Source organism: Apium graveolens, chromosome 2 (genome assembly GCF_009905375.1).
Source record: "Apium graveolens cultivar Ventura chromosome 2, ASM990537v1, whole genome shotgun sequence".
In the NCBI taxonomy this organism is placed as follows: Eukaryota; Viridiplantae; Streptophyta; class Magnoliopsida; order Apiales; family Apiaceae; genus Apium; species Apium graveolens.
The window spans coordinates 71,857,868-71,929,956 of NC_133648.1; the positions used below are offsets into that span (position 1 = coordinate 71,857,868).

The following is a 72,089-nucleotide window of genomic DNA, read 5'->3' on the forward strand; positions in this document are numbered from 1 at the left end:
TCGGGGATCCGGGTCGTCACGGTCTTTCTTTCCACAATATCACTTCACTTAATTAATAATAAATAACCTTATGTTGTGACCCCACACTAACACACACCACAACCCGTTATAGTCTCAGAGATGAAATTTAAATAAGTACAAGTCTTTGAATCCACAATTTAAAAGTTATTACAACCCAAAATGATTACTTGATAAATTTATAGTTAATTGCCATTATCTGCCACAAGTTATAATTATACATAATTGATTCTCAAAAGTAGATGGTCTGATCTACAATAGATCTACCTCTGCAGCTATAGCAGCTACAACATCAACGGGAAGACGCGGGACGCTTTCCACGTGCTTGCGCTGGGTCTGCTGGAGTCTGGCCATCTTTCCTAACTGTTGTTGTGTGATGAAGAAATAAAGCAAGGGTGAGCAGCAAGCCCACCAAAATAATATGTATAATGATTTACAATATATGAGCCTACTCATAATACTCATAAAAGTCTTGGTCAAAAGAAATGAACCAAGTTTGATATCTTAATGCGATGAAGTCGCAAAATATTCAGTATATATACATATATACTTTTCAAAATATTGGAAGTCCTCTTCCATGCATAATATACACAAAGTCCCAGTGTATAACTGTATAAAAAAATATCGTTGCAAGGTGATCTCATATATCTAACCTTGTTTCAACGTTTTTCTGAAAATCTTTGTCATTCATAAGATAATTATTAACTAGATATAAGTTTAAAAGATGAAGTTACAAGATACCCCAAAATACTTATATCTTTCCCAAATACTACTTGAACTACCCCCGTTCAAGTTATAATCAGTTTCAAAGGTTCATCACATAGATGAGACTACAAGACAAGATTTAAATAGATTCAATCTTTGAATATCATTATAAATAATGAAGTTACGAGATACTTCATTAAGTCCCGATATATAAATATATTCATATATATATCTCCCATACATTTCCTGAAAACCTCTGTCATGTAAAGTATGAACAGAATTGCAATATCCAATGAATTTGGAAGGAAAAGAATTTTGGCATAAACCAGATATCTTGCTGATCAGGCAAAGATACCAATAAGTAACCTTTTCTACTGTAGATGGATGAATTCCTCACCGGTCATCACCCTGGCCGCATTAGGACCTCGCGCTAGACCGTTACCCGGCCACTCACGCGTTGATGGACTGCCACCCAGCCACTTACACTTTCATAGACCGTACCCCGGCCTTTCGCTTATGCCGACTCAATCAGATGGACTTACTTCCCGAACATTGGGCAAGTAATCAAATTGTTTTCTCAAAACAGCAACCATGTTGCGAATATAAAATACACCACAGAGCCGGATCCCCAAGATTTTTGAGCGAATATTCAAGTCTCCTTCGAAAGGAAGATCTTAAATCGGAAAACGAGTTTTGGGATCCGCTCTAACTTTTAAAATCATTTTGAAGACTCGAAAACATTTTTAAGAATGTTTGGAGTAAAGCTGATTTAATGAAATAAATCAGTCCCGATATATTAGAAAATATCTGAATATTATTATTTAAATAATATTCCCATAAAGAATAATCTTTATAAAAATAATTGAAGTAGAAGTATTAAAACTTATACTTGAAATAAACATTAAATAACCAAAGATATACTTATATGAAAGTATTATCCTTATTTGAATAATCGAAAATAAGTTTGATTATTGACATCTTATTCTTTAATAAAATAAAGAATATATCTCAGCACATAATCGGAGTCATAGATCCTCAAATGAATATTCAAATAATATTCATAAATAATATAAAAGAGTCATAAGTCATCGAATAATATTCGAATAATATTCAGATAAATAAATAAAAGGAGTCATACGCCTTCGAATAATATTCGAAATAATATTCAATAATAAAATAAAGTTAAAGCTATCGAATAAACCTTATTCGATTAATAGTTTGGAAAACTATAACCATATATATATATATAAATATAAATATATATATATATATATCCATATCCATATATACAAAAATCTACTCGGGATCCTCGACTCCCGGTTTTAGAAAATATTTTCACCTTTGGGTCCCTATACTAAGGGTATTTGCAAGATACCGCTATCCTCTAGCATAGGTATTATCAACTGAACCAACAGATATATATTTCAAGAATATGAAACAGGCATGCATATATACCATATCACATGCTACAATATATCGCAAGAATTTGCTAAATAACCAATATGCATTTATCGCAAGATCATGCATATACAAATGTATACATCACAACAACAGTATAACGGATAGAATACTTGCCTGAGCGACTGGGGGTTACGAATGGCTCGGGACGAGTCTGGTAACCTATAAGCAACAAGTAAGTTGGAATTAAACCAAAGTCACTTGTAAATCTATACTCTAACCAACTCAGACTCTAACGCTCGTTTTGCGCTCACTGATTCGCTTAAGTCACTCGGGTACCCTCGGCTCCACCATTTTTAATAATTTAACCTTTACGAGTTTTAAAGCGATTCCTTCGCGAGTGTCTTACCAACTGCCTAACACACTTACCATAAATGTTTCATACATTAATTAACCCTTTTTGGTCTTTAACCTATGTTTCAAAGTAAGGTGAGGGGAAAAGTTTCGTTCGCGAAACGCCGTTACTTGAAACGGTCGTTTCTCCTAAACCGTGCGTCGGAATCGAACGAACTACATATCAAAACGAAGCTCGTAACATGAGTTATCTAAACATGGCAGTGGTGATAATCTAGCAGGGGGTTCTCGGGTCCTAATGTTATGCACAAAAACAGTCTACAGGAAATCGGACGTTACGACGGCTATATTTACGCGATTTCCCAAATTTAAACCAATTCAATCAACCACAATTTCAACTCCAATTCACAACCCAATCAAACCTCCAATTAAACTACACCACAAAAGCCCCAAATCAACTCAATATTACCAATTTATTCATCTACACCAAGTCAAAAATGTGACCAAGAACTTCAAATCTAACAAGCATCACTCCTAACTCCAAAATTAACAAAACCACTTACTAAACAAAGCTCTATCATGAGTACACACTCATTACACTAACCCATCATCTAACATTATGAAATCCAAACCAACAAAACTTAATACTAAGGGTTTGAGAAGTTATACCTTCCTTGGAGAGTGGAGAATCAAGAGAATGGCTTGGAATCACCCTTAAAGTCCTTATCCAAGCTTAATCTAAACAAAACTTCAAGAACACAAATTTTAGTTCTTGAAAACACTATTCACCATCTTCTTTCATGATTTATAGAAAAAGATTGGCTTGGAATTAGAAGCTTAAACTTATAGGAAGTATGTAACTATCCATGGGGAAGCTTAGATAATTACCTTGCTAAATAGTAAGTGGAGGAGCTTGGACTTTCATTTTTTAAGAAAACCACCCGAGAGCATGAAGAAGAAGAAGAGAGAATTTTGTGTTTTGGCTTGATTTGCTTTTGGTTGGTTGATTTTTGTTGTTTTTTTTAGTGAATTACCTAGCTGCCCTTGGTTTTGTGTGGTTAAAAAGTCACCACATCTCCTTCCTTTCTTGTCATGCCTATGACACCTTGCACATGTCATAATGCTCCCACTTGTCCACACCTTGTGGTTTGATGATGTCACAATCCCTGGCTTCTTGTACAAGCTTGTCTCTTGGTCACTTATTTGTTTTACGGTTCGCTTATCTTTCGTTCTCATTTATCGTTTGAGGGATCATACCCGGGATCTTATTACTTAGGTTCCCTTAACCTTTCTCAATATATTATATTCCTTTTATGATCCTCTCCTATAATCCTTTAATTTAAATCCTTTTTATCCTGTTACCTTATACTCAATTCTCTCTGTATCTTGTGAATTTCCGGGAAAAATCAAAGTGTTCGGAATTGGATTCTGACGATCTTTACATACACTTATATACCACATAGAGTACTAATAATATCCCATAAGATCAATAACAGAACCCCTACATAGCGTGGCATGAAAAGTTTTCTCGTTCAGCAAAAACACTATTCATAAGGGTTTCAAAATTTCTCAAAAATTGGGGTTATTACAGTCTCCCCTCCTTAAAAGGATTCCGTCCCAGAATCAGATAGAAAACAAATGGGGATACTTTCTTAGCATTACACTTTCTAACTCTCGAGTCAATTTTCCCACATTGTGGTTCTACCACCAAACTCTGCCTAGTTTGATAATCCTTCTCCTAAGCACTTGTTCCTTTTCACTCTATAACCCTTCCTGGTTGCTCCATATAGGTTACGTCGGGTTGCATATCTATGCGCTCATATGCCTCTATTTATCTGGCATCTGAATTACACTTCCTTAACATTGATACGTGAAACACGTTACGACCTGCTACATGTTCGGGGTTAGGGCTAGCTCATATGCTAACTTCCCAAACGTCTTAATATATCCAAGGGTCCAACAAATTGTAGACTTAGCTTTCCTTTCTTTCCGAACCTCATCAATCCTTTCCAAGGGATACCTATAACATTACTAGGTCCCCTATTTCATACTCTTTATCCTTTCGTGTCAAATCAACATACTTATCATGACCATCTTGGGCTACTACCAGTCGTCCTCTGATTAGATCTATCATATCCTTGGTCCTTGGGACTACTGCGGGTCCGAGCATCTTGCGCTCTACAACTTCATCCTAACATAAGGGAGATCGACATTGTCTTCCCTCAAGGATCTCATAAGGCGATACCTCAATACTGACATATGATCTATTGTCGTAAGATAACTTAATCCGCGTTAAATGATCATTCCAAATTCTTTCAAGTCTATTGCACAGACTCTCATTATAGCTTTTAGCATTAGAACTTTTGCTTCTCAATACCCATTCTTTTCCAGTTCGTAATCGCTATCACCTTTCGTTCCTAATATTATACTGGTTATACTTTTGCTCGCTAGCGTTCTATAACCTTTTAATAACCACGTCAACCTTAGTATCACGAATGTGTTCCCATTCCGCATACTACCACCACTTTATTACTCCTTTTTCAGTTGTTTCTATTTTCCAAAGTTTGATTAATCATGTAGAAGTAAAGGAATTTGTTGAGAGATCACTATGATCATGAACACTTGTTATATCGCATAGTTAGTACAGAAGGTGGCCAGCCTTTAGTACTTGACAAGCAATTAAACAATAGCTGGTATCCTACTCGGCTTCTATCACACAGATAGATAGTCATTCGGCAATACCTCCCCTTCTGGAAGGGTTGTTCTTCTCAGCTTACATGAAATGAAAAGAAGAGAAAAGAACAAATTGAAGAGAATTGTATATTCATAAAAAATTTTATGAATCTACCTCTGAACTATAGAGGTTTGTCATAGAAGAACAAAACATATATGTATTTATATCAACATCAAGTATTATAGCATCGCATTTCACGTGCCTAAATATTTTCGCTATCCCGTCCATCATTCTATGGACCCATGCTCTTCCTCTAGCTTATACACAATTACCTTTGAAACTCCCTCGACATCGAAAATCGAATCTGGGATCTCATTCTAGACATCATCGTTACTTGAATTCTATGCTTGCACCGCAACCTTCCTCGTATAATAATACGACTCTCTATTGATAAGAAAGAATAATAATTCACTAGGTAGATACTCTACTTAATTAGTCTATCAATGATAACTTATACACTACCACGACCCGATTAGTGGTACTCAATCTCAACACCCATTCCAATACAACTCTCACGGTTGTAATCAGCTCATTACTCGCAGAATCATTGCTACCTTACTATGGTCCACCACTGACCTACTGTAGTCATTCATTTTCCATGAAGTCTTAATAGCTAACCATACGGAGTCCATACATCTCGTATCAAATCCTTCTAAGGAGGTAACATAATCACCATTCCTGATTCATGAAGAACACTCCTGATCCTGACATACATACATGACATGAAGCAGATAAAAGTGCAGAAGAGTTTCAATCAAAGCAACGATAGCAGGTTAATACCATTCTTAATCATACGCCCTAAATAGAAGAATTAACTCAAGGGTTCATCTAGTCCTTTTTGAAACATGGTTCTGGCTTATCTCAAGATAGGACCTTCTAAGATAGATAGCCCGTTCATGGCGATTACACGAATTAAACCTTTACCAACTACTATTACGGTTGGGTATTGCACAGTCATCAGAAGGAATGTCAATCTTCCAAACCATAATTCAACCTTCACATTTTTAACCATCATCACTGTATTCTTTTGGCACACGCGCCTATAATTATCCACTTACCTTTAAAGTGTCGGCCACCTCTTTGGCCTTTCCTGATAGTAAAATTTCCTTACAGTCAATGTCATTTTAACCACCTCCAAATAAATTTTCTACCTTATTTCAATCACAGATTATGTGAAAATGCTTTTCTTTAATATCTGATGAGTAAAAAAAAATCACCATTTTTCCATAAGTTATTGCCTCAGTCTTTAGAGGCTAATCACTGTCAAGACTGACTCTCAATCATACTTAGAACATTTTTTATCTTAAGTCCTAATTGCCCTGAACAATTTCGACCATTACTGGTTCGATCCATACTTTCTCGTGGTTTAACACGTGCCCCACTTGGCATCATTATAATTATGTCATTTTTCCTTTATCAACATTTTTATTCTTGAGAATTTCGAATATTTCCTTTCTCCTTGTAAAACCTCTAAGGTTATCCTTCAATCGTTCCTCCTGTATTCCCTATATACAGGGTATATCAAAATACCATTTACTAATACTAGAACCATTGTCTATATACTTCTGAAAAATTTCTCCACTGATCCTTAAAGGTTATTATTACCTTAATCCTTTCCAATTCATACTGTCAAAACTCATACTATCCCTATTAAGGGTGAAATGCCAACCTTTATGCATTCCCCTAGGATTCGTTTTAAGTTACCGATGTTCTATCCTTAATTCCACCTTTAAAAAGGTACAAGCATCCTTCCATGGATAAATAAAGTCATATATCCCTGATAAGGGTATCTTATTCAATCATTCCAACCTCGATAGTATATGCCTAATTTCACAATAACATCTGTATACAACATGAGGTCAATCAATATGGCCTCCAAAAGATAACAATGGTCATCCGCTTTTCTTTCCTGATTTGGTAATGATAACATGGATGTTCTGGAAGATATTGGTCATGTTCAACGTGAACCTCTTCTTATTAATTCCTTATTTACTTTTGTTGTTTATCTCAACAGTCATCTCAATGTTGGGATATCTCTTATACCTGGCGTCTCCCTTTCTGGGTATCAAGCCACCGGTCTTACACTTCACATTCTTGAAGGTCACTTCCTTCATCCAATTTTCCTAATTTCTTACTTCCTTGTCTCCTCAGTCTATCCGCGTCTCATATTTAACCTTCGAACTATCTCAAGTTTTCCTCAAATCCTCCCAACTTACAGGGGATAAAATATATGTATCTCTTATGCCTTCACCCAGCAATTTTAACTCATGGTGAATCACCCTCATCCTGACGATTACATACTTTTCTATTTCTATTGCTACGAGTCTTTAGGGTTTCCTCATACCCAATTCCTTTATCATTCCTCAAACTCTATTGCCTTTATATTCCTTTCCACTTCAGTTTCTTTTTATTTTCCTTTCTCTTATCGTTATTTCATGAACCAACACAACATAAGCATTGATTTTAAACATCCCGTCATTCTGGATTCGTGTCCTCAGAACGAATCTTGACAACTTTTACAAATTAGATTCATAATTTATCATACTCGTCTGCCTTTGTTCTGGCTCTAAAGCTTTTACACTATCTCCTTATCTTTGGGAATTACTTTCCCGAAAACAATTGACTGGACTTAAATCAGTTTATTATAATCTCTTGCTCCGTGCCTTTCTTGGTCTTTCACCAGCGGGTGGTCTCTCTCTTAGGAGGGTAAGTGACAAAAATAGTCCTTTTGAGATTCGTCAATCATTTAGAATCTCAAATGATTCCTATATTTCCTTTAGCCAGGCTCTTGCCTCGGCTGGGTCAGCTTGTTCCATGGAACTCTGAGAGCTTAGCGACTTAAAGGTCCTGAAAGAATTTCTCACCGCACTGTCTCCTCAGGGTGGTGGTTGGGGATAATAGTCTAAGTTCTTTTTAGACAGGTCCATGAATTGCCGTATAGGAGTACCGTCTCGGGTCTCCTTTCCTTACTCGACTTTCTGTTTCCTTAGTATGAAATGTTTCATCCTACTCCCCATAATTGGGGTCATCTTTTAATTTAAAATCCTCATTTTCCACTCCATTATGTCATGGGTTCCTTCTATCTTGATGGCGACCTCCCTGACTATCACGTTCAGGGTTTGCTCTAAATCTTATTCCTCAAACTATGGCTCTCATCTAAGTTCTCATCCTTACGCTCTTGAACTTTCGGAACCCAAATTCTATAGGAATACCTCATTATTCCCTTATCATCTTTCTCGATATTAATCTTTTATCTAATTGTTGGCTCTCTGCCTTTCTTCATAACTTTTTCTGGCGCAATATGCTCTTTTCCAATAATTCGGGCTGTATTGCAATCTCGAACAGCTTTTCGGTACCGGCTCCGGTTACCTTCACTTCTATTTCCATTTTCTCAAAATCTCTTATAAACTCTCCAAAATACATTATCATCTTGAGTCTCTCCTTTTTACTAAGGGCATCAGCCACCATATTGGCTTTCCTCGAATGATAAAGAATCTCCCAATCATTATTCTTGATTAGATCTAACTGCCTCCTCTGGCATATGTTGAGCTCTTTCTACGCGAAAATGTACTAGAGCACTTATGGCTTAGGTAATTCTCGTACTTCTCTCCATACAAGTAGTGCCTCCAATCTTTAGGGTAAAACTATTGCCACGAGCCTAAGCTCATGAGCGGGGATATCGAATTTCATATTACCTTAATTGTCTTGACGCAGACGCGATTATCTTGCTGTGCTAAGAAGCACCCTAATTCCTTATGCGAAGCGTCACTTACAAATCACAAAATCTCCTTTTTTCCATCCGGCAACGCCAGCATAGGGGCCATCACCAACCTCTGCTTCAGTTCTTGAAAGCTGTTCTCGCATTTCTCTGTACATTCGAACTTCTCAGTCTTACGAGTAAGCCGCGTTAAAGGGGCTACTATCTTTACAACTTGAACGAACCTCCGGTAGTGACCGGCCAATCCTACCTCTGCTAGTTGCCCTAACCATGGTCATCAATTCCTCAGTGGTCCTTTATTCATTCTTGTCAGGATCCTCCATGGGATCCTCCTCAACAACTATCCCTTCTAGGACAACATCCTCAACCGCTAAATTCTCAATATCAACATCATCCGGTCCTGCATTAGGACACTCTATCGGATCCACAATCCGATCTCCAATTAGTAATAAAATATCATCACGATGTCGCTCCTCAACCTCAAGGTTCGGAGTCCCGCTACCATATACGATAATGAACTACGCTCCTATCACGATATTTATAAGGGTTCCCATAAGGGTTTTAACTGTCAGTACTACGTTAGGTAGCCCGACTATGAACTTGGCAAGAGTTCTTATTATCTTAGTGAACTTATTATCTTAACGTCACATCATCTCTGAGGTTTATAACGCTTAGCTCTGATACCATTTCTGTAACACCCCCAGATCCGGGGTCGGGGATCCGGGTCGTCACGGTCTTTCTTTCCACAATATCACTTCACTTAATTAATAATAAATAACCTTATGCTGTGACCCCACACTAACACACACCACAACCCGTTATAGTCTCAGAGATGAAATTTAAATAAGTACAAGTCTTTGAATCCACAATTTAAAAGTTATTACAACCCAAAATGATTACTTGATAAATTTACAGTTAATTGCCATTATCTGCCACAAGTTATAATTATACATAATTGATTCTCAAAAGTAGATGGTCTGATCTACAATAGATCTACCTCTGCAGCTATAGCAGCTACAACATCAACGGGAAGATGCGGGACGCTTCCCACGCGCTTGCGCTGGGTCTGCTGGAGTCTGGCCATCTTTCCTAACTGTTGTTGTGTGATGAAGAAATAAAGCAAGGGTGAGCAGCAAGCCCACCAAAATAATATGTATAATGATTTACAATATATGAGCCTACTCATAATACTCATAAAAGTCTTGGTCAAAAGAAATGAACCAAGTTTGATATCTTAATGCGATGAAGTCGCAAAATATTCAGTATATATACATATATACTTTTCAAAATATTGGAAGTCCTCTTCCATGCATAATATACACAAAGTCCCAGTGTATAACTGTATAAAAAAATATCGTTGCAAGGTGATCTCATATATCTAACCTTGTTTCAACGTTTTTCTGAAAATCTTTGTCATTCATAAGACAATTATTAACTAGATATAAGTTTAAAAGATGAAGTTACAAGATACCCCAAAATACTTATATCTTTCCCAAATACTACTTGAACTACCCCCGTTCAAGTTATAATCAGTTTCAAAGGTTCATCACATAGATGAGACTACAAGACAAGATTTGAATAGATTCAATCTTTGAATATCATTATAAATAATGAAGTTACGAGATACTTCATTAAGTCCCGATATATAAATATATTCATATATATATCTCCCATACATTTCCTGAAAACCTTTGTCATGTAAAGTATGAACAGAATTGCAATATCCAATGAATTTGGAAGGAAAAGAATTTTGGCATAAACCAGATATCTTGTTGATCAGGCAAAGATACCAATAAGTAACCTTTTCTACTGTAGATGGATGAATTCCTCACCGGTCATCACCCTGGCCGCATTAGGACCTCGCGCTAGACCGTTACCCGGCCACTCACGCGTTGATGGACTGCCACCCAGCCACTTACACTTTCATAGACCGTACCCCGGCCTGTCGCTTATGCCGACTCAATCAGATGGACTTACTTCCCGAACATTGGGCAAGTAATCAAATTGTTTTCTCAAAACAGCAACCATGTTACGAATATAAAATACACCACAGAGCTGGATCCCCAAGATTTTTGAGCGAATATTCAAGTCTCCTTCGAAAGGAAGATCTTAAATCGGAAAACGAGTTTTGGGATCCGCTCTAACTTTTAAAATCATTTTGAAGACTCGAAAACATTTTTAAGAATGTTTGGAGTAAAGCTGATTTAATGAAATAAATCAGTCCCGATATATTAGAAAATATCTGAATATTATTATTTAAATAATATTCCCGTAAAGAATAATCTTTATAAAAATAATTAAAGTAGAAGTATTAAAACTTATACTTGAAATAAACATTAAATAACCAAAGATATACTTATATGAAAGTATTATCCTTATTTGAATAATCGAAAATAAGTTTGATTATTGACATCTTATTCTTTAATAAAATAAAGAATATATCTCAGCACATAATCGGAGTCATAGATCCTCAAATGAATATTCAAATAATATTCATAAATAATATAAAAGAGTCATAAGTCCTCGAATAATATTCGAATAATATTCAGATAAATAAATAAAAGGAGTCATACGCCTTCGAATAATATTCGAAATAATATTCAATAATAAAATAAAGTTAAAGCTATCGAATAAACCTTATTCGATTAATAGTTTGGAAAACTATAACCATATATATATAAATATATATATATATATATATATATATCCATATCCATATATACAAAAATCTACTCGGGATCCTCGACTCCCGGTTTTAGAAAATATTTTCACCTTAGGGTCCCTATACTAAGGGTATATGCAAGATACCGCTATCCTCTAGCATAGGTATTATCAACTGAACCAACAGATATATATTTCAAGAATATGAAACAGGCATGCATATATACCATATCACATGCTACAATATATCGCAAGAATTTGCTAAATAACCAATATGCATTTATCGCAAGATCATGCATATACAAATGTATACATCACAACAACAGTATAACGGATAGAATACTTGCCTGAGCGACTGGGGGTTACGAATGGCTCGGGACGAGTCTGGTAAACTATAAGCAACAAGTAAGTTGGAATTAAACCAAAGTCACTTGTAAATCTATACTCTAACCAACTCAGACTCTAACGCTCGTTTTGCGCTCACTGATTCGCTTAAGTCACTCGGGTACCCTCGGCTCCACCATTTTTAATAATTTAACCTTTACGAGTTTTAAAGCGATTCCTTCGCGAGTGTCTTACCAACTGCCTAACACACTTACCATAAATGTTTCATACATTAATTAACCCTTTTTGGTCTTTAACCTATGTTTCAAAGTAAGGTGAGGGGAAAAGTTTCGTTCGCGAAACGCCGTTACTTGAAACGGTCGTTTCTCCTAAACCGTGCGTCGGAATCGAACGAACTACATATCAAAACGAAGCTCGTAACATGAGTTATATAAACATGGCAGTGGTGATAATCTAGCAGGGGGTTCTCGGGTCCTAATGTTATGCACAAAAACAGTCTACAGGAAATCGGACGTTACGACGGCTATATTTACGCGATTTCCCAAATTTAAACCAATTCAATCAACCACAATTTCAACTCCAATTCACAACCCAATCAAACCTCCAATTAAACTACACCACAACAGCACCAAATCAACTCAATATTACCAATTTATTCATCTACACCAAGTCAAAAATGTGACCAAGAACTTCAAATCTAACAAGCATCACTCCTAACTCCAAAATCAACAAAACCACTTACTAAACAAAGCTCTATCATGAGTACACACTCATTACACTAACCCATCATCTAACATTATGAAATCCAAACCAACAAAACTTAATACTAAGGGTTTGAGAAGTTATACCTTCCTTGGAGAGTGGAGAATCAAGAGAATGGCTTGGAATCACCCTTAAAGTCCTTATCCAAGCTTAATCTAAACAAAACTTCAAGAACACAAATTTTAGTTCTTGAAAACACTATTCACCATCTTCTTTCATGATTTATAGAAAAAGATTGGCTTGGAATTAGAAGCTTAAACTTATAGGAAGTATGTAACTATCCATGGGGAAGCTTAGATAATTACCTTGCTAAATAGTAAGTGGAGGAGCTTGGACTTTCATTTTTTAAGAAAACCACCCGAGAGCATGAAGAAGAAGAAGAGAGAATTTTGTGTTTTGGCTTGATTTGCTTTTGGTTGGTTGATTTTTGTTGTTTGTTTTAGTGAATTACCTAGCTGCCCTTGGTTTTGTGTGGTTAAAAAGTCACCACATCTCCTTCCTTTCTTGTCATGCCTATGACACCTTGCACATGTCATAATGCTCCCACTTGTCCACACCTTGTGGTTTGATGATGTCACAATCCCTGGCTTCTTGTACAAGCTTGTCTCTTGGTCACTTATTTGTTTTACGGTTCGCTTATCTTTCGTTCTCGTTTATCGTTTGAGGGATCATACCCGGGGTCTTATTACTTAGGTTCCCTTAACCTTTCTCAATATATTATATTCCTTTTATGATCCTCTCCTATAATCCTTTAATTTAAATCCTTTTTATCCTGTTACCTTATACTCAATTCTCTCTGTATCTTGTGAATTTCCGGGAAAAATCAAAGTGTTCGGAATTGGATTCTGACGATCTTTACATACACTTATATACCACATAGAGTACTAATAATATCCCATAAGATCAATAACAGAACCCCTACATAGCGTGGCATGAAAAGTTTTCTCGTTCAGCAAAAACACTATTCATAAGGGTTTCAAAATTTCTCAAAAATTGGGGTTATTACAGTTCTTCTTCTTGCACTCCAAACAGCTGCTCATCGGGAAAAGACTCATTTATCAATGTCTTGTCCACTGAAGTAGCATTAGGGTTTTCAAATCGAGATAGATGATCAGCCACTTAATTTTCAGTTCACTTTCTATACTTGATCTCTAATTCAAATTCCTAAAGCAAAAGAACCCACCTAATCAATCTAGGCTTCGAGTCCTTCTTCGAGACGAGATAACGAATCGCAGCATGATCAGTGAAAACTATCACTTTAGTCCCAAGTAGATAAGATCCAAATTTCTCAAAACCATAGACAATAGCCAAGAGTTCTTTCTCCGTAGTAGTATAATTCAGTTGAGCACCATTCAAGGTCTTACTAGCGTAGTAGACCACATGAAATATGTTGTTCTTCCTCTGCCCAAGAACTGCTCCAACTGCATAGTCACTTGCATCGCACATCATCTCAAAAGGGTCATTCAAGTCAGGTGCCGTGATTAAACTCGTCTTTAATATCTCAAAAGCAGCAAGGCACTCGTCATCAAACTTAAAAGGGACATCTTTCTCTAGAAAACTACACAATGGCTTCGAAATCTTAGAGAAGTCCTTGATGAAACGCCTATAGAAACCCACATGACCTAGAAAACTGCGAATTCCCTTAACAGAGGAAGATTTTCAATGACCCCCACCTTAGCTTTGTCTATCTCAGGACCCTTACTATAAACTTATGCCCAAGAATAATGCCCTGTCGCACCATAAAGTGACATTTCTCCCAATTGAGAACCAAGTTGATCTCAACGCACCTCTTGAGAACTTGTCCAAGATTTTGCAAGAATTCATCAAAAGAATCGCCAAATATAGAGAAGTCGTCCATGAACACCTCCATATTCTGGCCAATCATATCAGAAAAGATGGCCATCATACATCTCTAAAATGTGGATGGTGCACCACACAGACCAAATGAAACTCGTCTGAAGGCGAAAGTATCAAATGGACAAGTGAAGGTAGTCTTCTCCTGATCTTCTGGAGTGATAAAAATCTGATTGTAACCCGAATAGCCATCTAGAAGACAGTAAAACTCGTGACCAGCCAATCTTTCAAGCATCTGGTCAATGAAAGGCAGAGGGAAGTGATCCTTCCTAGTGGCCTTATTCAGCTTCCTGTAGTCCATACAAACTCTCCATCCCATGATTGTTCGAGTAGGAATGAGCTCATTCTTCTCATTAGCAACAACTGTGATACCTCCCTTCTTCGGTACACACTGAACTGGACTCACCCAAGAACTGTCAGAAATGGGATAAATAATCCCTGCATCCAGCCACTTAAGAATTTCCTTCTTCATTACTTCCTTCATGATCGGATTAAGTCTTCTTTGTTGCTCAACTGTAGGCTTGCTACCTTCCTCTAGCAGAATTTTATACATACAATAAGAAGGGTTGATTCCCTTAATATCTACTATAGTCCACCCAATTGCCGATTTAAACTCTCTTAGAATCCTCAAAAGCTTCTCATCGTCGCTACCTGAAAGGTCAGATGCAATAATAACAGGCAAAGTAGATGCATCACCTAAAAAGCATACCTCAAATATTCAGGTAAAGGCTTAAGCTCAAGAGTGGGAGCTTCCTCAATAGATGGCTTGAGGCATTTAGGAGCTTTGTTCAATTCCTCTATCTTAAGAGATTCAAAAGGCATATCAATCTTCCTCTTCCAGGGAGAAGCATTCAGATATTGCAATTGTTCTTCACCTTCGTCATCTTCGCTATCTAAATTCCCCAATAAGGCCTTTCCTAAGGCATCTGACCTTAGCAATTGATCAAGTTATGAAGTAACCACAGAATCGACCAACTCCACTTTTAAGCACTTCTCATTTTCCGTAGGAAATTTCATAGCAATGAACACATTAAAAGTTACATCCTGATCCAGCACTCGCATTATAAGCTCACCCTTCTGCACATATATCAAGGTTCGGCCAGTCGCCAAGAAAGGTATTCCCAAAATAATGGGAATCTTCTTATCCTCCTCGAAATCAAGAATTACGAAATCAGCAGGGAAGATGAGTTTATCAACCTTGACCAAGACATCCTCCACAATATCTCGCAGATATGTAATAGAACGGTCGGCCAACTGCAAAGTCATATAAGTCAGTTTTGGATCAGGCAAATTTAACTTCTTGAAGATTGACAAAGGCATCAGATTGATGCTAGCTCCAAAGTCACATAAGCATCTGTCAAAAGACACGTTTCTAATAATGCATGAAAAGACACTTTCCTTCATGAGAGCGACAATCTCTAAATCATCTAGCTTCACTTTTTGAGAGAGTATACCTTTCATAAACTTTGTGTAACTAGGAATCTGCTCAAGAGCCTCAGCGAAAGGTATGTTGATATGAAGTTTCTTGAACACCTCCAGAAACTTCTCAAATTGCTTATCCAGCTTTTTCTTCTGCAACCGCTTGGGAAAAGGCGGTCGAGGATAGATCTGTTTCTCCCTTATATTATCCTCAGGAGGAGTGTGCTCAACAGTAGTCTTCCTTGGTTCCACTTCTACTTCCTGCTGCGCTGCTTTTTCTTCAGCGTTTGTTCGGGATTCGCAACCTTTCCAGACCTCAAAGTGATTTCCTTCACCTGCTCCTTAGCTTCCCTCTTTCCTTGCACTTCAGTGTCACTAGGTAATGTACCAAGTTGACGATTAAGCAAGGCATTGACAATTTGTCCAATTTGATTCTCCAAGGTCTTGATAGAAACAACTTGACTCTTGCACATAAGCTTCAACTCCTCTAATTCAGATTTTTCATTAGCTTGTTGCAGCTGAAGTTGCTGCCTTGGTGCAAATTGCGGTTGCTGAAAACCAGGGGGATTGTACTGCTTGGTTGGGTACTGCTGATAAGGCTGTTAAACCGTATTCGAAGCATTGCTCCAGCTGAAATTAGGATGATTGCGGTTGTTACGATGATAAGTGGCTGGCACAGGTTGCTGTTATTGCTGAAAGTTGCTCACGAACTGAGCTGATTCACTAGAAATAGCTTACTGATCAGTCTTATGGGTACCAGCACAAAGCTCACAGACACTAGTGATTTTATTAAGTCCATAATTAGTCAAAGTGTCCACCTTCATCGTCAAAGCCTTAAGTTGGGTAGCTATAGCAGTTGCTGCATCCAACTCCAGAATTCCCGCTACTTTTCCCTGAGTCAGTCTCGGAGAAGGATTCCGATATTCATTAGCAGCCATTAGTTCAATCAATTCATAAGCTTCATTGTAGCTTTTAGCCCACAAGGCTCCTCCTGATGCTGCATCGAGCATGGGTCTAGAAGTAGCACCCAGTCTATTGTAGAAATAGTTTATAATCATCCAATCAGGCATGTCATGGTGTGGGCACTTCCTTAGCATCTCCTTACATCGATCCCAAGCCTCAAACAGAGATTCTCCAGTTTGCTCAGTAGCAAACTGGGTAAGAGCATTCCTGATTGCAACAGTCTTCTTTATAGGGAAGAATTTAGTGAGAAACTTTTGAGCAAGATCCTCCCAAATGGTGATAGACCCTGGTGGTAGAGAATGTAACCAGCACTTTGCTTTATCCCTTAGAGAGAATAGGAAGAGTCGCAGCTTGATAGCATCTTCAGTCACACCATTGAACTTGAAAGTGTCACAGATCTCAATGAAATCCCTGATGTGAAAAGTGTTAGCCGAGATGGCTGGCCTGATGATGCTTGACTGAATATCATTGATCTTAGGCAGAGAATAGTCCATCAAAGCCTTAGGAATTTCTGCTTGATCCCCTATCACTACTAAAACTGATTCCTCAACTTTCTCTTCTTCTTCTATCTTCTGTTCTTCCTTAAAAACTTCCCTTCGAACCACTACAACTTCTTCCTCGGCTTTATCCAGAGTTCTCTTATGAGACCGCGAACGCGTATGCATACACGCTCGCTAGAGTACCTGAAATAAGACAAGGAAATAGATAAGTAACAATGTCCAAGTTAATGAACTTTAACGATCACTGATGACAAACACATAAACAAAAAATTAACAATGCAGTCCCCGGCAGCGGCGCCAAAAACTTGTTAGTCGCTAAACACGCGCTAATAATACACGCAAGTATACGCATTCGCAAGTAATATAGAATTATTTCTAGTTCGTTCCCACTGAGACTATTTTAGGTTAACTTTGTAATTTATGCACTTATGCAATAATGATATGGCTATTATTCAATGCTAAGACGAATAACAAATTGAGATGGCTTTATAACTAAGAATTAAACTAAAAATTTTAATTAAGAGAATAAATATGATTGAATATATATATGAAAAATATGGGATTCTAACTTCATTAAATACTTCATTTAATAGTCTTTTCATTCTTAACCTTAGCATGTAATAATGATGACATTAATCAGATAACACGAAACTGGTAAACGCCAACTTTCGTTGCACGATTACCATACTACCAGACATCCACAAAAGAGATAGAAGCTGAATAGACACTAATTATATTGAAACCCTATATGTCTATAGAATTTGACAACATAACGGTTTAATGCACAAGTTATCTATCGTGATTACATAGGGCAAGTAAGATGGTTAAAATTACCTACAAATCATGCATAACAATAACACATGAACCTCTAGCATGGCAAGTTCTAAACCCTTAAATTCACTTTCGCTTCATTAAGAATTAACAAGCTATCTTATAGGTTCGCGACGCTCATAAGACGAATAAGCACAACCAAAACTAGGTTATCATACAATCACCACACACTAAGACATCGAAACAAATTAGCTAAAGAAATCCATAAATAAATTCACTGGAACCCACGATAACGATTAGCCCATAATCGTACTCATCATCAACGAGGGTTCCGATGGAAACATGGTATAATAAATGTAGTCTTTATAAATGAATAATAAACAAAGTATAACACAAGAGTATAGGTTCAAGAATAAGAAAACTAGCATCCAACGTTACAACTTAAATAAAGAATCACAAGTTAAAACTAGGTCTCCTTCGCCTTTGTTGAATTGTGCTAAAACGGTCTTCTTTACTCCTTCTCCTTGTGCTCTATCGTATCTCTCCTGAAAAACGAACTTAATTATGTATATATAGCAACCCCATGCAGAGTAGAAGTCTTCTGGATCAAAAACCCATTGGAATCAGGATTCTTTGAATTCGACCTGGCACGGCCGCGCGCTTGACCAACGTGGGCGCACTGAGTTTCTGAACTTCGGGCGCAGCCGCGCGCTATCACAGTGTGGGCGCGCTGACTCCCTAGATCAACTTTTGATTTCTTCATTTTCTTGCTGAATTGAGCCGGCCTTCCAAGAGCTTTTATTCCAACACCACCTTAACACCAAATTAGCACCAAAATAATGTTAATTCACCTGATTACCTAGATAATGCCTGAAAATACAAAAACACTTAAAAACACATTAAAATACCAATAATTTGAGTACAATTACACCAATTCAAAGCTTTATGGAGCGTAATAAAGTGTCATAAATGCCACTCAACACATGTCTTCAAATTGGCTTGTCGATATCTCTGAATTCTCTAGTAGCTTTTCTTGACTTGTCGATAAGTCATTCTGGAGTTCTCGAATGACTTCTCTATAACACTTAATATGTGACTTGTAGAGATCTTGACTTTGAATGTTTTTCTCAAAACAAATTTATTCAACTCCAAGCTTCTTCATAATTCTTCTGAGGCATGATCTTCTTGATCTTCTTCCAGATAGAATTCTTAGGCTTGACACTATTTATAGAAAAAGACTCCAGTCTGCCCTTGAACATTTTTACAAACTTAAATGATACAATACAAAAGACAAACTTAGATTACATTACAACTTACTTAGGGTTGTCAATTTGACTTAGTCTTGTTATTGTACAGGCATGTCTTGCACAACACAAAGTACCCCACACCACTATCAATAACGTCACCAACTATCGGACGTCCAAAAATCGGTAAACCCAAGATATAGCCAACATCCTCCAAGGTCACTGTCATTTCCCCCTATCTCATAAAGAAGGTGTTGGTCTCCGGGCGCCACCTCTCCACATGTGTCGTGACTAGCCTAGCATCATTCTACAACACCACACCCGGATTTGAAAACACACCAAAACCAAGGCTATGCAACAAGTCCTTATGAGCATCAGACAAAACCCAACGACGCATGTTCCTGTTCCCACAATAACACTCCAAAGGACCACGCTCATGCCCCTCCCAAACCTCCGAACTCACATGATACTCGTTATCAAAGATAACGGTATGACTAACTGGACCCGGCAATATGTTATCCATCCTGAAATAATAAACATGAAAATAGTTCAATAAATATGAAAATAGTTCATGTATGTATAAGCTATTCCAATCATATAAGCACAACTATGAATACAAATTCAAAATCACAATGCAAAAACTCTAATTCTAGAAATCTCAAACAATATCATACACCAATTCCACAAATTCAATACCGTAATACAAAAACTCTATACTCCCAACATCCACTCACAAATATCAAACTCACAATATCAATACACTTTTTTATAAAACTCACAATATAATCCACGAACAAAACTTATACACGAACATAAGGGAAAAAAATCCTTATTCATACCACAACATCCACTCGCAACATTCAAAATATACACACGATCAACATAAGTACATATACATTCAAAATATAATCACGATCAACATAAGTACATAAACTAGAACGCTGTCATACATACATGATCACATATACAATCATAACACAGTCGATATACACGTAATTGCTGGAAATTCAAAATCCACAAATTTCACGCCCGAAATTCAAAGATCTGAAATCGTACATACAATCATAACACCGTCAGTCGATATATACACATAACACAGTCGAATATATACACATAATCATACATATAATTAAACTCGAACGCTGGGAAATTATAGATAATAACAGTCGAACCCTAGAATCTGAAAAAACGCAAAAATCGAACCTATAATCGGGATAAATCGCTGGGAAATCGAAGGAAAAGTGAGAAAGAACAAGAATCAATGTTGATCGCCTTGTAATCGCCCCTAAATCGCCTTCAAATCGCCTTCAAATCATCCCTATATATTAATTTAGGTTTAAACTGCTAAACGGGTCATTTCAACATGTTAAATTTGTTTCTCAAGCCTTCCGCTATTAAAAAGCGCAGAATATACACGTAATCGTTGGAAATTCAAAATCCACAAAATCCACGCTCGAAATTCAAAGATCAGAAATCGTACATACAATCATAACACAGTCACTCGATATATACACATAACACAGTCGAATATATACACATAATCATACATACAATTAAACTCGAATGCTGGGAAATCATATATAATAACAGTCGACCTCTAGAATCTAAAAAAACGCAGAAATCGAACTTATAATCTGGATAAATCGCTGGGAAGTCGAAGGAAAAGTGAGGAAGAACAAGAATCAATGTTGATCGCCTTATAATCTCCCCTAAATCACCTTCAAATCGTCCCTATATATTAATTTAGGTTTAAACTGCTAAACGAGTCGTTTCAACCCGTTAAATCTGTTACCCATGTCTTAAGCTATTAAAAAGCGTGGAACGACTTTGCATTCCGTGGATATTAAGCGCGGAAGCCCTCCTTTCTGAGGAAAAAAAAAGCGCGAATCGGGATAATTTTTTTTAAATCCTGGTCGTTGGATCCACGATACAACGGCATCCAATCGTCCCTATATATTAATTTAGGTTTAAAGTGCTAAACGGGTCGTTTCAACCCGTTAAACCTGTTTCCCATGTCTTCCACTATTAAAAAGCGCGGAACGACTTTGCATTCCGCGGATATTAAGCGCGGAAGCCCTCCTTTCTGCGGAAAAAAGTGCAGATCGAGTTAATTTTTTTTAAATCTTGGTCGTTGGATCCATGATACAACAGCATCCAACAGCCATGACATAATGTGTTGGTTAAGTATTCTCTGACACATGATTCTCAAAGAACAGGACCCTTAAAAAATTACATGACCATTAAAAAATTACATGACCAATATAATTTGTCTGTTTATTAAACAAAAGCCAAAACAAAATAATTGAATACAGAGCTTGATTACCAGGAACCCACGTGGTGAACAAAGTTCATGCCTGTTCGTGACTTGGCTATTTCATTAATAAAAGGAATAGCAGCTACTAATCGACATAATAGTGTTGTCGATTAGGAGAAATGAATTGCAAGATCAAGTGATGTTGAATCTGCGGTTTATTTCTCTTTGTCGATTAGGAGAAATGAATTGCAAGATCAAGTATGTTGAATCCGCAGGTTTATTTCTCTCAATCACTTCAGCCGATTTGTAGAAATGAGAAATTGAAAAGTAATAATATTCTATTAATCGACTAAATTGATTGTCAAGAAGTAGTTTCCAAGTTGCAAGCATGTGCTGTCGATTTCTAGGCCAAGGAAGAAATCACACTATCGATTTGTAGCATTTAATTACCGATTACTACAATCTTTTACAACCAACTTTATTGATTTAAAAAAGACTACACTTTGAAGAAGCAGATTCAGTAGTTGTTCTGCTCTTCATCTTCTCCAACGGACATAGAGAAATGAAACAAAGAGAGATAAAGGATATATAAATTCAAAGTTATATCCGTTAATTTTTTTCTCGGAATAATGTTATAATACCCGATTCAACTCTTATATATTTTTAGGGGCTATTATAAACGATTCAACTCTTATGTAGAGGGTTAAATGCACTTTGTACCCTCTTATTTTGTTTTAAAAACAAATGTGTATCAAGAGTATTGGAAACTCAGTTTGCACCCCTCTACTTCAACCCACCAAATCAGGAAGCACCCCTTTGACTGTTATAATTAAAAAAATAAGGGGTAAAATGAAAATTTAGTAAAATATTAACTAAACTAAATTTCTTATTTTTCAGATTATATTAAAAACTAAACTTTATTATTATTGCTATAAAATAAGAATTTTAAAATTTTCGAATAATACTATTTAGTTGAGTTTCGAATTTTAGTTATAATAATAATGCCATAAATTATATAATTTTACCAAAAATAAATTTAAAATGACTTTTTACATTTTTTTTAATTATATACTTAATTTAAATCTAATTGTTTTATTTTTAATTTTATGACGTCATTATTATTTAATGTGCATTCAATAAAAATATTTTGGTCAATATTAATATTTAATATAAAAGAAATCATTTTTATTAATATTTTAACTTATATTTGAAATTTTAACTAAAATTAATTTACATTTTAAAATGAAATTCCAGTTTTACCCCTTATCATTTTAATTATAATCTGCAAAAGGGTGTATACTGACTTAGAAAATTGAAGTTGAGGGGTGAAAGTTGTATTTCCGAAAGTTCTAATACAAAATTGTTTTTTCAACTTTGTTTGAGGGTACAAAGTGCATTTAACTCTATTTTTAGGGGCTATTATAAACGTTATCCAATAATTAAATATTTAGGCAAACAAAAGTTAGATATTTGTATAGGATTTAATTTGTAGATATTTGTAGTAGTCAAGAATATTATTGTTCTTGGATCATAACCGATTAATTTATTTATCGGAGTGTAGCAACCCCTCGCGAATTTATATATGAATATATATTTCTCCAGATATCTTGGTTCTTCATTTTGTTGTCCCAAACATTATTCAGTTCAAGAACACGTAACGACTAACCGAACACTAAATTATTTATCCGTAAAATATTCGAAAGATTTTTTTTAATTTAGTGAGTACTGTATTAACCCCTTTACAATATTTCGGTACCTAACAAATGATAATACTATGAAAACAAGTCCGCAAGGGTTGGCTCAGTTGGTTAAAAAGAGGAAGACTAACCTCTTGGTCACAGGTTCGAATCTCATGGGAGGAAAATTTATGATTATACCTCCTCAGCCAGAGCTTTGCAGGCTATTACGTGAACCCTAGCGGCTGCGGGTTACCTACGATAAAAAAAAATACTATGAAAACAATAAAAACAGTTAATGATTTAAAAACTCAAATACATAACATATTATTATTATTTTGTAATAAATATTTTAGGGTCGAAAGCTGATTGTACTACGCCAACTACTAATATTTAAATGAATGGAAACATACGGAGATTATTATAGAAAATAAACCGATTATCATAACATGAAATCAAATGTGTCATGCTAGTTAATAATAACTAATTAAATAAAAATAAAATGAAAACAATTGATTTCCGATGAATCGAGTTCCAAAATGTTTATGAATTCATAACTTTCTTCACTCATTTGTATTAAAAAAAAAAAAGAGGAAAAAAGAATCCTATGTACCAGGTCCATTTAACAATACAAAGGAATTAATCCAAGAAATTGACCCGGCCCAAAAACCCCTCTATTTGACGCTATAAACAGAAATGGAAATTAGGGTTTGTGAAATTAGTAAAGCTAAGATGATCTACGACGTGAATTCTCCTCTCTTTCGATCCTTCCTTAGCCAGAAAGGAGGCTCTTCTGACAAAAGGTTTTATAAAATGAATGCATATCTCCCTCCTTTATATTTATCTTTCTGAAACTAATGCTGTTTATTTAATTTTATTTATAAAGTCTTAAATTGTGGTTTTAGAATTTTTGGGAGAATTTTTGTTTGACTATATTCATTTGTGAATAGCATTTTGCAATGCCAATTGTTACGATAAATATGATTTTTTTTTCGTATTTGTGATTTTGATGTAAAATTGAATAATATTACTTGCAAGCTGTAGATAGAAATGTAATAATTTTCAATTAAAATGTAATAAGCTTGTTGTAATGTCTTTGCGATATTGATGTTTATTGGACAAAGAATTACTACGCTTGATGTAATATTGTATAAGGAGTAGATTAGTAGTTATGGGATATGAAAATTATGGGAATATATTTATCTTCTTCATTGTTGTATCAAACATTGCGGCAATATTAATTTTTGTAAACATGTCAGTGTGATCTCGAAATAGGTTTAGTTGTAATGGTAACAGTCAATTTGACGTACCACTCTGAGGTGTAAAAAAGGTGTTTGTCATAATGAAGTTACCGGATTTTAGCTTTACAGAATGTGATCAAAGTGTGTAATCTATAATTGTAACCAATACGTCAATGTGACCGGTTAATCACTGTTCCATTTTATTTGTTGCTTAACTGGAATTTTCTTATTCTGTCATCCTGGAAAAGACGTTAAAAGTGTTAGGATTCTCTTTTATTATCGAGAATAAGGTGGCTATATATAATCTATCAGAAATATGTCGTGATGCTATATAAATAGCACATGATGACTTTTAGCTTTGTTTTGCTCTTTTTCAAATTCAGTTTGTTAGTCTTCGATTACAACATGTGCATGTCATGAACTTTCTGTTTAAAAGCCCGAATGAAATATCGGACCTTGACTAAGTCACAGACTCTTGTACATTTTTTGCTTATTGCTATTTATGAATTCATTAATGTTCATTATCTTGTCGTAATTTTAACATTTAAGTTTCTCTTTTCTTCACTAAATTTAGGAGAAGTGAGGAGCAGAAGCCAAAGGAGCATCGCCCAAAAGCAAATGAAAATAAGCCCGTGATGTCAGAATAAGTAATTGGTGATGTATGAAGTCTGTGTTATGTGAGTTTGCTTAGGTAGAGACTTTGGTTTCCGTTCTGTAACAAGTTAACTTTGGATTCTGTTATTTTCCTGGTATAATTTTTTCCGAGTATTACGGGTTTGGAAATTTAGAATGTGCAAAATGTTTAATTCATTGATAAATGGCATTGTGGTATCTATATATAGAACTGCATGCTATGATAATTTTTTTGGCACTGTCTTATTTTAATGGTGTTTGAAACTTTCAATGCCTTCTTTAATCACCGTTACTTATAGAGATGAGTTATTTTCCTTTAATATTTAATGTTGTTTGAGACACTGACTGTGATGCTGTTTAAGTTTCATTCTGTTCTGATGCTGAAAATCTCCACATCCAATATGATAATTCGTAATTCACATGGGGATGGGGTAAAATTAATTAATAGATATGTGTTGGCGCTTAAATCTGATTTACTGAAACTAAAATTTGATCATATTAGAAACAAACTGATGATCAATGATTGTAAACTTAAGCTTGAGATTTAGAAACTCGTGTTTTCGCTGCGCTGTCACAGAACTATACTGCTATTCTGAATAAACATGAGTATCAAGCGTTCTTGAAATCGTTAATTGATGATGTTGGTTCAATTTATGAAGTGTTGACTAGGAAAATGGCAAAGGAGGTTAAGGAACAGATTAAGGTGACAACTGACAAGGACAGTTATCAGGGTGGCAAAAGAGTTGTCTGATAATGAGCTTAAGATTTAGAATTCGAAAGATGCTATATTTTCATCTGATGAGCAGTTGCCTAAGGAGGGAAAACAAGGAGTATTTCCGAGCTTGATTGCTGCGAAGTCGATTCCGAATAGTTAGTGTTGCTTTCTGGGGAATTTGATGGAATAGAGGTTTGTAAATCCGGATAAATTTTCAAGATAGACTTGGCTTGATTGTGATGTGGACTCTTAATTTGTTGTGAATTACTTGTGAGATTCATGGCTTAAGTTTCGTGGTCAATCTGGAGCTCGTCTTCCTTAGCTATCAATTTTAATATAGAGGTCATGTCGAGACCCGTGGCTCATGTGAGTTGCATATCAAGAGCTCAGGAAGTTGGGAGGTGAATCCGTGCGGGTGTGACCGCATGCGAGCTAAGTGCTAAGACCTGATTGAGCTGTGGTTACTGTTGATATTTGATAAAACCTGATTATACAAGAGTTTTCTGCGATGAAGTTCTGTGGTTTAGACCTGAGTTGACCTCCTTCAGACGGTTAGACCTCTTTCTTTTGTCAGGGTCGGGTTATACCTCTCGTATGAATGCAGTAGCTAGAGCTCCATCCCTTAAATTTAGAGAGGCCTCCTTGGACCAATTTTCACATATGGGCTGAAACCGTGAAAATCACTCCATCTTGGCCTTATGATTTGTGCTGAATTTGAGCGCACAGAAATTTGGCCACAACCGAAAAGGAGTGTTTGCCTACATGAAGATTCGAAGCTTGTATATATATATGACTTTCTGATTGATTGCAGCGTAGGTCTTGGACTTGGTTAACCCAGCTCGAGCATGAATCTTGGGGGGACGCATGTGATATTTTAAATGGAGTATATTTTAGTTAATATGGAAGGGCAGTAGAGGATTGTGCATTTCTTAATTCTACTTAATGTTCTTATAAAACTTGAAACGGCAAATTTGCAGAGATCTTGCTTTGAGAATAAGTGTTCGTTTGGGAAATCAAGTAACTTATGACTTAAAACAAATAAATGACTTACAAGCGAGAAATGGATGAATTATATAAGTATTTGGATAATCTTACTTATAAGTCATTTTTTTTAATTGAATAAATTAAAATAAATAATTTTTAAATATATTAATCTTAATTGGTGAATTTTATATTAGATTAACATTTAGAAGTATAGTTTTTAAAATTAAAGTTAATAAAAAGGCGAAAAATCAAAATAAGTTAGAAAAAGAATATCGTTAGGGATTCAACTTAACAGCTTATAAATTGAAGATCTAACTTATAAATTGGGTCAACAAACACTCATCGATAAGTACTTACTCGTTTGTAAATTAATAAGCAACTTATCTGATTTTCTCCAACAAGGCCCTAAACATGAAAATGCAACATAAGCTATCATAAACAAAATGAACTTTAGGAATTTCAGGAGGTATGTGAGTATATTCATTTGCTAGAAATGTGCCTAAAGTTGAGTAGGACGGGCCTATTTGGCCACCACGAATAAGTGGCTTATTTACTTACAAGTCTATAAGTACTTATTTACTTCAACAACATGCCTCGCTAGATTCAGTAAACTCACGCCAAAGATCTAGGAAAATAAAATCCAAACTAAGCCTGAATCTTACATATATAACTCCAAAAATAAGTTCATGCTAAGATATATATAACTACAAAGCTCAATTATAATGGCAATAAAAATTTGATATATAGCCCATGAATAACAATATTATTCAAGTCACAAGCCAACAGGCAAACAGATAAAAAAGATTAAGCACAAAAGAACATATATAAATTGAAGTCCCTAAATAAGAAATCTTATCCGAAAGCCAGTATACTGCATTAAAAACACTTAATCTTTCTATCCACCTACTGGTCTACTACCACCCTTTATGGGAAAAGAATGCGCCATGAGAAAAGAAATTCCCTCTAGAAAATTCCATAGCACCATCTAAAAGTTATAAAGATTTAGAAGCTGCTCACCAAATTGACATCCAGCCAAAAGTCTTCTCTATTTTCTAATTTGCTACCAGGTCCCAACATTTTTAACACTACAAAAATGAAAAAGATATAGCTAAATTTTCCCTCAACAAACTCTATTCTAGCTTTCATTAGGCAGAAGCCGGTACTCTTGGTGCCACGTTTTTTATATTTCCATTAACAGACACCCCACTACCACGGGTTCCACGACCACCATTGGCAGACTGATTCTCAGTCTGCTGAAATCCATCTCCACCACGATTTGATGAACCTCCTCGATTGTTGCTCCTGTTAGTGAATTCCGCCCTGCCATTAAATTCCCCTCGACTGTATCCCCTGCCACCCCCATAATTACCACGTCCTCTCATACCCTCATTCCTAAATCCACCTTCATTCCTGAAACCAACCCCCCTACCAGATGGGAACCTTCCACGGTTGTTTCCTGCAAGTAAGAGAAAAGTTTATTAAGCTATCAAATATGTTTCATTACAAGGGATTACAGTCCAAGTACAATTATCCACAAATTGTATTTTTTTATAAGTATTATCCCAAATTGTTGTTCCATCATTTGTAATTCTTTAATGACTAGTCCTTAAAATAATTCATAAACCCATGTTTGTCTAGAGCACAATAAGGAACAGGACTATTTTAATCCCTTTTCATACCTAAATGGAGGACATGTTATTTAATCCACCGAACAAGTTATTTTCTTAATCCCTTTAATCACTGATCCCAACTCCCAAGGACAATTTACTTAAAATTTTGAGTAGTGCTAGAGGCCCCAAATTGGGTACCAAAAAAATTCCCAAATGATGTGGTATAGGTGACATGGGAGTATGGACTATTTTAATTGGTGCTTTTAATGTGAATACATGGGGATCCATCTTTTTAATTACATCATAACCTATTAGGGAATGCCATGTGGCATTTGGGAACCATTTTGGGATCCAATTTGGATACTCTAGCATTTTCCTAAAATTTTAGTCAAGTCCAATTCTTAGATCCCAAAATATATAAATAAATGCTCTTCCTGTTAAACTATTCGGAAACAATTACTTGTCCCGACAGAGTTAAAAGTGTGGTTATTCCAAGATAGATATCTACCATAGTTGGTGTAAAAAAAGCATTGTCAAATTTCACATGGTAAAAATGCGATATACAATTCTCAATAGACCTATATAATTTGTATGTTGTAATACTCACATTTTAATATTGACCCCTAAATTTCTCAGTCTGTGACATAGTTTTGGCATTTGTTATGAGTTAAAAAAAAGAAGTAACACCATACCTCTCGAGTTGGTAGATCTCTTTTCCTCAACAACTGCAGAACGTCCACCCAATAAAATTGGTGAAGCCTGAGTAGAAAAAATAGAATAGGAAAACATTAGACTCAGTTGCCAACAGAAATTATAAAGTATAAGGCTTTATCTCCGAAAATTATGTAACTGAATCTTGTCATTTGAACAGTAGAACAAAGGTGTCTTTGAAATGGATTGCGGAAAAGAATATATCACCAGCACCAATATACAAGAAAAATAAATCTAGATTTTAGACTGATTTCCAATCAAGTTGTAATAATCAGTACTATTTGTTGAGGTGACATGATTTACTACTAAAAAAAACTTCCACGTGTATATGGGTTCCAATACAGCTTCTGTTATTCACTACACATACTATATGAAAGACCTTTTAAAAAAATATAATTAATCAATGAATTAATCAGCTAGAAGACAGTAACTAATGTATATTTTAAGGTGCACAATTTATATGACAATACTTTTACCTAAAGTATTTCTCTAATATATGTTCATCCATCTGATTACAGTGAAAACTAGAAACAAAGCCTTAATATTAGCTACTTCAAATAAATACTGACTCTATGGTATGGTAAATGTAGTTTATCAAAATGCAAGTTTAAAGAACAAACTTGTACCTCAATAGCATTCTGCACAGCACTTGCCTCCTCAAATTCAACAAAACCAAAACAGAAACCTTGCTGGCATGGTAAAAAATATATGTTAATTACAAATAATGTTGCAACTCACAAGATAATGGATACAGGCAAGCTAATGGATACCTTGCTCCTAACTTGGATACCACCATTCTTAATGGTCCCAAATTTTTTGAACACATTCTCAAGAAGAACAGGTGCTGCATCATAAGGAAGACCCTTAATGTAAACTGAATAACCTTCTGCTGCTGAAAAACAATAGAAATTAAATTAAAGAATTAGTAACGGGCACAAAAACACCAATATGAATCCATGAAGATGACTTTCATACCTTCACCGTCTTGGCTCTTCACAATTTCAGGAGCACCTACAGGGGAACCTGATACTTCAGTCAATGAGGCTGTTGGTGGAGCAATGTTCACTTGCTTCTCTGGACTCTTTACAGGAGTTTTACGAGGGGCAGGTGCTGGAGATGAGAAAGGCAGAGAATTCCCCTTTAGATCCTTCACCTGAGAGAGATTTCCATATAGATAACCAGCAGGAATTGTTAGTACCTATATATTTAAGATTCTCTTATTTATGATGATATTATTTAAAATGAGTTAGCTGGAAAGACAAGAATACAGATAGTATATGAAGTCATTGCATATACATAACAAGTATAGTTCTTGTTAAACAACCAGTTTCCGAAGTAAACATCAGGTGACTGTTAGGTTTTTAGATGTTGTGGAGTTGAAATATCATGCAATACAACATGATTAGTTTTTATTTAAACAAAACATAGAAACATAGGCCATTAAACTTACAATTGAAGCATAAGACTTTTTTGGCATTTCTTCTATCTTGGCTTCAGATTCAACAACCAACTGTGATACATCAGGCACTTCATTAACTACCTCAGCCACTGGTTCTTCCTCTTCCACAACTTCTGTTTCCCCATTCATAGAGAGAGTGGGGATTTCTTCCCTGTTATATTCCTCCTCCACAACATTATTCTGCTCAATAACATAATCATCTTGCACCGGAGCATCATTCGGAAGCACTAAAGAAAAATATAAAAATACCACAGATGATTCATTAATATAGATACTACAATAAAATCCAGAAAACCACATGAACTATGATAATTTCTTACCTTCCTCGGCATCATAGGGAGTATCAATCTCCCTAGATAAGACCTGGTTTTCCTCTTCAGGTATGATGGGCTTCCCGACATAACGAAAAATGTCATTGAGCACATAATATCCCCCACCATCTTGTGGGGCAAGGAAGAAAGTTTGAGCGAAATTCCGCTCTACTTTGTCCTTTCCAGTCATGTATCCAGTTACAAAGACCTGAACTCCAAAGTGAAGTGAATGTTGCGAATCAACAGACATAATCTCTGCCTTAATGTCCTCATAATTCAAAGACTTGACCTTTTCGTTTATATCCTGTCCGTTTCAAATTAAACAACAAACAAAACAAAATCAATTTAAACAAAACCTCATACAGCATTATCAATGACAAAGTAATCAGTTAAACCAAAAGGTATGCACGTTAACAGAATCAGTTAGCATCGTCATGATAAGAGACTTGACATCTTCGTTTATACCCTGTCTGTTTCAAATTAAACAACGTTTATACCCTGTCCGATTCAAATTAAACAACGAACAAAACAGAATTAAACGAAATTTCATACAGCAATATCAATGACAAAAGAATCAGCTAAATCAAAAAGGTATACACACATTCAACAAACGCTTTCAATTAACGCATAATCAAATATTTACCAAAATAAACTCGACAAAACAAATACACATATTCACACAAACTACATTAATCGAACACCGACAATTATACCTTCATAGTAGTAGTAATACTCATATTTCCATCTTCGTCGGGGCGACCGAACTTACTACCATCCTGATAAAATCGATGAACGAGCCCAGGCGTTGTGTGTTGAATTTGATAATACTGAGTCACAAAAGCATTACCAATCTACAAACAAACAAACGAAAAAAAATAATTACATAACAAACCCTAACCAACACAACAACAAAACAACAAATATTCAATTGTTAATCACCAATCACAACCAAATTTTGTATGTATGTGTGTAAGTATATACCAATTTAGCAGGAACAGGTTCGATAGCAGGAACAGGTTCGATAGCAGGAACAGGTTCGATAGCAGGAACAGGTTCGATAGCTGGAACCGCGTCATCAGCCACCAACGCCATCGCTAATTGATCTATCGAAAATTAATTCAAATTCTAATAAAAATAAAATAGAATAATTTATTAATTTATATACATATAAGAGTGAAGTGCAAAGATCTGAGATTGTGAATGAGTGAAGCGTACCTGCGATATGATCCAACGGCGGAGATCGATCGGAGAGGTGAAGCAAAAAGCTAAAGCTGAGGTGAGCTTGAGCTTTTTGTGTGCAGAGTTTGTATGTATCTAGGGTTTTTGGGTTTGGTGGCGAGGCTGATGGATCTTTAAATTGATTGGGCTGATTGTGAAATATACACCCTTTTTCTTTTCCATTCTTTTCTAAATAATGTTAAATAATAAAATTTGGAAAATTCTAGAGCCCCATATATTGTTAAAAAAAATTCCCAATATTTTAAAAATAATAACTTTTCTAATAATAATATTGTATCCGGCGTGGACTCAAATGCGTCTACCAATTAAATTTCGATAGTTGTGCTACTAAATAATTTTGTAACTATTTTGTTACAAATTTTGGGTTAGCTAGCATTACTCGTAAATTTTTAATCAAAATTAATAAAAATAACAATTGTCGTGTGTTATTGTTATTTTTAACAATTGAAATACGTATTCGCAAATTAAGAATACATACTAGTATATAAGTCGTGCGATACACGACTATTTTTATTATTATATATTATAAATTTTAATTTTAATATGTTGATGGAGAGATTCGAATATTACGTCCCTTATATAATAAATTTTGGGATTATATCTAACAGTTCCAATCAATTTGATTGTAATATTTAACGGATCTGGATTGAGCCACTAGAGGATCAACAACTAATCTTTTAATATTTCATCTTTAATATAATACAATTATATAACTCGTGCATTACATAGTTGTTTCTATCATTATATATTAAAAATTATAATTTTAATATATTGTTATTGGCATTTGAGCCTTAAACACCTTGAATAATAATTCTTAAAATTATATTTAACTGCTCTCATTAACTTGATCTGACGGCGCTGAATCAACAACCAAGTGTTTATTTTTTCGTTTTTAACATAACAGTATAAATATAGATAGATTATGGATTCCTTAGTTTGATACGTACCAATGATAATATATAAAAAAATATTAATTTTTTAAAAAAATCGTACATGTGAAAAAGCCCAAATATTTTTGAAACTTTGGCCCGATCAAAATCAAAATTTTACCCATTTTTTGATCAAGAAGCCTGAATTTTTCAAGATCCAGTCAAAATCATGTTATCAGATTTTTTGTGCATCTTTACTTGAGTATCTCAGTTTATAAAAATGATTACCTTTTACGAAAATGGATATTTTGGTGATCCGTGATTAAAATATTACTATTATTAATTTAATTATTTTGTATGTGAAATAATTCAATTTCTTATCTATATTATAGACCGAACATTAAAAGATTGGTAGTCGATATTTGCTGAAATTACTTAATTACCCTTACTGAATTATTTTAATTCTAATTGGTTAGTTGGTCGAATAGTCTATTCTAATTTTAATTAATATTGAAATCAACTTCCTCTACCAATTTAAATTTTATTTCATATCGAACTATATATCATTATAATTGATATACAAGTCAACTTCTTTTATCAATTTTAAATTCTAACTTAAATTGAGTTTTATATTATTATAGTTGATATTTCTGACTAAAGTCAATTTAAGCAAACTAAATATAGTTAGTTGGATTTGGTTGATATAATGTGTCGCGGATTAAAACAATATGATAATAAATACTACTGACCCGACAATATTTTTTTACTATTGAACTAGCATTAACAAAATAATATATATTAGTCATCCAAGATAAAAAAAAATAATGTACAATTGATCCAAACTTACACAAAATTAAAATCAAAATCAAAATATAATTTGACCAACTAAAATAAAATCATATATACTAATTATTCGTGCTAAAACAAAAATATATTATTGATGCGGACTTTAAAAAATTAAAATTAAACTAAAAATAATTAGTTGGATTTGGTCGGAATAACGGGCATCGGGCTAAAATAAAAAAAATGTAAACTACTAATCCGGGTTAAATCAAAATGAAACTAAACATAATTCGTATGCTATTCATCTAAACTAAAAATTAACTTTTATTAAGTACATAGTTATTATATTTTTTAAAACACATATGAAATTATCAATAAAACTATATCGTTCAGTAATATTGTCTTTTTCAAATATCTCTAATAATTAATCGATTAAGTAATAAACTCACTTTTTCAAACATCTTTGATAGTTAATCGATTAAGTAATAAATTCGCTAAAATAATATTATTTTAAAGTTACAATATAATGCAGAAATTATTTTTTTACTCTCAAAAACCAAAAAAACTCGATATAACAATATTTTTCCCCGGTACGGAGACTATTACTTTAAATAAGGTTAAATGTTCTAAAAAAAATATGAACACATACGTATATTAATGTAATTATTATGAAATCATATCTTTTAAAATTTTAAATAAGAAAAATTAAGAATTCAATTCAAAATAATTTTTTAAATGTAATATAATATTACAAAAAATTGTGCAAGCACGGATTTTAAGTTAGTATTAATTAAATTTGTATTAAGTTTTAAATTGAGAATTCCTCTTTGTGATGTCATTCATCTCTAATTAAATTAACTTATATACATTAATTAAAATTTGGAGATAAAAGAAGGATACGGAAGAAAATATTTTAATTTAATTTTTAAAGTGGTGTTCCCAAATTAAATGAGATTCAAAAAAATCTATGAAAGTTAATTTATAAAATGGGATGATTGGAACTTGGGAGGAAACTTTGCCACACGTTTTTTTTCTGCGTTGCGCTTTTGAGTCGGAATTAAAAATATTATTTGTAAAGTGTGCTCCTAATTTTTATGGGTTGAGTGACCAAAATACCCACCATTTGGGAAGATTTGCCCAAAATATCCACCGGCGGGAAAAGTGCCCAAAATACCGACGAAATACGCATTATCATCTTGCGTATTCTAATTTTCAAAAATTTTACAAAAAATACGCATGTCAGAAATGCGTAATGCGTATTCACTGTCAGAAAAATTTTTGAAAATCAGAATACGCATCTCTAAAATGCGCATTTCGTCGGTATTTTGAATACTTTTCCCGTCGGTGGGTATTTTGGGCATTCTTTCACTTTTATGAGGATAGAGAGATTTTTTTTTTATAAAAGTTTCTTCTCAGAAATAAAATAATTGGAAAAAATTCTTTCACATACATTTTCAGAAATTTTTTTACGTCAATTTTTCGAAATTTTATTACATATTTTACAACAAAATTTATTTTCTTCTTTTTTTCTCCCTTTCTCTTCCTTTTCTTTTATATTTCAATAAATAAAACTTGAAAACACAACTTAAGTCATTTTTTCCATTTCCGCATAGAGATATATTAAAAAAATTGCTTCTATTTTTTTCAACAAAAAAATTGGGAGCACGACATCGTATTATATATTATCATTATTGTTATTTTTTTCAAAATAAAATTGATGTTACAAATAGTAATTACATTTTTTTTACGAAAAATCAAGTAAAACTATCTTTTACATAAACATTTTTTTAAATAAAAAGTTATCTATAAATGAAAGTAACCTATTAATATTATCAAATTTCATTATAATTTTTATGGGTTCTAACCTCGCCTAATTTTTTAAAAGAAAATTATAGCTTGATAAATGTTAAATCAATAAAAATTTATATAAAGTTTTATATTTTTATCTATAGTTAGCTAGGATGACAATTATCTTGAATATTATTATTACTGTGGTTACCTATATATTTCTCCATTTTTGGATGCAGACATTCACTTTTTACACTTTTTTTTTATTACAAGGATCGACATTTATTAGTTATATTTGTATTTTGCTTATATGTACGCTGATTGTAAATTTATTTTAATTTTAAAGTTGTTTCGATTGGTTATTAGATGATATAGATGGTTCATTTTCTCTTATTGATTAACTCTGTTCTTGGTTCGGATAAACTTCGATTACAATTCTGTTTTTGGTTCAGATAAACTTCGATTACAGTTTTGTTTATGTTTACTCATGGATGACATTGACACTCCTATTTCTCTTATTTTACGTTTGTGTATTACTCTGGATTCGTTTAAAAGTTTTGGGTTATTTGAATTGGTGATTCCGTATTATATATTTTATTGGATTTGAATGTTCTTAATGTTGGTATTATAGTTTTTTATTTGTTTGAATGCTTGACTCCACTTCTTATTTGATAAACACCCGATTTAGAAACGTGAGTTTGAGTGCACAACATATCTAATATTGTTATTGGATTAATATTGCATCAGTCATATACTTTTGTTGTCCCTTTATTAGAAAGTAATTTGCATGAGATTGACTTTACATTGGTTCTTGTAAGTCATATGTCATAGCCTATTTGTATATTCGAGGATTCAACTCAACTCAAATAAGAATGTAATAAGTAAATAGTGGATCGATCGTCAGAGAGATCTCACAGAGTAACATCTGTCAGAGGATTCAGAAACAAGGTTCATCTACAGACTTGAGGAGTTAATTCACTGGAAGAAGCTCAAGAAATTGATCAAGCCTCAGTGATGCAAATCAAGATTGTGGATTTAATCAAGTGACAGAGATCTCGTCAGGGTATCAATTAATTACAAGGATTTAATCTGAAGAAAATCAAAGTGTCAAAGTCAAGACATGAAGAAACGTCACGGAAGTTAGTCACTCATGAACCAGACAGTACATCGAGTGTCAACATTGAAGTGGTGGAATTGATTCATATATTTCAGTGATTTTCAGAAGATATACAGAAGAATGGATGCTGCTCAAGATTAGTATTAATTCTCTATTAATTAATTAAGTCATATAATTTAATTAAGAAAATAAATTATATCTGCAAAGATTAATTTATTTGATTAATTAAATTAATTGATTAATTAATTCTGAATTAATATTAAGAATTTTCAGAATTTTAATTGATTTAAAATCTGTTATAAATTCAACAAAGACAACTGATTGTATTAGTATGACAATCGGTATGACAATCAATAGTCATACCGAAAGTCATGCTAATTCAAAAGGATTGTCTTATCAGAATTATTATTAGGATTTAAAATCTATTTAATTTCAGCAAGACAAACTGTTTGAACTAATATGACAATCGGTATGACAATTGATAGTCATACCGAAAGTCTTGCTAGTTCATTCTGATTGTCTTGCTAGTTCTAAAAGATAGTCCTACCGAAAGTTCTACTGGAATTTGATAGTCCTACCGAAAGTCTTGCTGAGCCAAAGAGATTGTCATGCCAGTTCATTTTCATTCGGTTGGTTGATAAAAGAAGCAGAAGCTGAACATTCATTTTAATCATCAGAACACAAGTCAAGAACAAAGAAGCAGCCGCCTTAGAAATATTTCATTTTCTCTGCTGCATTTCAAAGATCAAATTTCTAGCTTGTAAAGTTAAATCCAAACCACTAGAAATATTTATCTTGTTCTTGTGTAACAATCTAGTAGATCAAAATCCCTAGAACTTAATCTCAAATCGCGTTTAGCATTTGATTCTAATTATTACAAAAATAGAAAAAGTTCATGTCGAATTTATTCTAAATTTGTGATAATTAATTTGAGATTAATTCCTTGTAATCGATACAGTTGTTGTAACACCTTTCAAGTTTAATAATATTCTTATTTAACTTGAATTTTGTTTCACATTTTTTATTCCGCATTTATTTGATTATTTGGTGCTGTTTGTATTCAACCCCCCCTTCTAAAACACATTGGGACCTAACAGTTCTACATGAGATTAACTATGGAGGGAAAACAGATTAATACACTCCCCTAACATCAAACTAATTGATTACAAAATATTTGGTCTTGTCTTCATAGTTACACCGACTTCTTATAAATAAGTAATTTTACGTCTAAATATTTCTCCAAATCTACTTTAGAAAACACATTACATTAACAAAAATGGCGAGTGGGTCTATATTTCTAGATTTAGAAGGTTTTCAAAATAGGGAGCACTACAATACTTCTACAAATAATTCAATTTCATTATCTGTTGAGAGCACTGAAAAAAGAAAATGATTAACAAATTAAAAAAATGAAATTATTCACACGTTATCATTAATATAGCAATAACAAACTCAAGCGAGATCAATTAACATAGTTGCCACTTATTATAGAGTTAGAAGGATAACCATTTGCAATATCTCAAAGCAATAGTCAATCAAAGATGAAAATATGAAGTTACCTAATGTGAACATAAAATATAAAGGTCGTAACAAGAAATATGTTTTCGATTTGGACAAGAGAAGATCCATTCCTTGGCATTTAAGAACCAATATTAGGACACTGACTTGTCAACTATAGGGAAGTAAATCTACTGTGTATAGAATGATAAAAAAAGATGGCAGTAAATCTCATTCAAATACTTTGAAGCATTATTTAACACAAACAAATATGAAAGTTAGGGTGAGATTTTGGCTAAAATATACTGAAAGCTCTACATTTCATACAGATGCAACATATATAAAAATGTTATCTATAATTCATATAGATGAGAAGTGGTTTTCTGACTAAAACTTCACAAAAGTACTGTGAAACAAATGTTTTGGACTTACCAACTTATTGGTTTGCCGTTGGTATCTTTATACTCCTAATTACATGATAGGGATTACATATGACTATGACTCTACAAAAATGATAAATATTACAGAAAGATAGACGTTATCTCTTTTACATTCCCCCTCAAACTAAATCGGAAGAGACGACGTGAAGCTTGCGACGAAGATGCTGAAACTAATGAACTTGCAATGAATTGGTCAAAACATCTACTACTTGCAACTCTGTCGGGACGTAACGAATCTGAATAGCACCACTTGCCACCCGCTCACGGACAAAATGAATATAAATTTCTAAATGTTTAGTGTGCCCATGATATATAGGGTTGGCTATCAAATGGATAGTGCTCACATTATCACATAAAAGCACAGGTGCTTTTTACAGAGGTGTGCTAAGTTCCCAAAAAACATTCCACAACCATGACAACTCTGCAACACTACCCGCAACTGCATGATACTCGGCTTCTGTACTTGATCTGGATGTAGTATGTTATTTTTGAGATAGCCAAGAGACAAGAACATCGGAATAGAAAAGAGCTACATTTGTTGTGGATCGTCTAATATTGGGACAACCAGCCGAATCGGAGTCAGAAAAAATAATAAGATCTGCAGACTTTGAAGGATTAATATAAAGACCATGATCCAATGTCCCAGCAACGTAACGGAGAACTCTCTTAACAGCTTGTAAATGAGTGATGGTGGGTTTGTGCATAAATTGACAAAGACTGTTAACTGCATAAGAAATGTCCGGACGAGTCAAAATAAGGTATTGAAGTCCACCAAGAAGACTTCGATATTCAGTGGCATTCTCTAAAAAATTACCATCAGATGCAGATAATTTTGAACTATATATAGGCGTTTTATTAGGTTAACACTAGGACATGGTGGCCTTGGAAAGAAGTTTAGTAGCATAACAAAGTTGAGATAAAAACATGTTATTAGAGGATCGAGTCACTTCTATGCCAAAAAAGTAATGTAAAGGTCCCATATCAGTCATAGCAAATTCAAGCTTAAGCGTGTTTATAAAATTAGAGATAAAATGCGAATCAGAACCGGTTAACAAGATGTCATCGTCATAAACAAGTAATATCAGGCATGTTGTAGTAGTACATAGACAAACATTAATGAATTATATGTACTACTGTAAAAACCAAAATCAATAAGAAAGCTGCTAAATCGTTGAAACCATGTACGAGGTGCCTTCTTAAGACCATATATAGAATTCTGTAATTTACACACATAGTCTGGGAACCTTTTATCAAAAAAACCAGGAGGCTAACTCATGTAAACAATTTCTTGTAACTTGTCATGAAGAAACGCATTTTTAACATCTAGTTGCCTTATTGGCCAATTATGAGAAACAACATGTGCAAGCACAAGACGTATAGTAGAGTGACTTACCACTGGACTAAAGGTTTCAGAATAATTTACACCCGGTTGTTGTGTATAACCTTTTGCAACCAAGTGTGCCTTGTACCTATCAAGGGTGCCATCAGCCTTCTGTTTAAGTTGAAACACCCATTTACAACCAATAACATTCATATTAGCTGAACATAAAACAAGTGTCCAAGTTTTATTTTAATAAGTGCATTAAATTCATCTGCCATTGCTATACGCTAATTAGAGTTCTTTATTGCATATCTGAAAGTGCGAGGTTTGGTTAAGGGAGAATCATAATAGGTTGTCATTAAGGAAAGTTGGGTTTTGGGTTTATGAATTCCATTATTGCTCCGTGTTTGCATATGATGTGTGTTTAATCGCGGAGGAGAATGTGTATTTAATAGCGAAGGAGAAGGTGGTAAACAAGAACTTTGGTCACTGGATGCGGAACATGATGGAGAATGTGATGGTGAAGATAATTATATAATAGGTAATATGGTAGGGGTAGATAATGACAATGGTGTAATTGGAACATCAATTTTTTTTGGTTTTCGTGACCGTGATACAAGAGTTGGAGCTGTTGAATGAGAAGTCATGGACTTTATTGCATAAGGAAATACCGTCCAGTTATTTTGGCCATGCATCTATACCCTTTTGATGTGGACTATAACCTAGAAGAATACACGGAGTGGAACGAGACTCTAATTTATTAGAGTTATATACACCAAGGTTGGGAAAACATGAACATCCAAAAACTTTGAGCAAAAAATAATTAGGTAGTTTATTAAACACAATTTGAAAAGGAGACACATTTGGAAGAACGAGTGTTGGCAACCTATTAATCAAGTTGACAAAGGTCTGAAAAGCTTCGACCCATAATGATAAAGGTGCCAAATAATGAGCTAATAATGTTCTACCCATCTCAGAATTATGTTTATGCTTTCTCTCAGCTACCCCGTTCTGCTGCGGTGTATGAGGACAAGAAGATTGAAAGAAAATTACATGATCACGAAGATATTGAGTAAAATGATTACTTATAAACTCACCACCAATATCTGAGCGAATAAATTTAATATCACAAGAAAACAAATTCTCAACATGTAATGTTCAGAAACAATTAAGTGTGTCAGACTTGTGATGCATATGATACAACCAGCAAAAGCGAGAATAATTATCAATAAATAAAACATAATATTTAAACCCTATGACAAAAGGAATGGGAGATGTCCAAACATCACAATGAATCAACTCAAGAAATGAAGTACTAAAATTATTGTGTTCTGGAAAAGGCAAATTACACGCATTAGAAATAAGATAAGACGAACAATAATAATTAGATGGCTTGCGAGTAGGTCGCAGATTTATAAAAGATTGTAACTTCCTAAATGTGGCAGAATGTGGATGTCCTAGACGTGCATGCCATACTTCATAGGAAGCTGAAGTGGTGACGAGTGCTTGATGTGATGATAAAAGCGGTGAAGATGGCATAAGAGGATAAAAAGGGTCATCATTGTGGCATCGCAGAAGTACTGCTCCCGTTGTTGAGTCCTTTATAAAGAATCCCCATGAATGAAATTTAAATAAATAATGATTATCTTGGGTAAATTTACGGACAAAAATTAAATTTTTGCTCAGAGAAGGAACGAATAAATTATCAGGAAGTGAAAAGACATGAGAAGATATGGGTATAGATGCAGTACCAATGGCTTTAACAGGTATGACATTACCATCGCAAACAGTGACCATATTCGATCCATGTTAAACAAATGTTTTGACCTTACCACATTATTGGTTTGTCGTTGGTATCTATATACTCCTAATTACATGATAGAGATTACATATGACTATGACTCTACACAAATGATAAACATTACAGAAGATAAACATTATCTCTTTTACAAGTACTACATATAGCCAAGTGAAATGTGTTATTCCCTAATAATACAACAAGAATTACAGAAGGGGGGGGTTGAATGTAATTCTGGGTCCTTTTTGAGATTTACGAAAAATGGTTCTAACTCAATTTATATCTAACTGTTTGATTTGCAAAGTGCGGAATACAGAGTTAAGTTAATCAAATATAAAGTAATAAAAACTCAGGTCTTTAAAACTTTCTGGTGGATTTGAATGTATCCACCAGATATATATATAGAGAACCCTGTGAAGCTTGAAAAGCTCACAGCTGCTTTACAAGTGAACAAACAAACTACAGAGAAATTCTACAGAATACAGCTTACAAATGTTTCTCTGCTAAAAATGTGTTTGCTTAGTTTGTTAGTTGTTTGTTCTACTAGCTACACTTGGTTTATATATATCACCAAGTTTACATGATAATAAGACAAGATAATAAAACAAAACCTATCAAGTCTAATTCCATGTTGCTTCACTACTCTATTACAGCATCTTTGAAAATCTTCATAACTTGCATGGAAATGGTAATGCTTCTTTGTTCTCATTTTCCTGTTAAACAGGCTGCCACATTCCTTTTGCAAACACCCAGCGCATGTGACTGTGTTGTCACTGTCAACAGATATTTGAATTGATCATCTATTGAGTACATGCTTGTTATCCGTCGGGTAGTCTTATTGATCATCTATCGGGTAGCTTTGTTGATCATCCGTCGGGTAGCCATTTATCACTTAACTCCATTTCATTTGTGCAGAATTACAAGACATCTTGTATTTATATTTAATCAACTTATTATGCACATCTACTAGTAGTCTACATGATTCATAAGCTACTACAGAATCTTATACAAAGTTGTTTGCAGAAATGTGCTACATGACTTATTGTTACATAAGCTACTCACCCGATGGATATCAATTAGTCATCCGTCGGGACTATATTGAACCATCCGTCGGGACTATATTGAACCATCTGTCAGGACTATAATTGGTTATTCGTCGGGTGCTACAAAATACACTAAGTTAAATCTACTAAGGTGTTTTGTTTGACTTATCATCAAGTACACAACATATTTCTAACGATCTCCCCCAATTTATGTCTACTGGAATTGTAGCCATAAAATTAAGAGAAACTTGATGATAACAAAACATCTTAGAGATACAGATTGAAAAATAGTAGATAAAACTAATAAGTGCTACAAATTTTCTGAAAGTTGAATAATGCAAAGTACACAAATAAATTGCTCACAATTGTTATCAAGATGCTCCTCTAGTCTGAGCAGATAGATCTATTTCCTTGATTGTCTGGATTTCTTCCCAAGTCTTCTGTTTTTTTCTTCAAATTGATTCTGAAGTTGTCTGTGAAATTCAAGTTCATCAGCTTCCGAGATTGCTAGAGATACTCAATTGGTCCTCCAATATGAAGAATCTTCGAACACCTTTGTCATCCATGAATTCCATCAGCCAATAGGGCCTTAGATGCACTCTTTTTCCTGTAAAGGGAATAGATAGAGTTTTTGGAAGTACATCTTTGGCTCTAATACTCCTTAGTTCCTCAATCCTCTTTAGAATTATTCTTGTTGCAGTCACATTGTATTCAAAGTTCTTTTTGAAGGATGAGTAGACTTTAGTCAGAACAGATTGGCTTTCTTGGAGAATCCTGTGAAGAGGCCATGTCATCTCTTTCCTTCCCTTGTATCTAAATACCAGTCTTTCAGGAAGATGTCTGTAAGCATCAATTCCTCTTACTTCTTCCAGTTCATCCAAGTAGAGATTCAAGTCTGAAAATTCCTTGATATCACAAATGTACATGAGATCTCTCTTGTTGACTGTGGGTTGGGATTTGGGTAGAGCTTTGGATTTGAGAGATACATGCTTCACTTTCTTGCTAGCTCTAGTCTTTGTCTTCTTTGTCTTGAAGATGGGTAAATTTAGCTCAGAAATTGGTAAACTATCCCAGTCTACAGGCTCATCCTTAGGAACAATTGGTTCACCATGAATATTTCTTGTTGGATCAACCACTTTGAATTCTTCAAATACCAATGAGGGTTTTGGTCTTCCAATTCCTCATCATTAAAGTTCACTTTCCTCTTGGAATGGAGTTTGTATCTAAATCTTCTTTTCTGCTATGATTCTTGTTGCATTTTCAGATCCTTAGGTTCAGTAATTACAGTTGGTTGTACAGGAAGTTCTGTTGTGGTTTTTACAGCTTGAAGCTTGGCCAAGATAGCAGCCTGTTCTTTCATTTGCTTTTGCTTCTTAGCATCCGAAGCAGCTTGCTTCTTTTCTAGCCTGATTCTTTCTTTCTCTTCCTTGTTAGCTTCCACAAACAGTGGGTGTCCAACCACCACACAAATCTCCTTACCATTTCTGTAAATTTTAGAAATTCTTCTTTTCAATGCTGAATCAGTTGGATCCTTGTAGAATGCAATAGACCTAGCCAGCAGCTTCTTCTCATCTGGCCTAGGTGTTTCAAACACTGTATCCATAGGATTCTTGTCTGAAAACATAGAGTAGTTCCTTTTGGCCTTCATGATGAGATCTTTTTTGGAGATTTGATGCAGGAAGTTTGATTATGTCATTCACGGAAATTTTCATGACTTTAGAATGATGATTGAAGACTTTGTCTGGCTTCTGAATTGGCCCAAACTTTTGTTGAATATATGCATCTATTTTTCTCCATTTTACTTTTATTTCTTTCTCTAGAGCTGTAACATCAAGCATCTTGGGATTTGATTTCAACTCAAGCTTTTCAGCTGCTCTTTGGATTAGATCAATGCTATCCAACACTGGTGGCTTTGTGAAAGCAATTGTTGGCACAATCACTTTGCTAACTTGTATGTTTAGCACTTTTTGCTCCCCCTCACTTCTTGATTCCCCTTGACTAAATAAGACAATTGAGCTTGCTTTCTCCCCCTAAGAAGAGGTTTCTTTCTCCCCCTTTTTGTTATCAGCAAGTTGAGTAGAAGAAGGGATTTGTGCTGCCACTAGCCTTTGAAGCAATTCTGTTTGTTGTTCCTGATGTAGATGTATAGCTGTTAGAGAGGCTTCCATTGCTGTCATTCTTTTCTCCAAGGAATCCACCTTGGTGGCAAGATCAGTGTTCTTCCTTAATTGTCTTTTGATATCAAACATTGTAGCCTCTGGAAGTTTTGCATCTAATCTATCAGCTATATCCTTCTTCACTTGAGTGGTCTCTGTTTGAATAGAAGTGATATCCTGATTGTGCTGGAAGCCTTGGATTTGCTGTAGTTGGAGAGGATCAAGATGTGCTTGCAGAAGCTTCTTGGTGCTAGCATTTTTGGATGATTGAAGAGCAGACTGTGTTTGACTTATAAGTTGGATGAGTGTGGTCTTGAAATGATGTTCATTACATTTCTTTGAGAAGGCCCATGATGGCATGCTTGATCCGGAACTAGGGCCTACTTCTCCCCCTATATCCAATAGCTCTTCTTCACTTTCTTCATCCTCACCACCAAAGAAATCTTCTGAACCACCAGTCGCATAGTCAATATCACCAGCTGTAGAGGGCTGTGATTGCATCCTTTGCTCTTTGCATAGATAGTGTGGTGTGCACCAAATTTAGCATTCTTTCTACATTGTCATTGCCCTGTCCAGCTAGAAATTGATATGCTGGAATAGGGTGAGTAAATGTCTCAGCATCCAAGGAGGTAGAATCTATAACAGCTTGACTTTGTTGAGATAGTCCTTCCCTGTCTGCATCCTGGATATTCATTAACTCACTTGCAAAGACATCCACCCTTATTTCTCCTATACTTGCATTTCTCTCATTATCTCTCTCTCTTTTTGTATTAAGGTCTCCCCTTGGCTCCCCACCCTCACACCCTCACCTTTCCCATCTAAGGTGGGACTCCTCTCACTCACTTTTGCCAGTCTTGAAGAAATGGACTGCATTGGTTCACTCTTTTTCTCTCTTTTTTCCTGGGAGCAACCCAGACTCTCACTCAATTCACTCTATTCCCTCAATCCTACGAGTGATTGCACTACTACTAAGTCTTCTGCACTTGTAAGAATTGAAGAAATTTGAGGTTGTGCAGAGACACCCGACGGATGAGGAATATCCATCGGGTTAGCAGTTTGACTATCCGACGGATGACTGCTGTTAAGCTTATCCGTCGGGATACAATCACTACTCGACGGAATCTGAATATCCATCGGGATAGAAGAAATAATTGAGTTTGGAGTGGAGACTATTGTAGACTCTGTGCAGATTGATGAAAATTTGGCACAGATGTCTCAACAATCTCAGAAAGAAATGGCAAGTGAGCCAACAAATCATCTAGAAGATGATGCTCACTTGCATAGATTTTTGGATTCTCTAAGAGAGTTAAAGATGGAGAATTTGGAAGAGATGTGTTTATCATGTCAACATCCAATGAGTGTGTGGGAGAATTTGGTGTATCAGGTGCTTCAATTATGAGAGATTTTGGCTGTGACTCCACATTTATTGGAGTCACATCAACCTGACTTTGAGAAGGTACAGTGACTGGGTCTTTTGCACCAGTTTGCACAGTGTGTGAGCCCTGTGCATCCCCAAGGGTTTTTGGTTTCTTCTTTCTGGTATAAGTTTGGGGTGAGCTTGTGTCCCTTACCCTCTTAGCCTGTGCTCCTGGTTTGGAGCTTGTTTCAATGGTAACACCCTTTTGAGAGGATGAAACCAGTAATGAGCTAATATCCTTATTAAGCACTGCAGTTTGTTAAGAAACTGCAGTGTGGCTAGGCTGGGAAACACTCAACTCTCCAACCTTATCCTTAGGGCTTCTTTGATTTCACCCTGTCCCTCACCTTTCTTGCCCACCTTCACACTCCCCTCTTTAGGTTTGGTGGATTTTACAACTGATTTCCCTCTCTTATTGATCTCTCCTAACTTAAAAGCTAACTCAAATAAAACTAAATCACTGAAATTGAAGTACTTATCAATAACTAGCATGTAAAGTATGTTAAGCATAGAAATGTTTATAGAATCAAAGTTACTAATTTTACCAGAAAACACCTTAGTTACTACATCACACAGGTAACTCCATTCTTTCCTAAGACCCAGCCTCCTAATTTCACTTAGTTTAGATGTAGTGAGTGCATAGCCCATGGAATTAAGCATATTAACAATGTCAGTGTTTATGTGTGGAGCAGTTACAGTATTATCAGGAATCTTGAAGCATGCTTTAACAATATCACTATTTATGCAAAACTGCTTACCTTTCAGAGTGAATGTGATGGTCTTATCTGTCGAGTTGTACACTGCAGTTGTCCATATCTCTTCAACAACCTCACAGTAAATGGTGGGTGATTCCAACATGGCATAGTTGAGTTTGCAGTTCTTCACAAAATCCATTATTTTGTGATAGTCACCAGACTGTTGAATCTTCTTGTTCACCAAAGCTGAGAAGTTGTTTTTCTCATAGATGTAACCGGTCTGAGACATGATTTTCACTACAGGTGCCATTGTTAGAGATTTGGAATTTGCAGAGACAGAGAGTTTGCATTTGAGAATAAAGAAATTAGAGTAATTGAATCTTGAGAATGATAAAAGAAATGAATAAAAGTGAATTTGCTTTTATACTATCTCAGAAAATAACTGTCAAAAATTATAAAGTAAAATAAAGTAGCCAATAAAAATTGCCCAAAATAGCCGTTTAAAAATAAATAAACTTTAAAAATTCCGTCACTTATCCGTCGTGTCATGCTTACAGTCTGTAAGTATACTCGATGGATAATGTTCAGAGAATTAACGGCTAGGATTGAGATAATTCGACGAATGAGGATAAATCAGTTATCCGTCGAGTTATAAAATATTCCAGAAAAATAATTGATTTTATTAACAAATTTTATTCCGACGGATGATCAAACTCGATGGATAATGATCATCCATCGGGATGTAAATTTTGACTTAGCCAAAATTTTATCCAAAACAGAAAAATTAATTAAATTTTTGGATACATAACAACTTGCAAAATATCTGAAATAATTCAATAAAATTTAGCATATCTAATTCACTTACCAACCTTGAAAAGGTGGATTCATCCAGTGGCTTGGTAAATATATCTGCAAGCTATTTTTTACTTGGAACAAAATGCAGTTCCACAATACCATTCATCACATGTTCCCTTATGAAGTGGTACTTGATGTCTATGTGCTTTGTTCTTGAATGCTGTACTGGATTTTCAGTGATGACAATTGCACTTGTGGTATCAGAGAAAATAGTAATCCTATCCACTTGTAGACCATAGTCCAACAATTGGTTTTTCATCCATAAAATCTGTGCACAGCAACTACCAGCAATAATATATTCAGCTTCAGCTGTAGAAGTAGAAACTGAATTTTGCTTCTTACTGAACCAGGACACAAGCTTGTTTCCTAGAAATTGACAGGTTCCTATTGTACCTTTTTATTCTATTTTACAACCTGCATAATCTGCATCTGAATAACCAGTTAGATCAAAACCAGAATCTATAGGGTACAAAATGCCAAGTTTTGGTGTTCCCTTGAGATATCTGAAAATTCTCTTAATAGCTACCAAGTGAGATTCTCTAGGATCAGCCTAAAATCTAGCACAAAGACAAGTAGCAAACATTATATCTGGCCTACTAGCTGTTAAGTATAGAAGTAAACCAACCATGCCCCTATAACTTGAAATATCCACAGACTTTTCAGTAGTGTTTAATTCAAGCTTAGTTGCAGTGGCCATGGGAGTTTTTGCAGATGTGTAGTCCATTAGATCAAACTTCTTTAAAAGATCATGAATGTATTTAGTTTGACTAATGAATATTCCATCACTAACTTGCTTAACTTGTAAACCAAGAAAGTAAGTTAGTTCTCCCATCATGCTCATTTCATACTTACTTTGCATCACTTTGGCAAACTTTTTGCAAAGTTTTTCATCTGTAGAGCCAAATATAATAGCATCTACATAAATTTGAACAAGTATACTAGAGCCATTAACATTTCTAAAGAATAAAGTTTTATCCACAGTACCTCTTGTGAAGTGATTTTCCAAAAGGTACTTTGATAAAGTGTCATACAGGCTCTAGGTGCTTGCTTCAGTCCATAAAGTGTTTTCAAAAGATAACAGACATGATTTGGGAAATTTGGATCTTCAAAACCAGGAGGCTGACTAACATAGACTTCCTCCTCCAAATCTCCATTTAGAAAAGCACTCTTGACATCCATTTGATACACCTTGAAATTGGCATGGGCTGCATAGGCTAAGAAAATTCTGATGGCTTCAAGTCTTGCAACAGGAGCAAAAGTTTCATCAAAAAATCTATTCCTTCTTGTTGACAATAGCCCTTAGCAACCAATCTAGCTTTGTTCCTGACCACTATGCCATTTTCATCCATCTTGTTTCTGAATATCCATTTGGTGTCAATTGGATTCTTTCCTTTAGGCTTGGGTACCAGCTTCCACACTTTATTTCTTTCAAAATGATTTAGCTCCTCCTGCATAGCTAAAATCCAATAAGGATCCAACAAAGCTTCTTCTACCTTCTTTGGTTTTTCCTTAGAAAGGAAGCTGATATATAGACATTCTTCTTGAGTTGCTCTCCTTGTTTGAACTCTAGAAGATACATCACCAATGATGTGCTCAAAGGGGTGATCTTTTGTCCATTTTCTTTGTTGAGGTAGATTAGCTCTAGATGAAGAGGCCTCATTGTTGTCTTGATATGTAACTGAGTTTTGATTATTAGAAACTCCCCTTGAGTTTATGGATCTTTGATTTGAGAAAGGGGAACTTTCTATAAGTGATCTATTCTGATTTTCAGCTTCTTTTGATGACCCGAAGAATGATGCATTTTGAGTTTCGACGGATGAAGCTGATTGTCTCCGGACGGATAAAGAAGATTGTCTCCCGACGGATGAAGCATTTTACAACTCGACAGATGCTGAATTTTGTGCTTCATTAGTAGTAGATTTTTCTGCATTATCCTTTGCCATTGTTTCCTGATCACTTTCATCATCACTGTCATCACTAACCATCTCCATATTATCAAATTTGAGGCTCTCATGAGAATCTTTATCTTGTAGTCCTTCAATCTTTTTATCATCAAACACAACATGTATTGATTCCATGACAATGTTGGTTCTTAGATTGTAGACTTATATGCTTTTCCCACAGCATATCCAACAAAAATTCCTTCATCTGCTTTAACATCAAACTTCCCATGATGATCAGTTTGATTTGTCAAGATATAACATTTGCAGCCAAATACATGAAGAAAATTTAGAGTTGGCTTCTTGTTCTTGAATAATTGGTAGGGTGTCATACACTTTACTTGATTAACCAAAGAAATATTCTGAGTGTAGCATGCAGTATTCACAGCTTCAGCCCAGAAGTATGTTGGTAACTTTGATTCTTCAAGCATTGTCCTTGCAGCTTCAATAAGTGATATGTTCTTTCTTTCCATTACTCCATTTTGTTGTGGAATTCTTGCTGCTAAAAACTCATGCATAATCTCATTCTCTTCATAAATTGCCCTCATAACAGAATTCTTGAACTCAGTTCCATTGTCACTCCTGATTCTTCTAACTTTGAAATCAGGATGATTGTTAACTTGCCTTATGTGATTGATGATGATTTCACTAGCCTCATCTTTAGACTTTAGGAAATATGTCCAAGAGAACTTTGAAAATCATCTACAATCACTAGGAATTTTTTTTTTCTTGAGATGGACAACACATTGACTGGTCCAAATAAATCCATGTGTAGCAATTGCAGAGGTTCTTCAATTGTTGAATCAAGCTTCTTCCTGAATTATGCTTTAATCTGCTTTCCTTTCTGGCAAGCATCACATGGTCCATCTTTAGAAAACTCCACTTGAGGAATACCTCTAACCAGTTCTTTCTTGACAAGCTCATTCATGGTCTTGAAGTTTAGATGGGGCAGCTTCTTGTGCCACAACCAACTTTCATCTTGACTTGCTTTACTGAGAAGACAAGTGACAGATTCTGTATTTGATGAGTTGAAGTCAGCTAGGTACATATTTTCTTTTCTCACTCCAGTGAGAACCACTTTATTGCTCCTTTTGTTTGTCACAACACAGTCTTCTGAATTAAAGGTTACTGAATTACCTTTATCATGGTTGATACTCAACAAATTGTGCTTGAGACCATCCACTAAGGCAACCTCTTCAATGATGACATTGTCTTTAGAAATCAAGCCATATCCCACAGTATAACCCTTGCTGTCATCTCCAAAAGTAATACTTGGGCCAGCTCTCTCCTTAAACTCTGTGAGCAGGGTAGAATCTCCAGTCATGTGTCTTGAACAACCACTATCCAAGTACCACAGATTCTTTCCGTTTCCCTGCACACATCAAAACCAAATCAAGTTGATTTTGGTACCCAAGTTTCCCAGGGTCCTGCCTTGTTAGCTTTGTTCTTTTGTTTCTTAGGTTTGATCTCATTTGACTTGGGGATATCAGATTCATCCTTAGTCATTTGAGTTGGACCCTTGAAACCAGTCATTAAAATAGAATTATCATGCATATTTTGATTAACAGAAAAAGGCATGTTATTTGCAAACATGTTATTCCAGTATGGCATGCTAAATGGCATTTGAGGCATACTAAATGCAGCATAATAAGGATTAGGTGTAAATGGCATATTAGCAAATTGTGCATTCATATTTTGTGCAGACATAGTATTCATAGGCATAGAAGGTATGGCATTCATGTTGGGAAAAGAAGATGGTACAGATATAGGAGTAGGCATAACAAGTTTGTAATTAACAGACAGATGGTTAACACTACCACGCTTAACACAGATTTTTCTTGGAGCATATTTATGAGGTGTGTAGTTGTTATATTTGTTAATCCCTACTTTCCAATTTCTATTGTTTTTCTTTTTAGTTTCTGTTTTAACCTCAATATTTTCTAATCTGTCATTCAATTGCTTGATAGACAGATGACCAACAATCATTTTATTTTCCTTCTTCACTTGACTTGATTCTCCTGGAACAAAGTTTTTGGAAACTGATCCATACTTATCATTTAACTTGGCAAGTTTGGCTTTGCTCACAGGTTTGCACACAGCCGACGGATGAGGATTTGTGTCACTCGATGGATAATCCTTTCGATTATCCGACAGATGACTCTCATCATCCGTCAAGTCCACATCAGTTAGCAATCCTTCAACCAAATTAGATTCCAGCTTCTCCTTACTCTTTATCCAGGCTGAATCACAAAAGGACTTAATACCTTGAACTTTGGTGATTTGAGCATGAACATCTCTAGATGATTTCCATGCCTTAATCACCTCATGTTCTCGTTCAAGTTGCTTCTTCAAAATCTATTCTTTCTTCAAGGACTCAGTTAATTCCTCCTTAGCAATCTTACATTTTATTCTCAATTTCTCAAATTCAATAAACTGAGACTCTAACACATTATTCCTCTCACTTAAAAAGAGATTGTTTTCTTTAATTTTTGTATTTTCCTTAGTGAGAGACTTAAGTGTAACACGCAAATGATATAATTCCGTAGACATGTCATTAATTGCATCATTACACTCAGCGTTAGATAAATGTGCTAGGTTAGTGGCGATTCCCTGATTACTTGAAGAACTTGTTTCTGTTTTATCAGATTTGGCCATTAGGGCTAGATTTACATAGCTGACATTTTCATCCTCATCCAAACCATCTGCTGCCTAGTCATTTTCTTGTGTAATAAAAGCCCTTTCCTTTTGTTTGAGCAACTCAAAATACTTATGTTTATAATCTACATGCTCAAACTTCTTTTTGCTGGAATATGACTTTCTACACTCACTGGAAAAATGCCCTGCCAAGCCACATTTGAAACATTTGAATTTTGATTTATCCACCATGTTTCTATCTGGCTTAGTTGGTCCAAAGTTCTTCTTGAACTTGAGCTTGGAAAATCTTCTGGAAAGGAATGCAAGATGTTCATCAATATCATCCATGTCATCTTGGCTCAAAGAATCTTCATTTTCAGCTACCAGCCCCTTGTCCTTATTTTCACAAACCTTTGTAGTAGACTCAACAACTTCTACCTTCACCTCTTTCTCTTTCTCCAACTCAGAAACCAGTGCTATGGACCCTCCTTTCTTCCTTCCTTTCTCCATCCTCTCATCTTGCTCTATTTCAAGCTCATAAGTTTTCAGGATGCCATACAGTCTCTCCAATGTAAACTCCTTACAATCTTGAGAGTTTCTCAATGAGACTGTCATTGGTTTCCATTCCTTTGAAAGAGATCTAAGGAACTTGAGATTTGAGTCTTTTGTCTGATAGACTCTTCCATGCAACTTCAGAGCATTTAGCAGTTTTTGAAATCTACTAAAAATGTCAGTGAGAGACTCACTATCTTCACAATGAAAATGCTCATATTGCTGAATTAGCAGCTGCATCTTATTCTCCCTTACTTGCTCAGTACATTCATGGATAATCTGAATTGTGTCCCAAACCTCCTTGGCTGTTTTGCAGTTAATGATGTTATCAAACATATCACCATCAACTTCATTGAATAATATATTCATGGCCTTCTTGTCTTTCCTGACTTTCTCAATATCAGGATCTTACCATTCATGCCTAGGCTTGGGAACAGATGGTTCATTGCCTGTTGCAGCACTCATTGGCACATGAGGACCTCTCTCTATGCAATCCACATAGGCCTCATCTTGAGAAAGAAGATGTAGGTGCATCTTCACCTTCCAGTGGTGATAATTGTCTTTGTCCAGAAATGGAATCTTGACTCCAATATCCTTCTTGTTCATCTTGCTGTTTTGTTGTGATCTTTAAACTTTTTGTACTTCAAGAGCTTGCTATGATACCAATTGTTATTCCCTAACAATACAACAAGAATTACAGGAGGGGGGGTTGAATGTAATTCTGGCTCCTTTTTGAGATTTATGAAAAATGGTTCTAACTCAATTTATATCTAACTGTTTGATTTGTAAAGTGCGGAATGCAGAGTTAAGTTAATCAAACATAAAGTAATAAAAACTCAAGTCTTTAAAACTTTCTGGTGGATTTGAATGTATCCACCAGATATATATATATATATATCAAGAGAACCCTGTGAAGCTTGAAAAGCTCACAGCTGCTTTACAAGTGAACAAACAAACTATAGAGAAATTCTACAGAATACAACTTACAAATGTTACTCTGCTAAAAATGTGTTTGCTTAGTTTGTTAGTTGTTTGTTCTACTAGCTACACTTGGTTTATATATATCACCAAGTTTACATGATAATAAGACAGGATAATAAAACAAAACCTATCTAGTCTAATTCCATGCTTCACTACTCTATTCCAGCATCTTTGAAAATCTTCATAACTTGCATGGAAATGATAATGCTTCTTTTATCTCATTTTCCTGCTAAACAGGCTGCCACATTCCTTTTGCAAACACCCAACGCATGTGACTGTGTTGTCACTGCCAACAGATATTTGAATTGATCATATGTTGGGTACATGCTTGTTATCCGTCGGGTAGTCTTGTTGATCATTTGTCGGGTAGCTTTGTTGATCATCCATCGGGTAGCCATTTATCACTTAACTCCATTTCATTTCTGCAGAATTACAAGACATCTTGTATTTACATTTAATTAACCTATTCTGCACATCTACTAGTAGTCTAAATGATTCATAAGCTACTACATAATCTTATACAAAGTTGTTTGCAGAAATGTGCTACATGACTTATTGTTACATAAGCTACTCACCCGATGGATATCAATTAGTCATCCTCGGGACTATATTAAACCATCCGTCAGGACTATAATTGGTTATCCATCGGGTGCTACAAAATACACTAAGTTAAATCTACTAAGGTGTTTTGTTTGACTTAACATCAAGTACACAACATATTTCTAACAAAATGGAATCACATAGAACTTGCAAGTCCGAAAAATTTATAACCAAAGTTATGAAAATTTATAACCACATAGAACTTGCAAGTCCTAGGTATGAAAAAGATAAAAATTGTATCTTTGATGGGAAAATAGGGATATTCCATTTCACTAAAAAAGAAACAACAGCTAGAGCAAAGGGGGTTATGGAACTCAAACTTATAGAAAATATCAACAAAAGATGTTGTTAAATAATGTATAATCGACAAATTCTCCATTCTATTAAAGCCAAATAGCTACCAAACAACAATAATCATATCATCATAAAATAAGAACATGTTAAATTTCATATCAATGGTAACGACTTAGTGTTAATGGAACCTGGAAAATCTGATCGGTTTAACATAACATTTGCTAATCAACCGACTAATAGTCCGGATCTCAATGATTTGGGTTTCTTTAGAATCATACATGGATTGCAACACTAGAATGCGCCTAAAATAGTTTGTGAGCTAGTTGATGTCATATTTTAACTCAAATAATAGGTTGTTGATGTGAACTTTTGATGGAGGTTTATAACATTATATAATTTGATAAGATGGTGCATGCCTTCTATTTTCAAAGTTGTATGAAAGAAAAATTATTTAGCTTTTGTGTTGTCCTAATATACCATCATTCATACCTAATAATGAATTCGTAATTAGTGAAGAATGAGTTCTTAAGTAAAATTAGTAGGTCATAAAATTTTACTGGCCAACTACATATTGATGATAATGATTTATGATAGGCGAGTACATAGTCATTTAGAGATAGCCTAAACTTGTAAAAATGAAATGATGCTTTTTATATTCAATTCTTCCTAATATTACATTGCAAGATGTTTTGATGCTAAAGAATTTCTCCTTGTCCCGGTCATGTCCATGTTAACCGAAATTCTTCCATAGTAATTAAATGCATGATTACACTTTTTTCCATGTGCAGGCATATATAAACACTGGTTTAACTAACTACACTTCGCACGGTAGAGAAAAATGTTACAAAATCAAAATGCTTGAATAATGTCACTGTAACACCGTAATATTATAGTTAAAGTATTGGATGCTGGGCATGGTTTTTATGCACTTATTCAGTTATGTGCTTGAATGATCCATACTTGTTATGGTGTGAAAAATGCACACCACTTTGGGCTAACATGAAGCCAAATGAGAATGAGCTGTTTTCCTAAAGCGAGAGATTGGACATCACAAATTCATAACGGTATAAAGAGCATGATCTGGTACATGGACATATGCACCTCAGAGTTATAGAGGCAACATAAGCTAAATAAGCCACTGCCCAAAATATGCCATGAAATTTCCAGACATGTTAGTAGCATAAGTAGATTTCTCACATGTTACCAAAACTATCTATGATCTAACCTAGACGTTGAAGGCAGTCACTATCTATCGTTCCCATTAAGATGGTCAATAATTTCTTGCAAGGCAGGCCCAATGTGAAACCAATTCAAATCAGTATACTGATTGCTGATGTTCCGCATAAGAGGACAGCCATTGAATTAAACCTAAAATGCAGAATAAAGGTGGGGCACAGTAACAAATAAAATAGTAGGAGGCCAAATTTAATTCAAGCATGTTTGCAATGCCACATATTCCAGTACATCTAAATTTAATTTTTGATGTGCTTTAAATTTGATGGTATATCTTATATGAATAGAAAATACACACAGATGACAAATAACATAACGGTTTTAGATTTACAGCCTGAAGTATTATCTGAAAAGAGATGGTCAAAGAAAGATGGTCACTGATAGACTTCCTCTTGTTGTTCAAATCCTCATAATCAAGACCAATGGCAATGTTTGCACATGGCTTGTTCTTTTCATGATATTGTCCAATCAACTCAGAAGCATTTTTGAAGGATTTCAGCTTTACTTCATTCTTCTCCAGCCTTTCTCTCAACACTGTTCAATTTCAATTGCACACTTTAATTTATTATTTAAGTATGCAATTTCTTGTTTAGCAGCATCAAGCTCAACCAGCAATAATTCAGTCTCTTGTTTTTCACTCTCAAGTTTTTCAATGATCTTTTTCAATCTGCTAACTTCCTCATTTGCAGCAACCATGCTTGTATGAATGTGGAACATTTCTGTGCTCATCTTTTCAACAGTTTCCTTATATTGACTCACATTTAAATCAATTGTGGTGAAAGTTGGTACCTGTGATTTAGATGATGAAGAGTCTCCTTGCTCAAAGGCCATGAGTGCATAGTTTCCAACTTCTTCATCTTCATCATTATCTGAATCATCCCAGCACTTGCCCTCAGCAATATAAGCTTTCCCTTGTTGCTTCTTTAGAAGAGCATCATACTTTGCTTCTAATTCAAGATATGCCTTGTCTTTCTTTGCTTTCTTAGGTTTCCTACATTCTGTAGCAAAATGGCCCAACTCATCACAGTTAAAGCATCTTATTTTTGATCTATCAACAGATCCAGTTTTGTAGCCAGTTTTGCAATCAGGAGCGTACTTCCCTTTTCCTTTCCAGCTGCTGTCTTTGTTGAAGAACTGTCCTTTGCTTTTCAAAAATCTTGGTTTCTTTACTCTAATGTTAGAGAATTTTCTAGCCAAGTAAGCCATTGATTTGTCTAGCTCATCAAGCTCATCAAGAGTGTAGAACTCATCTTCTTCATCCAATTCCAGTATGACTTGCTCTTCAGTGTCATTGACTCTTTTCTCACTTGTAGGAATGACTGGAGTTGGGGATCTTTGCTCATCATTAAAAGTCTGGCCTTCATTCACAATCAGTGCACTTGAGCCATCCATTACATATCCTGGACCAGCCCTTAATGACCTCTTTTGAATCATTTCAAGTTCATAAGTTTTCAGAACCCCATAGAGCACTTCCAGTGTGATTCTACTCAAATCCCTTCCTTCTCTGATTGCAGAGATCTTTTGTTCCAAATGGTCAGGGAGAGTGAGCAAGAATTTCAAATTCACTTCTTCAACATCATAAAATTTATCATGAAGTTGCAAGTCATTTATCAGCTTATTAAACCTTTCAAACACATCAGTAATACCCTCCTTTGGTTTAGCCATAAAACCCTCATACTGAGAAATCAATATCCTTCTTTGATTTGACCTAACCTCCTCAGTTCCTTCACAAAGTATTTCAATCTTTTCCCAGATCTGTTTAGCAGTGTCACAGTTGACAATGTTATTATACATTACATTGTCAAGTGACTCAATTAGTATCAGTTGCAAAGCACTGTCTAGGGAAACTTTCTCTCTTTCAGGTTCAGTATACTCAGAAGGATCCTTGGGAGCATAATGAGCTGGAATAACCATATCTCCATCTGTGGTTTCCTCAACTCTAACTACAGGAGTGAAAGGCCCATTCTTGAGGATACCAATATAAAGGTGATTGGCCATTCTTATAAACAACAACATTTTCTTTTTCCATAAAGTGTAATTTGTCACACCCCCAACTTAAACAGCAAAATAAATATAGCTATTACATCTTTTTAATGAAGAATACACAACCAAAATCCAAGATCTTACAGTTTAGGGTTTGGAACAGCCCAACACTACCAACTATTACATCTGATTTAAAATACCGAGTCCTCACACAACTATTATTACTTATTCTACCTGAGCTCGAACATAAGCATCAGCATCACAGGTCTTACGGGCAGTCTGCTTAAATCTAACCATAACTGCTAGCTGTAATATCAGGGTAAAGCAAGGAGTGAGCCAAATGCTCAACAAGTGCTAATAGTACGACACGAAACATAAATTGAGATATACTTTTAAGAATGACAATGGAAAGACATAACCAAAGGTAACGAGAGATAAAACTATGTGAGATGACATCATTTTGCTTGCATCAAAACAATTTTAAAATCATGTCTTAATCAAAATCATTTTATGACGCTACGGATTACAGCCGGTGATCAGCCGCGAAGTAATCCCGAACCTCGCTAGGTTCTAAAACATTAATGGGAATCCCTAGGCAACTTTTAAGCCTAATATAAGTGTGGAAAGGACTCGCGTCTCAGTCCAGATCCACCATTCAAAGAAAACATTTATCCCCCTTTGGGACTGAAAACCCACATTTTAATCATTTTAAAAACTGATGCCGATTTATGACAAAATCTCTTTTGACTGTAAACATTTTTATCAAGGGATTATAGATCAACTTGAAACACTGGAAATATGACACTAAATCTCAGGGCCATGATCCACTAGACTTTACTATATTAGGGTAATTGAGAGGTTTCCATAAACAAGAACTTTGACAAGGAAATTGAGCAAGGCTGTAACGACCGAGGAATTACGCTTGTATTATGTTATAATAATAATAAATTATGTGTATTATTATGTGATTAAATGTGTTAAGTCGTTGAACCCTAACTGCTATGTGTTATGTGTTGGTTGTTTTGATCCAAACGTGTTTTGGATATTTATTGAGCGTTCTATCGTCAGTTATATATATTATATCAAAACCCGTACAGCTCAAACAGTATTTTAAAAGCCCGTATTTCAAACAAAATCATTGGCTCTGTTTTATTAAAAATGCCCTATACCGTATCGCTATTCTGAACCCCTAGACGTTTTACAAATTGACCTTTTTCGCGAAAAACGACTTTTCCGGACCCCTTCAGGTACCAAAAACCCCACAAATATCACATTTTTATTTTTATATGATCATGGAATTATTATATATCATTTTTCTTTGTATTTTTGTATTTTTCATAATTTTTGGGAATTTTTAGTATTTATTTTGTATTTATTGGATATTTAAAAATTCATTATTAATACCCAAAAATTATAAAAATTGGGGCCAAATATTTTTATTAGGAGTGTAATTAGCCCCTTAATTTTATTTAGGGGTATTATTTTCAGTACTATAAATAGCTGTTTTATTATTAATTAATTAGTTAATTATTATTAAAAATTCAGAAAATCAAGAATTAGGGTTTGTTGGTGAAGAACAACTGCAGAATTAAATCCTTGATTTGAAGGTGATTCTGTTATCCGATTTGATCATGTGAGTAACCAAAACGATCCTTTTGATCTCTACTTGCTATTCATACCATCAATTTTGTGTTTTATAGCTATGATTTTCGATTTGTAAATTAGGGTTTATGACTGAAATTAGGGGTTTTTGATTTAGTAATCGTTTGATTGTTTGATTGATGTAGTTAGTTTTGTTGTAGTCTTAGGAGTAATCAGGTATTTTTATTGTGATTTTACAACCCTTAAATCGATATGTCGAGTTTTGAGTTTTACTATTTTTGATTTCGTTTTTTTAAGATTTACAGATGTTTTTGCTCGTGATTGATGTTAGGAAGTAATTATAGAAGTCTGTAGCTTCGTTTTGACATAAGAATCACGTTGTTTGGTGTTGTATTCATCAAAAACGTTATCGCCGGAGTTTGGGGTTGAAGGTCGCCGGTTTTTGCTTGGGTTTGGCCGGAGAAATCGAAGGGAGGATGAACTGTTGTTGCTGGAGTGTTGAGCAGGTTCGTGGAGATGTTTGGAATCGTTGCAGCCAAGAAGGGATCGAAACGGATGCAGATGGAGGCGTAATTGTGTCGCCGGAAAACTCGCCGGAACCGGCCACCGTTGCCGGATTCTGGGCAGCTGAGTTCGTGTTCTTCGCGACCCGGGTTCGACCCGGTTCCAACCCGGAAATCGACCCGGGTTTGATCCTAAAAACCCAAACTCTAAATCAGTTTCATGTTTCTGGATTTTTATTTATTTATTTTATTTTATCAAAATTAGAAATTAGTTTTAATAATTATAATAATTAGCTAAAAATTAGATTTAAATTCTGAAAAAAATAATATTATTAATTTCTGAATTATTTTATAAATTTATAAATTCGAATTTAATTATTTAATTATTTATCTAATTATTTATTAGTTATCTAATTAATTAATAATTAGGTAATTAATTAGTAATTAGGTAATTAATTAAAGATTAAATAATACGAGTAACTCGTATTTATGCGAGTAGTGATTCGATAATGAGAATTATTATTCGAGCGTTAGTTATTCGAATAATATTGTAATAATTATTCGTATCGTATAAATAGTTATCGGTAATTATCTGTTTAGCGAATCGTACGAGTTTCAATGATAATCTAATAGATCGATAATTATGCGGGAGTTGCGAGTGGCTCGTGAATATACGAGTGATTAATCGTTAAGTGATCTATAATTCGAATAATTCGTAGCTATTCGATAAATAGCGTATCAATTAATTAAGTTGATTGATTATTTGTAAATAATCGATCTAATCGAATAAACGTCGATAAGTTATAAATATTATAATAAATTGTGATTAATCCTAATAATTAGGGATTTATTATTTTAAATTATTAAATAAGTAATTATTAATTATTTATTTATTAAATATTTAAAAATTGATTAATTATTTCGATAATTAATCACATAATTTTCAATAAATCGTAACTTCTTCATTTTAACTCCAAAAATTATAAAAAAATTATTTTTGACTTTGATTTTTCTTAAATAATTATTTAAAAATTATTTTAGGATTTAAAAGGTTATAATAATTATCTATATTGAATAATAAATTGAATTATCAGTGTTTAATTCATAACAATTCAACCGTTAGTCCGATTTGAATGAAACGAAGACCCCTAGACTCAGAAAAATGAGACGAATCCAATAAAAATAATTGTAGGTTATAATTTCTTCTGAAAAAGAGTGGTTGGTGATAATTGATAGTTCGAAGGTCCTAGTAGGGATATAATTGAGCCGAATAAATCCCGAAAAATTATAATAAAATCAGATACGACTAGTAATGCAGGTATAAGCCTAGAATTGATTCTAAAAATAATTATAAATCTAGAAATTAATTGTGTGCTTTACGTGTTACGTGTTATATGTGATTATGTGTATAAATGTGTTGTGTAAATATATGTATATATATATGCGAGTCAGATAGAAACGCATGGGTAGACTGATAAGGTTGCGTGATATCAATTCAAGATACACGTATGTAGTAAATTATCTAAACACCTATCTTTCTATGATTTGTTCAGTGTTAGCAAGGCAGAGCAAGCTAGGGTCAGAAGGCAGTAAGTTAAACCAGGTTAAGTACGCGCAAGGCAAGTTTTTCCCCTATTCTAAATTCAGAATAGTGATTTATATTTCCTTTCTATCGTATCAATTCTCTTTGATAATTATTGTTCATATACACTGTTACCCATTTATATCACTTGTTCCATTTCATTTCAATTCTTAATTTACCCAATTTATTGAATTTCCTGTTCATATTTCAATTCCTTTACCCTTGTTACATATATTCTGGTATATCCTGGTGTTGGGATATATCAATAGCATACCGATTGTTTCGGATGCTCAGCCTTGGACTGGATGGTTACTATAAAGGCTGGGTTTTTCCCAGACCATTAATTAATAGGCCATAGTTGCCTGAGTACTCCTTATGTTGGTTGGGTCTATGCAGTTGGGTATAGATCCGCACTATATTCTGACTGATCAGCAGATTATAGTGCATATGTTGGTTCTTGTTTCCAGTCTTGTTCATTTGGCACTCGCCATCATTGGCAAATTATTATCATATACAGATACAGATGGTTATTCAAACCAGCAGCTTATTGGTTCATTTATTTCTCTCTCTTTATAATATATATATATTGTTGCAGGCTTGTTGAGCAATTTTGGCTCATTTCTTTTATTGTCACTCCTATTGTTTTACAGTTAAGGTAGAGAATGAAACCCATCAGGACCCGCGTAGTCAAGAAGCGAGTCAAGCAGCGGGACCCTCTTATACCAAGAGTGTTCCTTCCTATTCCCGAAGAGAGCTTTGAATTGCCAGATCAGGTGTAGCAGGATAAGTAGTAATGTTGGGTTGAATAAGAGTTTTGTGTAGTTTGAATAAAAGATTGCGTAGTGAAACTGTAGATAGAATAAAGTTTTGTAATAAAGAGAGTTCTTGAAACAAGTTTTATTTAGTTGGGTTTGTAATAAAGTGTAGTGCATGATTCTTGTTTCCAACCTCAACCCTTAAAAGATCCTGAGTAGTGATAGTTCGGGGTAATTATTATATTAATATTCCGCTTGTGCAGGTATAGTTGGTAATTGTTGTTAATAATGCCCCAAATCTATACCCCGGATTTGGAGGGTGTTATAGTTGGTATCAGAGCTTAGGATTGACCTTGGAAAACAAGAATGTTAGGGTTAAGATAAGATAGGAAAATAAGATAGAATGAGAGTGAGAGTGTTAGGACTGTTTGTCTATGTGATTAGAAGTTATGAGTTATAGGATTGTGATTTGATTGTTTTGTGTTATTATTTTTATGTATATTAGATGGCTTCTTTATCATCATCTACGGAGAGGACCGAGACAGATCCAGTGGATGCACAGGTAGTAGCCCCAGTGTCAGAGCAGATCTTACCTCCATTGCCACCTGAGCCAGCACCAGAGATACCACTTCCCCCGGAGGTACCAGGTTTTGCAGATTATTTTCCATATTTTGAGCCAGAGATACCAGATATTCCACCATTAGAGTTTCCAATGTTTGATATTCCTGATATGGTTGATCTTCCGCAGTGGGAGGATTTAGAGCCTCAGATTCCTATGCCACCAGTTGAGATTCCAGAGATGCCACCGATGGAGCCAGAGGCAGAGCCGCCTGTGTATGCGCCTATGGAGCAGCCTGTCTTATTTCCTGCCCCATTAGCCATTTATGCACCTGTTCCGGGAGTGTATCAGTTTCCTCAGCCAGAGTTTATGGATGAGATCGTGGTAGATGGACCATTACCTTCTCGAGGTTCCAGCACTGATCTTCATGAGCATCATACCGTGACTTACCAGCGCTTTCAGGCAGAGAGGGAGGAGAGGATTAGATGGCAGAACCAGTGTAGAGAGATCCTTGGATTGTATGAGACACAGACGGATGGTCCTGTCAGAGCATTACGACCGGATTATATACTGAGAGAGAGACTACATCATATTCACCGGGTTAGTTCGCAGCAGCTTACTGAGTTGAGACAGCAGGATCTTAGTGCGGAGACAGCATATCGCAGAGCATTGGGACTTACCGAGGCAGTGCTAGAGGCAGTGCGGGAGGAGTTGAGCCACGTACCACCAGGATTTTGAGACCAGCAGATCGATGAGTGTTGTATTATGTATATTTTGTAGATAGAGGCAGCATAGTATTGTATATTAGTTTGTATGAGTGTAGCTACTGACTCTGACTGATAGTAGTAGCAGTACGACTGTTATATTATAGGGTTTTGTATCAAGCACTGACACCTGTAGCTGGTGTTCTACCTATATATATATATGAGATAATCTTTTGCATATTTTCTTTATTTTATGTCCAGTCATTTAAGCATTTACATTTATTTCAGTACCATTGCATATTTACAAATGTAGTTTTATTCACGATCATGTTGTTAAAAAAAAAAAAAAAAAAAAAATAAAATTTTAATTTAAAACTATCATACTGTTTTATCTATTCAGTTATTTAATAAGTTATTTTATTTTCTCGAATCGACTGTTTTAATATATGTTTAATATACTGTTATTAAATAGGATCCATTATTTAATTACCTGAAAAATGGCACCTAAGAGAAAAGCGCAGCCCGACTCATCGAATGGAAACACCGAGGGCCAAAACAATAATAAACAGATGGATCAGATGTTTAATCTCATGCAACAGCAGATGTTAATGATGCAACAACAAATGCAGCAGCAGCAACAGCAGTTCCAGCAACAGATGTTACAGCAAGCCGCTCATCCAGGACATCAAATACCACCAGCAGCACCTATGACTACTTTCAAGCAATTTCAGTCGGTGAAGCCACCGGAATTTATGGGTTCCACAGATCCTACAAAAGCGAGAGCTTGGCTGAAAGAGATGGAAAAGGCTTTTTCGTTGGCAAAGGTCGAGGAAGAGCAGAAGACAGATTTCGCTAGCTATTTCCTAAAAGGCGAAGCTAATTACTGGTGGGAATCAAAGAAAGCTTTGGAAGAAGGTGTGGTGAACTGGAACAGATTCACTGATCTTTTCTTGGAGAAATATTTTCCTCGTTTTATGAAGAACCAGATGGAGATCAAGTTCCTGGAGCTGAAACAAGACAACTTATCGGTTGCGGATTATGAAACCAAGTTTACTGAATTGGCAAGGTTTGTTCCAGAGCAGGTGGATACGGACGAGAAGCGGGCCAAGAGATTTCAGCAAGGACTAAAATCATGGATTCGTAGCAGGGTAGCTGTGTTTGAATTGACAACTTATACGACTGTTGTTCAGAAAGCTATGATTATTGAAGGAGAAAGCGAAGCAGCTCAGAAAGAGAAAGGACCAGGGAATTTTCAGAATCGTTTCAACAAAAGACCGGGATTTCAAGCTCGGGGAAAAGTAAATTTCAAAAGGCCAGAGCAGAACAATCAGAGGATGGGAAATCGACTACCTGCCCCAACTCAGCAAAGGCTTATTCGACCGCCTATACCTGATTGCAGAACGTGTGGTAGAAAGCATACAGGAGTTTGCAACAAGCTAAATGTTACGTGTTTCAAGTGCAAGCAAAGGGGACACTATTCTGGAGAATGTCCAATGGGAAAGGCAGAAGTTACTTGTTTTCAATGTGGGAGAAAAGGACATATCGCCAAAGACTGCAGAGGAATTGCAATGGCTGCCAGTATTCCAAGAGTTTTAGCATTACCTCCACCTCCACTACCACAGCAGAATCAGCCCAGAGCAAGGACTTTCAACATGTCAATGAAGGAAGCGGTACAGAGTCCGAATGTGGTTACAGGTACACTTCCTGTAAATTCCGTAAATGCTTTAGTATTGATTGATTCAGGAGCTACTAGATCTTTTATTTCTGAAGCTTTTATCTCTAAGATAGATTGTGAGATTCAGTGGTTGGATGAAGTGTTAGTCATAAAATTAGCAAATAATGATCAGGTTGCAGTAGATCGAGTATGTCCGAGCTGTGATATTGAGATAGGGAGATGTCATTTTTCAGTTGATTTGATACCTTTTAGGTTAGGGGAGTTTGATATTATTTTAGGAATGGATTGGCTGTCTAATAATAATGCTCAAATTGACTGTGCGAATAAGAGAGTGAAATTGCAACCTGAAGAAAATGAAACGGTAATATTTAAAGGTGAGAAGCAACAGCAGAAATTCCTATCAATAATGCAGACGAGAAGATTGCTACGTCAAGGATGTCAAGCTTATTTAGCCTATGTACGGGATGTTGATAAGGGAGATTTGAAGATTGAAGATATTCCTGTAGTGTGTGAATTTCTTGATGTTTTTCCAGATGAATTACCAGGACTTCCACCAGATCGAGAAATCGAATTCACTATTGACTTGACGTCAGGGACTGAACCAATTTCGAAAGCTCCATATAGAATGGCACCTGTTGAAATGAGGGAATTAGCAAAGCAGTTGCAAGAACTTCTTGACAAAGGAATTATAAGGCCAAGTGTATCCCCATGGGGTGCGCCAGTATTGTTCGTGAAAAAGAAGGATGGTAGTATGCGACTGTGTATCGATTATCGTGAGCTGAACAAGTTAACTATCAAGAATAAATATCCTTTACCTCGCATTGATGATTTATTTGATCAACTAAAAGAAGCAGCATGGTTTTCGAAAATCGATCTACGATCAGGCTATCATCAGTTAAAGATCAAGGCCGAAGATATTCCAAAAACAGCGTTTAGAACAAGGTACGGACACTATGAATTTCTTGTGATGGCTTTTGGATTGACGAATGCACCTGCAGCGTTTATGGATTTGATGAATCGAATATTCAAGAAGTATTTGGATAAGTTTATCATTATATTTATTGATGACATCTTGATCTATTCAAAGACGGAAGAAGAGCATGCAGCGCAATTAAGAACGACATTGGAAATATTACGGAAGGAGCAGCTTTATGCAAAATTTTCCAAGTGCGAATTTTGGTTGAAAGAAGTGCAGTTTTTAGGGCACATCATCAGCAGAGAAGGCATTCAAGTTGATCCAGCAAAGATTGAAGCTGTGCTGAATTGGGAAAGACCAAAGACGCCGACAGAGGTTCGAAGTTTCTTAGGTTTGGCAGGATATTATCGAAGATTTGTCAAAGATTTTGCAAAGATAGCTACACCGCTGACCAAGTTAACTCGACAAAGTGAAAAGTTCGAATGGAATAGTAAGTGTGAAGAAAGTTTTCAAGAGTTGAAGAATCGGTTGGTGACGGCACCAGTATTAGTATTGCCAGACGAGCAAGGAAATTTTGTTATCTACAGTGACGCTTCATATCGTGGTTTAGGATGTGTATTGATGCAACATGGTAACGTCATTGCATATGCGTCGAGACAACTTAAACCTCATGAACAGAAATATCCTACGCATGATCTGGAATTAGCAGCAATTGTTTTTGCATTGAAGCTTTGGAGACATTATTTGTACGGTGAAAAATGTGAAATCTACACGGATCATAAAAGTCTGAAGTATATCTTCACGCAAAAGGAACTAAACATGCGACAACGTCGATGGCTGGAATTGATTAAAGATTACGATGTTACAATCAGTTATCATCCAGGAAAAGCAAATGTTGTAGCGGATGCGTTAAGTAGAAAAGAAAGATTGAATCGGTTAACTTCGTGCGAAGAATTGGCCAAGGAATTCGATAAATTGGAAATCGAAATTCGTATTCCCGATGAATCTGCAGAAACTATCTACGCTATGACTTTCCAACCAGAATTGCTGGAAAAGATTCGCCGTTGTCAAGAAAAAGTGATGAGTCAAGACGACAACTTAACAGGAGAAGAGATTACAACTCAGAAAGATAATGAAGGAATTTTACGTTTTGCGTCAAGAATCTGGATCCCTAACGTGACAGAATTAAAAGAAGAAATTATGCAAGATGCGCACAATTCGAAGTATTCCATTCATCCAGGAAGCACGAAAATGTATCGCGATTTGAAGGAAAACTTTTGGTGGCCGAATATGAAGAAGGAGATAGCAGAATGGGTGAGTAAATGCTACACATGCCAGCGAGTTAAAGCAGAACACCAACGTCCGAGTGGGTTATTGCAACCATTAGACATTCCAGAATGGAAATGGGAACATCTAGCGATGGATTTTGTGGTAGGACTACCGAAGACTAGGGCAAATCATGATGCGATATGGGTAATCATTGACAGACTTACGAAGTCGGCACATTTTCTACCAATTAATGAAAGATTTTCGCTCGACAAATTAGTGCACATGTATCTCAAAGAAATTGTGATGCGTCATGGAGTACCAGTATCAATTGTATCGGATCGAGATCCTCGTTTCAATTCAAGATTTTGGAGACAATTCCAAGAATGTCTAGGAACGAAATTGAACATGAGTACAGCTTATCATCTGCAAACTGACGGCCAAAGTGAAAGGACAATTCAAACGATAGAAGACATGCTACGAGTTTGTGCGGTCGATTTTGAAGGCAGTTGGGATGAACATTTACCCCTAGTGGAATTTTCTTATAATAACAGCTATCACGCCAGTATTGGAATGCCACCGTATGAAGCATTATATGGAAGGAAATGCAGATCACCCGTGCACTGGGATGAAGTTGGAGAACGCAAGATTTTGGGTCCAGAATTAATTCAGCAGACAAAAGAAAAGATTAATCTTATTCGAAAACGAATCGAAGCAGCACAAAACAGACAAAGCAGATATGCAAACCAAGCCAGGAAGGATATGGATTATCAGGAAGGAGAACACGTATTGCTCAAAATATCGCCATGGAAAGGATTGACCAGATTTGGCAATAAAGGGAAATTGAAGCCACGATACGTTGGACCGTTTGAGATTTTGAAGAAATTGGAAAGGTTGCGTACGAGCTAGCTCTACCACCTCATATGCAGCACATTCACAACGTATTTCATATATCTATGCTTAAGAGGTATAATCCTGATACAAGGCATGTAATAGAGTATGAACCAGTAGAACTTCAGGCAGATTTATCATATGTAGAACAGCCAATAAAAATTCTAGATAGGCAAGAGAGGGTATTAAGAAATAAGTCTGTGTCATTAGTGAGAGTTTTATGGAGAAACCCAGTGGTTGAAGAATCAACCTGGGAGCTTGAGAGTGAAATGTTAGAAAAGTATCCTCAGTTATTTGTATAATTAGATTCTGAGGACAGAATCTTGTTAAGGGGGGAGAATGTAACGACCGAGGAATTACGCTTGTATTATGTTATAATAATAATAAATTATGTGTATTATTATGTGATTAAATGTGTTAAGGTCGTTGAACCCTAACTGCTATGTGTTATGTGTTTGGTTGTTTTGATCCAAACGTGTTTTGGATATTTATTGAGCGTTCTATCGTCAGTTATATATATTATATCAAAACCCGTACAGCTCAAACAGTATTTTAAAAGCCCGTATTCAAACAAAATCATTGGCTCTGTTTATTAAAAATGCCCTATACCGGTATCGCTATTCTGAACCCCTAGACGTTTTACAAATTGACCTTTTTTCGCGAAAAACGACTTTTCCGGACCCCTTCAGGTACCAAAAACCCCACAAAAATCACATTTTTATTTTTATATGATCATGGAATTATTATATATCATTTTTCTTTGTATTTTTTGTATTTTTCATAATTTTTGGGAATTTTTAGTATTTATTTTGTATTTATTGGATATTTAAAAATTCATATTAATACCCAAAAATTATAAAAATTGGGGCCAAATATTTTTATTAGGAGTGTAATTAGCCCCTTAATTTTATTTAGGGGTATTATTTTCAGTACTATAAATAGCTGTTTTATTATTAATTAATTAGTAATTATTATTAAAAATTCAGAAAATCAAGAATTAGGGTTTGTTGGTGAAGAACAACTGCAGAATTAAATCCTTGATTGAAGGTGATTCTGTTATCCGATTTGATCATGTGAGTAACCAAAACGATCCTTTTGATCTCTACTTGCTATTCATACCATCAATTTTGTGTTTATAGCTATGATTTTCGATTGTAAATTAGGGTTTATGACTGAAATTAGGGGTTTTTGATTTAGTAATCGTTTGATTGTTTGATTGATGTAGTTAGTTTTGTTGTAGTCTTAGGAGTAATCAGGTATTTTTATTGTGATTTTACAACCCTTAAATCGATATGTCGAGTTTGAGTTTTACTATTTTTGATTTCGTTTTTTTAAGATTTACAGATGTTTTTGCTCGTGTTGATGTTAGGAAAGTAATTATAGAGTCTGTAGCTTCGTTTTGACATAAAGAATCACGTTGTTTGGTGTTGTATTCATCAAAAACGTTATCGCCGGAGTTTGGGGTTGAAGGTCGCCGGTTTTTGCTTGGGTTTGGCCGGAGAAATCGAAGGGAGGATGAACTGTTGTTGCTGAGTGTTGAGCAGGTTCGTGGAGATGTTGGAATCGTTTGCAGCCAAGAAGGGATCGAAACGGATTGCAGATGGAGGCGTAATTGTGTCGCCGGAAAACTCGCCGGAAACCGGCCACCGTTGCCGGATTCTGGGCAGCTGAGTTTCGTGTTCTTCGCGACCCGGGTTCGACCCGGGTTCAACCCGGAAATCGACCCGGGTTTGATCCTAAAAACCAAACTCTAAATCAGTTTCATGTTTTCTGGATTTATTTATTTATTTTATTTTATGAAAATTAGAAATTAGTTTTACTATTATAATAATTAGCTAAAAATTAGATTTAAATTCTGAAAAAAATAATATTATTAATTTCTGAATTATTTTATAAATTTATAAATTCGAATTTAATTATTTAATTATTTATCTAATTATTTATTCGTTATCTAATTAATTAATAATTAGGTACTTAATTAGTAATTAGGTAATTAATTAAAGATTAAATAATACGAGTAACTCGTATTTATGCGAGTAGTGATCGATAATGAGAATTATTATTCGAGCGTTAGTTATTCGAATAATATTGTAATAATTATTCGTATCGTATAAATAGTTATCGGTAATTATCTGTTTAGCGAATCGTACGAGTTTCAATAATAATCTAATAGATCGATAATTATGCGGGAGTTGCGAGTGGCTCGTGAATATACGAGTGATTAATCGTTAAGTGATCTATAATTCGAATAATTCGTAGCTATTCGATAAATAGCGTATCAATTAATTAAGTTGATTGATTATTTGTAAATAATCGATCTAATCGAATAAACGTCGATAAGTTATAAATATTATAATAAATTGTGATTAATCCTAATAATTAGGGATTATTATTTTAAATTATTAAATAAGTAATTATTAATTATTATTAATTTTATTTATTAAATATTTAAAAATTGATTAATTATTTCGATAATTAATCACATAATTTTCAATAAATCGTAACTTCTTCATTTTAACTCCAAAAATTATAAAAAAATTATTTTGACTTTGATTTTCTTAAATAATTATTTAAAAATTATTTTAGGATTTAAAAGGTTATAATAATTATCTATATTGAATAATAAATTGAATTATCAGTGTTTAATTCATAACAATTCAACCGTTAGTCCGATTGAGTGAAACGAAGACCCCTAGACTCAGAAAAATGAGACGAATCCAATAAAAATAATTGTAAGTTATAATTCTTCTGAAAAAGAGTGGTTGGTGATAATTGATAGTTCGAAGGTCCTAGTAGGGATATAATTGAGCCGAATAAATCCCGAAAAATTATAATAAAATCAGATACGACTAGTAATGCAGGTATAAGCCTAGAATTGATTCTAAAAATAATTATAAATCTAGAAATTAATTGTGTGCTTTACGTGTTACGTGTTATATGTGATTATGTGTATAAATGTGTTGTGTAAAATATGTATATATATATGCGAGTCAGATAGAAACGCATGGGTAGACTGATAAGGTTGCGTGATATCAATTCAAGATACACGTATGTAGTAAATTATCTAAACACCTATTTCTATGATTTGTTCAGTGTTAGCAAGGCAGAGCAAGCTAGGGTCAGAAGGCAGTAAGTTAAACCAGGTTAAGTACGCGCAAGGCAAGTTTTTCCCCTATTCTAAATTCAGAATAGTGATTTATATTTCCTTTCTATCGTATCAATTCTCTTTGATAATTATTGTTCATATACACTGTTACCCTTTATATCACTTGTTCCATTTCATTTCAATTCTTGATTTACCCAATTTATTGAATTCCTGTTCATATTTCAATTCCTTTACCCTACATATATTCTGGTATAT

General features: G+C 34.9%; 2 protein-coding genes and 1 non-coding gene across 7 annotated transcripts; 2 read left to right on the forward strand and 1 right to left on the reverse strand.

The window, feature by feature from the left end:
- The first annotated feature begins 17,036 nt into the window (after positions 1–17,036).
- Positions 17,037–17,146, forward strand: LOC141709783 (small nucleolar RNA R71). The gene has a single exon (XR_012570343.1). It is a non-coding gene; the product is annotated as a small nucleolar RNA R71 (small nucleolar RNA).
- Positions 17,147–23,978: 6,832 nt separating this feature from the next.
- On the forward strand, positions 23,979–25,548 carry LOC141705975 (wound-induced basic protein). 2 transcript variants are annotated; one of them, XM_074508829.1, is made up of 2 exons: positions 23,979–24,179; positions 25,195–25,548. In XM_074508829.1, exons 1-2 carry the CDS (start codon positions 24,073–24,075, stop codon positions 25,262–25,264), a joined length of 177 nt encoding a protein of 58 aa, XP_074364930.1. In that variant the 5' UTR covers positions 23,979–24,072; the 3' UTR covers positions 25,265–25,548. The 2 variants fall into 2 exon arrangements, 1 of the variants encoding a protein (XP_074364930.1); XR_012568553.1 differs by having other exon boundaries at positions 24,041–24,179; positions 25,192–25,548.
- A 2,114-nt stretch (positions 25,549–27,662) lies between these two features.
- LOC141707530 (nuclear transport factor 2-like) lies at positions 27,663–32,437 on the reverse strand. 4 transcript variants are annotated; one of them, XM_074510733.1, is made up of 10 exons: positions 32,256–32,437; positions 32,022–32,134; positions 31,754–31,891; positions 31,050–31,344; positions 30,721–30,956; positions 30,246–30,423; positions 30,041–30,162; positions 29,897–29,959; positions 29,252–29,318; positions 27,663–28,405 (listed from the first exon to the last, which is right to left on the reverse strand). In XM_074510733.1, exons 2-10 carry the CDS (start codon positions 32,130–32,132, stop codon positions 28,095–28,097), a joined length of 1,521 nt encoding a protein of 506 aa, XP_074366834.1. In that variant the 5' UTR covers positions 32,133–32,134; positions 32,256–32,437; the 3' UTR covers positions 27,663–28,094. The 4 variants fall into 4 exon arrangements, with proteins under 4 accessions (XP_074366834.1, XP_074366835.1, XP_074366832.1 ...); XM_074510734.1 differs by having other exon boundaries at positions 30,041–30,159; positions 32,022–32,143; XM_074510731.1 differs by having other exon boundaries at positions 32,022–32,143.
- Between the last annotated feature and the right edge of the window lie 39,652 nt (positions 32,438–72,089).

What these genes read in the sequence shown, in the direction of transcription:
- LOC141705975 (XM_074508829.1), top strand. Translation starts at nt 24,073, where the DNA reads ATGGAAATTAGGGTTTGTGAAATTAGTAAAGCTAAGATGATCTACGAC. An exon ending in GGAGGCTCTTCTGACAAAAG is followed by an intron (nt 24,180 to 25,194) that starts GTTTTATAAAAT and finishes TAAATTTAGGAG; the next exon opens with AAGTGAGGAGCAGAAGCCAA.
- LOC141707530 (XM_074510733.1), bottom strand. Translation starts at nt 32,132, where the DNA reads ATGGCGTTGGTGGCTGATGACGCGGTTCCAGCTATCGAACCTGTTCCT. An exon ending in GAAGAGCCAAGACGGTGAAG is followed by an intron (nt 30,163 to 30,245) that starts GTATGAAAGTCA and finishes ATTGTTTTTCAG; the next exon opens with CAGCAGAAGGTTATTCAGTT. An exon ending in GAGATCTACCAACTCGAGAG is followed by an intron (nt 28,406 to 29,251) that starts GTATGGTGTTAC and finishes TCTTACTTGCAG; the next exon opens with GAAACAACCGTGGAAGGTTC.